General features: G+C 40.3%; 5 protein-coding genes and 6 long non-coding RNA genes across 17 annotated transcripts; 6 read left to right on the top strand and 5 right to left on the bottom strand.

Moving 5' to 3' along the window:
* On the top strand, positions 16601-18021 carry LOC8070446 (putative E3 ubiquitin-protein ligase SINA-like 6). The gene is made up of 3 exons (XM_021457713.1): positions 16601-16721; positions 16813-17031; positions 17152-18021. The coding sequence occupies exons 2-3, from the start codon at positions 16831-16833 to the stop codon at positions 17629-17631; spliced, it is 681 nt and encodes a 226-aa protein (XP_021313388.1). The 5' UTR covers positions 16601-16721; positions 16813-16830; the 3' UTR covers positions 17632-18021.
* On the bottom strand, positions 24931-36658 carry LOC110433296. 3 transcript variants are annotated; one of them, XR_002450666.1, is made up of 6 exons: positions 36280-36658; positions 35300-36180; positions 31945-32702; positions 29357-29416; positions 28800-28955; positions 24931-25455 (listed from the first exon to the last, which is right to left on the bottom strand). It is a non-coding gene; the product is annotated as an uncharacterized LOC110433296 (long non-coding RNA). The 3 variants fall into 3 exon arrangements; XR_002450667.1 differs by lacking the exons at positions 24931-25455; positions 28800-28955; positions 29357-29416 and having other exon boundaries at positions 31963-32076; positions 32144-32702; XR_002450665.1 differs by lacking the exons at positions 24931-25455; positions 28800-28955; positions 29357-29416 and having other exon boundaries at positions 32291-32378; positions 32532-32702.
* LOC110433295 lies at positions 36813-39430 on the top strand. The gene is made up of 2 exons (XR_002450664.1): positions 36813-36957; positions 39080-39430. It is a non-coding gene; the product is annotated as an uncharacterized LOC110433295 (long non-coding RNA).
* On the top strand, positions 41756-42552 carry LOC110433339. The gene is made up of 2 exons (XR_002450734.1): positions 41756-41944; positions 42212-42552. It is a non-coding gene; the product is annotated as an uncharacterized LOC110433339 (long non-coding RNA).
* On the top strand, positions 48681-50408 carry LOC110433563. Its single transcript, XR_002451045.1, has 2 exons — positions 48681-49197; positions 49945-50408. It is a non-coding gene; the product is annotated as an uncharacterized LOC110433563 (long non-coding RNA).
* Positions 49204-49938, bottom strand: LOC110433564. Its single transcript, XR_002451046.1, has 3 exons — positions 49732-49938; positions 49508-49642; positions 49204-49341 (listed from the first exon to the last, which is right to left on the bottom strand). It is a non-coding gene; the product is annotated as an uncharacterized LOC110433564 (long non-coding RNA).
* On the bottom strand, positions 52029-59455 carry LOC110433985 (rust resistance kinase Lr10-like). Of its 4 annotated transcripts, none has more exons than XM_021457346.1 (4): positions 59243-59455; positions 59075-59164; positions 53968-54097; positions 52029-53882 (listed from the first exon to the last, which is right to left on the bottom strand). In XM_021457346.1, exons 3-4 carry the CDS (start codon positions 54002-54004, stop codon positions 52786-52788), a joined length of 1134 nt encoding a protein of 377 aa, XP_021313021.1. In that variant the 5' UTR covers positions 54005-54097; positions 59075-59164; positions 59243-59455; the 3' UTR covers positions 52029-52785. The 4 variants fall into 4 exon arrangements, with proteins under 4 accessions (XP_021313021.1, XP_021313018.1, XP_021313017.1 ...); XM_021457343.1 differs by lacking the exons at positions 59075-59164; positions 59243-59455 and adding an exon at positions 54270-55687 and having other exon boundaries at positions 52029-52501; positions 52746-53882; positions 53968-54140; XM_021457342.1 differs by lacking the exons at positions 59075-59164; positions 59243-59455 and adding exons at positions 54270-55174; positions 55260-55687 and having other exon boundaries at positions 53968-54140.
* Positions 55687-59071, top strand: LOC110433986 (rust resistance kinase Lr10-like). The gene is made up of 3 exons (XM_021457347.1): positions 55687-56604; positions 57594-57617; positions 57756-59071. Exons 1-3 carry the CDS (start codon positions 55875-55877, stop codon positions 58829-58831), a joined length of 1830 nt encoding a protein of 609 aa, XP_021313022.1. The 5' UTR covers positions 55687-55874; the 3' UTR covers positions 58832-59071.
* On the bottom strand, positions 60772-66651 carry LOC110433987. Of its 2 annotated transcripts, XR_002451440.1 has the most exons (5): positions 66257-66651; positions 66089-66163; positions 65000-65148; positions 63231-63379; positions 60772-61301 (listed from the first exon to the last, which is right to left on the bottom strand). It is a non-coding gene; the product is annotated as an uncharacterized LOC110433987 (long non-coding RNA). The 2 variants fall into 2 exon arrangements; XR_002451441.1 differs by lacking the exons at positions 65000-65148; positions 66089-66163; positions 66257-66651 and adding an exon at positions 64536-64961.
* Positions 61688-65615, top strand: LOC8070445 (G-type lectin S-receptor-like serine/threonine-protein kinase At1g34300). The gene is made up of 2 exons (XM_002457444.2): positions 61688-63391; positions 65161-65615. Exons 1-2 carry the CDS (start codon positions 61706-61708, stop codon positions 65446-65448), a joined length of 1974 nt encoding a protein of 657 aa, XP_002457489.2. The 5' UTR covers positions 61688-61705; the 3' UTR covers positions 65449-65615.
* Positions 67460-70559, bottom strand: LOC8070444 (rust resistance kinase Lr10). Its single transcript, XM_002455264.2, has 3 exons — positions 69459-70559; positions 68919-68942; positions 67460-68715 (listed from the first exon to the last, which is right to left on the bottom strand). Exons 1-3 carry the CDS (start codon positions 70345-70347, stop codon positions 67643-67645), a joined length of 1986 nt encoding a protein of 661 aa, XP_002455309.1. The 5' UTR covers positions 70348-70559; the 3' UTR covers positions 67460-67642.

Genomic DNA, 70814 nt, shown 5'->3' with positions numbered 1-70814 from the left:
GCAACTCATACGTACTATATATAGAGAGAGAGGGAGACAAATCGGTTAATGATCAGTTATTACTTATTACATTATCTCGCTAAATAACATGGTAATCCGTTCCTATTGCTATGATAAGTACTATAAAAAAACATTGCACAAATTGGTTATAGTACTCGTTTTGCCCCTAGACTAGAACATTACTCACATTTGTTGGGTTATAAGGCCAGTCTTAATGGCCCATTTCAATGCACTGTTTCCAAAACAAATCTGCTGACAGAGCATCAATGAAACAAACAATGAAACAACCTCCACAATACATAAGTTTCATCTTGATGTTTCCTAGGCTGGGCAAAGCATTTAATTACTGCAAAATGATTGAAACATATGTAAGATGGTGAAACAATTTAGTCCTCAGTGGGGATTTCATCCTGTTTCACCACGTGGGAAACAACGCCAGCGGAGTTTCACCATGGTGAAACTACTTCCTTCTCTCTCATCTTCGTTTCATGCAAAAAGTGCAGTTTTGCTGACATGGCGCTCTAATAAATGTGCATGACATACTGATGAAACCCCCACTGAGACTGGCCTAAGAGCGCAAGGATGTTAATGCAACCTGGACCTTTGATTTTTTTTTTTTGAGACACACCTGGACCTTTGATGCATTTTGCACTCAACCTAGTTCTCCGACAAGAAGGCCTACATAACGGATGGAAATTTTGGGCCCCAAAATGAGTATGCCACCAAGGCCCATGAGGCCGAGCAGCAGCTCGATCACTGGCGTAGCCCACACAAAATGTTCTTCCATACTCTCTCTCTCTCTCTCTCTCTCTCTCTCTTCTCTCTCTCTCTCTCTCTCTCTCTCTCTCTCTCTCTCTCTCTCTCATACACACACAAAGGTCTTCAATGGCCTCTTCTCACTTTCCTTGCGATCCGTCGACGCACACTTGACCAAAGGTGGGCCTCTCTATGAAACCAATAATGTTTGGTTGTGCAAGCCTCTCAAGACACTCTCTCAACAAACCTAAGCCCATCTAAACAATAGCTAAGCATAACCCTGCTGCAAATGACAGAAGAAGAACAAAGCGATTGCGGGAATATGAATAACCTAGGGCTCCGTTTGGATCCTTGGAATTGAATTTATTTTAATAATTATAATTTAGACATATATTAATTATTTAATCTAATATGGTTCTATATGAATTATATTTTTATATTATTTTTGGATATATACAAGAGAAATTTTATGTGTTGCATTACTACCATAGAAGAGCGAGCTGAAGAGTGTGTTAAAAGTTGTAAAGTAGAAATATAAAATATTGATCTATAGAATCAGTTTCCATTTTCCACCCTATAAATTTAAAACGGGCTTATATGTGAATTTTGGAAAGTGGTGAAATATTAATTTGTAAATCAAATAGCTTAATTTATTAAGAAGATTTCAATTCCTCTAAATAAAAGGATCCAAATGGAAACTGAAGTATTTATTTTTATTTTTTAACGTCATGAGTAGAGATGGCAATGGGTAATTACCCGCTGGGTATATGCTACTCATATCCTTACCCACGAGAAAATATTTTACCCGTTAATTTACCCATATACCCGTGCACGGGTAAGAGTTTTTTCCCATACCCTTACCCACGCGGGTAACGGGTAACCCATGGGTTATTCTTACCCATGATTCTAAGAATACTTACAAAAAATAAATACATATTTAAATATTTCAGGCTTCTAATTTCAGCCAAAGCATCACAAGTTATTAATAAAATCATCAAATATACAAGCTCCATGAACACTTGATCAAGTAATACTAGATATCAAGTGGCAAAATTCACAAGTTCCCGTGTTGTGCGGCCGCTGCAAGGAGATAGGGGAAAGGGGAGGGAGCGGATGGGTGAGGGCCTAGGGTTTGACAACATTATATATGATTTTTATTAGGCTTGGGCTGTGCATGGTGATTTTGGCCCATGATTCTAACTTATTGAATTAGGTTAAAATTACCCATGGGTTAACGGGTATGGGCAATGCAGTCTCATACCCTTACCCGCTTTACCCGCTGGGTAAAGCTTTTTTCCCATTATCTTATCCATGGATAAAAAAATAACCATACCCTTATCCTAATGAAGTAATTATCCATCGGGTTTCGGATAAAGATTGTCATATTTAGTCATGAGTCATGGGCTGAACGTTGGCCCATCAAGGAAAACGGACGTGGCCATTCCTGAATTGAGTCCAACAACTCATCAAAGCGGGAAAGACTTAATTACCGTTGTCTGTGATAGCTACACGATATAAATAGCTTGTTATCCTGTTGTAATCATCGAAACTCTTTTAGGGCTTGTTCGTTTAGGACAGGATGACCCTGGGACTCATTCCCGCTCATAGAATCCTATACAAATATCAATTACAATCCAGCCAGAACTGCCTGGAGCCTAGAGGTCATTCTCCACGAACTATAAGTCATTCTCCACGAACTATAAGAGGCTGTTTGGTTGCTAGTCACAGTTTGCTACACTTTATCTTAAACAAGTTTAATCAAGTTAGCAAGCGTTTGGTTGACAATTAAGTTTAAGCATGATTCATGATTTGTTTAGGTCACACATGTCATAGAGTTAAAAAGTATGGTAAAATTTCTTTAGACATAATAAAGTATGGTAACTAATTTGCTAGCCACACTTTTTTGTGGCTTGCGACACTTGTCTAGAGTTAGTTGTGATAGACTATGACTAACAATCAAACATCCCTTAAATCTCATATTCCACTGTATTTGTATTTGCTTGCTCTTTGCGTCAAACGAGTTCCGCTAAGAACTGAATATCTCGTGTCTCCGTTGTATTTTGCTTGCCAACACCGACACATTTGCTTCTTGTTTTCATTGTCATTTTCCCAATTTCTCTCTTTCTTTGTTTTCTCTCTATAATTAGACCCTGTTGGGTTCCTCTTACTAAATTTTAGCCAGCTAAAATTATTTTAGCTACTCTTGGGTGACTAATAGGACTAAACTATTTTAGCTCTGTTTTAGTCATTATGTTTAGAAGTTTAGCTACTAAAATGACTAAATTTTAGTTGGTTAAAATTTAACAAGGAGAACCAAACATGCCTTAAGTCACGCTGAAGGACGAAATTGCCCAATCGACTTGGGAACCGACGTCGGCACCGATCGGTGTTTTGCAGCTGCTGCGTGTCATGCCGCTCGCCTGGACGAAGACGAGGGCCGTTCGCCTCACGGTCACGCCCTCACCCGATGGCTACTAGGCTGGGCTCGGCCCAGACCGACCGATGCACCCCAGCCCGCCGCCCAATGCTTCCCCGCTGGTCTTGCTGCACGAAGCGCCGGATCGGCACGATGCCCTAGCGCCGCCAGTAGGGTTGCCATTTAGATGTGAATTTTTTTTGGATTTTGCTACTATAATATTTTTGTTTGTTTGTAGCAAATATTGTTCAATTATAGATTAACTAGAGTTAAAAGATTTATCTCGCGATTTACCGACAAACTGTGTAATTAATTTTTATTTTCGTTTATATTTAGTGATTTACACATATGCCACAAGATTTGATATGACGGAGAATCTTATTTGGTAGATCTGGGTAAAATTGCCATACCAATGACCTCGTTATCTCAAATATACTCACTACCAAAAAAAAAGAGATATGGCCTTCAGTCCATGATTAGTTTAAGTTTATGATTAGACAAGAATTACCACAAACAAATGAAAATACTACAATATTATAAAATTTTTCTCTTCAGAAAAAAACATAGCCTAGCTTGCTCTTGCTAGAATCTTAGGGTACACGCATAGAACATTAAATATAAATAAAAACAAAAAATAATTACACATTTTATAAATTATAAGATAAATCTTTTAGGCATAGCTTTCTTATAATTGGATAATGTTTATTAAATAAAAACAAAAATACTATCATCACAAAATAAAAAAAATGGATATAAACAAGACGTTACCATAGAGTTGTCGCTGTACCTGAGAAACAAAATCTTAAGGATCAAATTCAAATGGCAGCCAGGATCCAGGAAAAACAGAGAGAAAGCATGAGACGACCGAAGATCCAAGTTGCACGGCCGTTGTGCTGGCAGCAGAGGTGCTTCTTTACACCCGCCGACGGCCGGCCAGGTGAGAGCCTGCTTCAGCATAGCCATAAATAAGGTCGCTGAGACTACTTTGTTCTTTGTATAAGACCTATTTGTTGTTCTTTGTATAGAACTCTAGCCTATAGGTAAAAGATTCCATATCTATTTTTAGTCTTCTCCAACGACAAGACCTAAAAAACAACATACTCTGTTGGAGGCTATAGGTATTGCGTTGGAGGCCTATTTTAGGTTTGGGTTATCAAATGAGCGTCCAGACAGCCTGAGAAGCAAAGACGGAGCCAAAACCGGAAGAAAATGCAGGTTTTTCACGGGAGCAAGAGCAAGAAGACCATGCGACAGCAGCAACAACATGCAAGTAGCTTCGGCATGGCAAAACCATGAAGAAATGGAGCTATATCTAAAGAATGGAACGGGAACATCCATGGCGGATGGGTGCGGGCGAAGGAAGGAGCCCATGGAAATCATCGAACTGGATGGAATAGGAAAGTGCGCAGCGCAGAAACGCGTTGCGAGTTTCCAGTTCGTCCAGTCCGACGACTCCCAGGAGCTCTGCTCCCGTCGCCACCCCTCCGTGCAAACAGCCACCGCTCTCCCTCGCTCGCTCCCTCAAGGTGGCTTGGCTTAGGATCAAAAAAAAAAAAGGTGGCTTGGCTTGCAATGACCAACGCGAAGGCGGGCTTGGCTTGCCATATATACAGAAAGGTTCGGGGACTGAGTATTTAGGGCCTGTTTAGATTGGGGCTGAAAATTTTTTGGGTGTCACATCGAATATGTCGAAAGGATGTCGGAAGGGGTTTTTAGAAACTAATAAAAAAACAAATTACATAGCTCGTCAGGAAACTGCAAGACAAATTATTAAGCATAATTAATTTGTCATTAGCATATGTGGGTTACTGTAGCACTTAAGGCTAATCATGGAGTAACTAGGCTTAAAAGATTCGTCTCGCGATTCTCAACTAAACTGTGTAATTAGTTTATTTTTTTATCTACATTTAATGTTCCATGCATGTGTCCAAAGATTCGATGGGATGGATGAAAAATTTTTGGGTGAGGAACTAAACAGGGCCTTAGTGAGAATTTCGAAAAAGTGGTATAATAACTATTAAAAATGGCATATGTATTTCTTTTGAGGCCAAGGCAGTACAAAGCGCGCATAGCAAAACATTTGTGCAAAAGAGAAATAATAATTTAAAATGGGAGCAAATATGCTACGAAAACCAGCTTCCCGTGGAAACTATGAAAACTCGTAGGTGTATCGTTAGATCTAGATCCAATGAATATGGCTAATGTGTTAGAGATTAGCAATTAACTCCTGCCACTCATCCCTCTCTAATCTCTCCTTTTGCAAATTAAACCCGAGAAGCCCTCTCGTGGAAACGTCGTCATCCTATCGTTTCGTCATCAACACTGCTCGACAAAACGTTTCCTATCCCGTGGCCGCGCGTATCCCCGTTGCCGCCGACCCCGATCCCTGCGTCGCTCCTGTCTCGCGCGCTGCTTGCCGGCCAGGGTAGCGTGAACGGACTCCGCTTGCGTCGACTGCCGCCTGGACACCGTCATGGATCATCTTGAAGCCCTCGTTGCGATGGTTTCCGGCGGCCAGGAGACCGGTGCTGCCGTTGGCGCCTGGGAGTCAGGCGCTGTCGCTGCTGCCATGAACAGCCTCGTTGCTGTTGAAGGAGCACCACGGTAAGGCCTTGTTTAGTTCCAAATTTTTTTGCAAAATCGACACTGTAGCATTTTCGTTTGTATTTGACAAATATTGTCCAATTATGGACTAATTAGACTCAAAAGATTCGTTTCGTCAATTTCGACCAAACTGTGTAATTAGTTTTTATTTTCGTCTATATTTAATACTTCATGCATGCGTCTAAAGATTCGATGTGACGGGGAATCTGAAAAATTTTGCAAATTTTTTTGGAAACTAAACAAGGCCTAAGCCAAATAGATTCATCTTTAACTTCAATGGAACTAGGGCCTTGTTTAGTTCACCCCGAAATCCAAAAAGTTTTCAAGATTCCCCGTCACATCGAATCTTACGGCACATGCATGAAGCATTAAATATAGACGAAAACAAAAACTAATTACATAATTTGTCTGTAAATCACGAGACGAATCTTTTGATCCTAGTTAGTTTATGATTGACAATATTTATCAAATAAAAACGAAAGTGCTACAGTAGTGAAATCCGAAATTTTTTCGAAACTAAACAAGGCGTAGAATAACTTCCGGTGAAAATGATCTAGCCTACAAGTTAATGTGCTGACATGCACTTGTGTGTGCTTTGCAGAGATTTGCAGTCAGAACATATAAATCAGGACGCGGACGTTGATCATTCCGTCATCACGGTAGACGTCGGAGTTGGAGTTGACATTAAAAAGCCTAGCACACCTAAGGTTTTTTTTAAAAAACATGGTTTTTTAGGAGCAACTAGATCTCGCTTGGTCTGTTGCTCATACAATTTACACTTGCACGGAACACAATTTGCAATGAACATTTGAAGCCTATGGTTGGAATGACATTTGATACACTTGATGATGTAAAAAAATTTTACAAATCCTATGCACACGATTTGCACTCTCCGAACGTAATGTAGTTCTAAGCATTCCTGCTAGAGAAATGTCATTAAAGTATGACGGAATCCATGATTCCCGAATCGTTAGATCTAGATACGATGACGGCGTTTCCACGGGAGAGCTTCTAGGGTTTAATTTGCAAAAGGAGAGATTAGGGAGGGATGTGTGGGAGGGGTTAACTAGCCACATCCATCGGATCTAGATCTAATGATCTACGTGCGAGTTTTCATAGTTTTCACGAGAAGCTGGTTTCCGTAGCATACGTTCCCTTCTAAAATAATGCTGGTTCAAATGTTTTAAGTTTCAATCTAACTTAATAATAATAATAATAATAATAATAATAATAATAATAATAATAATAATAATAATAATAATAATAGTTAAATATTATTATTATTATTATTGATATCATTATAAAATATATGTTATCATATTTATTGAGTTTAAAATAATTTGACTCTAACTTATTCTCTCTTTGCAAAAAGTCATTTAAAATTACATCAAAGTTGTATGAAAAATACTTATATTGATGAAACAAAATAAGTATTATTGTTGAGGGTTAAGCTCTAATAGTTCTCGACGTCGAATAATAAGGTGGTGTTTGGTTGGAGATGTTAAAGTTTAATATAGATTGTAGCTCTTTTGTTTTATTTGGCAATTAATATCCAATTATGGAGTAATTGGTCTCAAAAGATTTGTCTCGCAAATTACACTCTAGCTGTGTTTTTAATTTTTTAAATATTATATATTTAGTACTATATGCATGTGTTCAAATATTCGATATGACAAGAGTTAAACTTTAGCGATGCAAACCAAACGGGACAAAACTACCGTCTTGTTGGACATAAAATCCTTTATAAAATACCCTCTTTTTGGACATAAAATCCTTATCCAATAGAGTTAAATCCACCGTGTGATGCTTGTGTGGATATTTGCGAAAATCGCATGCGCACAATTTGTGTGTGCGAGAAACTTCACATCCACTACGGCTTCAAGGCAAACAAAAAGAACTTGAATAGTGCTGATTTAAATGTTATAAATTCCAATCTTATTTAATAAAATAACATTAATATTTGAAATGTTAGATAAATATTATTAGAATCATTGTAATATACTTCTAGAATTTAAAATAACTTGACGCTAACTTATTCTCTCCATCCAAAAAAAAGATATACTCAATATTTAAAAATAAATCAATTAAAATTTTATCAAGGTTGTATAAAAGAATACTTATATAAACAAAATAAGTATTATTAAATATTATCAAATTAGTGAATATTATTTGCAGCCTTAGGCCTTGTTTTGTTGTGAAAAGTTTTTACATTTTAATATTGTAGCACTTTTGTTTGCATTTGACAATTATTATCCAACTATAGACTAACTAAGCATAAAAAAATTCACCTCATAAACTACAGACAAATTATACAATTAGTTTTTATTTTTATTTATATTTAGTACTTTATGTATATATCACAAAATTTAATGTGATTGAGAATAGTAGCACTTTTGTTTGTATTTGACAAATATTATCTAATTATTAACTAATTTGATTTAAAAGATTCGGCTCATAAATTACAGATAACTGTATAATTACTTATTTTTTTATTTATATTTAGTGTTTTATAAATATGCTTTAAAATTCGATACGACGAAAAATGTGAAAATTTTGATAAAATACTACACGACGGATGGCCGGATGGGAGTATGCGTGCCACTGCCTGCTTCTGAAAAGTGAGTGGTGCGGCATCACGGTCACGGCGCCCCGATGAGACCGGGCGTCGTCGCACAGTCTGCAGGATTCCTTCCGCGCTTGACTGCACGGTGGGTGTCTCCCCAGGTGGCTAGTGCCGGCTGCAGCGAGCCCGTGACCGTGAGGTCGTTTCGCGGCGTCGCACCTCCTTTGGTGCGGGGGGCTCAAAATCGACGAAAGTAAACAATGATTTTTCATTTGTATTTAATAAATACTATTTAAAATTAATTACATTTAAAAAATTTATCAGTTTATCTGTAATTTATGAGATAATTTTTTTAAACCTAGTTAATTTATAATTAGATAATATTTTTTCAAATATAAATGAAAGTATTGCAGTACAAATTTTGCAAAATTTTTTATAACTAAACAAGGTAAAACCTTGAAAGATTGGTTTCGCAAATTACAAATAAATTGTACAATTAATTATTTTATATATATATTTAATATTTTATGTATATGTCGTAAGATTCGATGTGAAGATGAATTTAAAAAATAGATTTTGAGATGAACTAAACAAGCCCCTCGTACTAGCTTTAGCTTATTTGTTAAATATTATAGTCCTTTAGCAGTATTTTTCTATCATAATAAATCAGTAAATATTATTTTTAGCCATAATTTTAAATTTATCCTATGAATCAGAGGAGGCTACAGTGACATTTCATATGGAAATAAGAATTCTACATTTCTCCTATGAAATTCCTTTGATTCAAAGGAGCTCCTAATATTTATAAAAATTACGATGGTTTTTACATTCTATATGGCCTTAGTAATCCTATCGAAGTTTTGTTTAGTTTTCAAAATTCTTTATCATATCGAATCTTTGAACTCATGTATGAAGTATTAACAAAAATAAAAACTAATTACACAATTTGTTTATAATTTGTGAGATAAAATTTTGAGCAGTCCACAATTAAATAATAATTGTTAAATATAAAAAAAATACTACATTAATCAAATCAAAAAATTTCATAAGCTAAACAAGATCTAAATTAGAATAAAGCTTTCATGGATTCTAGACGATCCGGGTCCCAATGCGCCTGAGCTGCCGGCAGCCGGCTGCCGGCTAGCACAGGCACAGCACCGCTTCCGCTTTTTGCTCCACGCGTGCAGGATTCCTTGGTGCTCCCGCGGCGCACTGCACGGTGGTCCATACTCCCCTGGTGGCTACTGGCTCGGGCTCCTGGCGCTACCGCTACCCCGTGACCCACAGGTCGATTCGCGGTCTGACACGTCTTGATCCGATCATGGCTCAAAATCGAGGGCTTGGGAGACTCACGAGAGGTCTTGTTTACTTTCGAAAATTTCTATAGGAATTGTTTAGTTCACCTTAAAAACCAAAAAGTTTTTAAGATTTCTCATCACATCGAATCTTATAGTACATGTATGAAACATTAAATATAAACGAAGATTTTTCGTCAAATTTAATCTTTTGAGGCACGAAGCACTAAGGCCTTGTTTGTTACACCTTAAAATGAAAAAAAATTAAGATTTTTTTATCACATTAGCACATGTATAAAATATTTAATGTAAATATAAATAACTAATTACACAATTAGTTTATAATTTGCGAGACGAATTTTTTTAAGCCTAGTTAGTCCAATATTGCTTATTAAAAAAATTAACTGATTAGTTATTCATGGATAATTCCATCTAGGATGTTCTTGTTCTCTAGGAATGTCGTCAGTGCATGCATAACCGCAAGGCCGAAGGATGCAAAATTCGATGACTGGTGGTCAGCCTCTTGTCCGCGTATGGGGGGTTCTAATCGCAGACGATGACTGAGGTCTTGTTTAGATCCGAAAAGTTTTTGGATTTTAACACTGTAACACTTTTGTTTTTATTTAACAAACATTGTCTAATCATAAAGTAACTAAGCTTAAAAGATTTGTCTCGTGATTTACAAGTAAACTGTGTAATTAGTTTTTGTTTTCAACTATATTTGATTCTATATATATATGTCGCAAAATTCGATGTGAAAAAAAATCTTGAAAATTTTTTGGTTTTTACGGTAAACTAAACAAGGCCTGAGTCGTCAAAAATTGGGAGCTGGTGGGCTTAGGCCTTGTTTAGTTCATCCAAAAACCAAAAAGTTTTTAAGATTTTCTTCACATCGAATCTTTCCACACATGCATGAAGCATTAAATATAGACAAAAATAAAAACTAATTACACAGTTACCTGTAAATCGCGAGACGAATCTTTTCTTCCTAGTTAGTTCATAATTAGACAATATTTGCCATAAATAAATGAAAGTGCTATAATAGCGAAATTCAAAATCTTTTCGCTTCTAAACAAGACCATAGACAGTGACTGTAATCTAGCTGTGTGCCTTTGACCGGATTTGCCCATGCTCGCGTACGCGTGTTGCATTCATAATACTCGTATACAGGACTTGTTTAGATGTAAAAAAAATTTAGATTTCGCTATTTTAGTATTTTTGTTTATTTGTGGTAAATATTGTCCAATCATAGACTAACTAGGGTTAAAAGATTCGTCTCGCGATTTACAGTTAAACTGTGTGATTAATTTTTGTTTTTGTTTATATTTAATGCTTTATGCATGTGTCTTAAGATTCGATGTGACAGAAAATCTTCAAAACTTTTTGGATTTCGGGGTGAACTAAACAAGGCCATAGGTAGTGAAGGGCGTTAGCGTGGTACGTTGCTTCTTCAATTCCGTATTGTTAGGGCCTTGTTTAGTTCAATCTGAAATTCAAAAACTTTTAAAGATTTTTCGTTACATCGAATCTTATGGCACATATATAGATAATTAATATAGACGAAAACAAAAACTAATTGTACAGTTTATCTGTAAATCACAAGATGAATCTTTTGAGCATATTTAGTCTATGATTGGATAATATTTACCACAAACAAACGAAAATACAACAGTAACAATCTAAAATTTTTTCAGAACTAAACAAGGCCTAGCTAGAGATACAGTGCAGCTTATATAATTATTAATCGTGCATGAAGTAATTCTACATAGTAATTCAGCATTTATCGTGTTATAGATCGATCTTGCGTGGCAGTTTTTCTCTCTTCAGCTGGTTTTCATTCGCGTGGAAGTTCTCTCTTTCGTGCAGACCGCCTTGCCTGGGCCAAACTACACTACATGCCACTAACGTAAGAAAAATGAGACCATTCTACTGTCCATGTGGCCCAGGATTAAGCAGGCCAGCCTTTCTCATTTATGAAAAAAAAACTCTATTCAACTCCCTAAACTATTGGGCCTGATCTACAGTGCTATTGCTGCAGCCTCCAACCACGAAAGAAGAAGAAGGGCCCAACCACCGGCAATTCACACCTCAACAAGGCTAAAAGGCTAGAGCTCTGGCTGCTGCAGTAGCAACTAGCAAACAGTAGAAGCGAGCATTGTCATTGTTCAGTGGTTTTCAGACTGCTCTACTCCATATTTTTTAAGTTTTGCTCCATGTTTTTTAGCGGTTTTAGCTCCACACATTTAGTTCGAGGAAAAAGGATGGAGTTGTGAGAGAACCTAAAAGAGGTACTCCACAAACTCCAGTTTTTTATGAAGCTGCTTCATGATAAAGTTTGTGGAGTAGAATTTGTGGAGTAATGCAAAACACTCACTTATTGTCTGTTTTTCTCTTCCAATTTTAGAACCAGACAAATCTTACTTCATGAATTCTTAAAACGTTCAAATTACCTTCCTATACTAGTTTAGAGTATTCTAATGTACCTTTGTCCCTTTTAGTAAAAAAAAAGGGTAAACACTTGATAAGGTTTTTGAGACACAGAAAAATGCCCCTGTGTGTTTAAAAAAAATCAAAAATAATATTCTACATATAGATTGAGATGCAATATGATCCAAAAAAAATATCTACGGCTCATAAAAATATCTCTATGTGCTTTAAGAGATATTTAACTTTAGAAAAAATATCTTAAAATATAAAAAATATAAGTATATTTTAATCAACTAGAATCATGCCCGTGCGTTGCACGAAAACAAAATAATATCATGATAATTTTTCTTCTGAATGTTCATATTAATACTCAATTATCATTGTTGACCAAGTATTTCGATATGATATGGAATTGAAACAATCCATTTTATACCTTAAGAGCAACTCCAACAGTCTGACTGTTCTTGTTGTGGAGCCTATTTTAGACTTTGCATAGCAAAAAATAGGCTCTAACAGATGTGCTATCTGATTTTATAAAATAGAATTGGTTATTCATTGATTTTCGCTGTTCATATATAGTCAATCACTAACACTAGCTATCTGATTTTGTAAAATAGGAAGCCTGTTGTACACCTCTTCTTTTTTAAAAAGTTTTCTACTTGACAAAATGGCTAACAATACAATTTGGTTACCAATTTTAGCTAAGCTCTTAGAATTGCTCTAACAACCGTGTTCATTATAACTACTCATTGTACCACATCTTGTATTGGCTACGTTGAAACGTCGTGAGTGTGTTGGAAGTATCGTCCTACATATAAGATTTTTCTTTAATATTTAAAGTTCGTTTGAGTATAACACATTAACGTGGGATGACCAAAGTAGTAACTTACTAACCGTGTGTTTGGTTGGGGGTTGGGTGGGTTGGATTGGATCTAGCCCAGTTTTTATGGACAGAGCCAACCCAAAAGAGTGTTTGGTTGCACTTCGATTTTAGGGACAGACCCAACCCATTTTAGTGTTTGGTCGAAGGATTGGGGACGGAGCGGCTCCGTTCACTGTTTGGTTTAAGGAATTTAGTGTTTGGTGAACATCAACCCGGTTGGAGCGGCTCCGTCCGCCAGATTTTAACGGGCGAGTCCAACCCGCATCTAAGAGGAATATTCCACTCTGGAGCCAACCCAACCCTCCCATCCTCCAACCAAACAGCCATCCTCCAACCAAACCGCCACGGAAACGAGTTCGCTCCGACCCAGCTCGCCCCACTCTCCAACCAAACACACGGTAAAAGGTTAGTTAAGTTAGTTCTCTAGTTCAGCTTCTAGTAAACTTGGTATCCTGATATTCATTCAAACCCTTTGTCCGGTGCCCTAAAAACTGCCACGGGTCGTCCTTTCCACTTTCGCGTGTCGATCTCTAACGGTCACATGCAGAGCATCGGACGCGGTCAAGTTGGCACCGGACGCGTCTGGTGCACACCGGCCACGTGCCCAAAGAGGTCTGCAAATACACGGGATCACCGGACGCTGAGCACCGGAAGCCGGTCTCATACGCAGGGAGGATCACAAACGGTTCGTACACCGAACGCGGAGCACCGGACTCACTCCGGTGTGTCCGGTGCCCTGTCAGAGGAAATACGTAGTCTAGCACACCGACCCTAACAAGCACCGGACGCGCACACAGTAGATCTCATGCGTCCGGTGCAGAGCGTCCGGTGCGCTCTGCACTTTCTGGTGAGACACCGACAATGCACCGGACTCGTCCGGTGCCTTTGTGCACTGCGTCCGGTGAGTGTGTCTCACTAAGAAATACTCACGCAAGCTCGGCGGGAGGGAGAGAGGAACCGAAACCCCTCTCTACCCTTCAACCTCAACCTCCTTCTCATAGTGTGCTAACACCACCAAGTGTGTACCAACAAGTGCACGTGTGTTAGCATTTTCACAATCATTTTCTTCGAAGGAGTTAAGTTAGCTGACTAGGTTCTAAATGCATGCTCATGAACAATGACACCTAGTGGCACTTGATAACCGTTTAGCCAAATAATTCCCCTCTTTATAGTACGGCTATCTATCCTAAATGTGATCACACCCTCTATGGTGTTTTGATCACCAAAACCAAAACCCTAAGCAATACCTTTGCCTTGAACTCTATAGGGTTTTATTTTTCTCTTTCTTCTTTTCCAAGTTGAGCACTTTATCATCTTGTGGTTATCACCATCATCACTATGATCATCGCTTGCTTCATCACTTGGCATATACCAACCTCATTAAGTCTACACACACTTGTATAGAGGTTAGTACTAGGGTTTCATCAATTATCCAAAACCAAACTAGGGCTTTCAATCTCTCCCCTTTTGGTAATTGATGACAACCCTTTTTACAAATATTTTTAATAAAATTTTCTTGGATTCATGTTGCTTGCCCAAGCATTTTACCATGTGCAAACAGGGGCGGATGTACGGCCCGTGCTGCCCGGGCTGTAGCACGGGGCGAAGCTCAATAGCATTGGAGAATTGTTTCAAAAAAACACATAAAAAGGCTATCAGGCCCATTAGCCCCCCACGATAGAGATTCAGTCCATTAGCCTCTCTTATTTAGCACCCCCTATGCTTTGTTTCTGGATCCGCCACTGTGTGCAAAGGTTATGGATAAGTTTCATAAACCCAAATTGGTAGCAATTGCTCCTTCTACATATGTGCTAAGAGTTTGGATTTCGAGAGCTTGCACATATGCTTTTACAGAAAATATAAGAGTCAATTTCTACCAAATGATGCTAAAGTGCAAAGAATAGACCTTTGAAGCGTGATACCAATCGGAGTTGCCAATATATACCATTCTTAGCACCATTAGTAACTAGACAATCACAAAACTAGAACACCCCATAAGATCAACATTACAAACAAGGTTCTAGTACCACTTGTGAAACAACTAAAAGTCTAGTTACACTACCTATGCATACTAGTTCTTCATTTCATCAATCAAACCTACAACTAGCATACACCACACAAGTAAGGTATTGAAGAGAAAACTTCTAAAACTAATGCAAATGCAAGCATACATATATGATGCACATTCAAATGCAACATATAAGTTTATGAGCTTTCTCCCCCTACTTGTGTGCTTCAAAATTTTGTTACTCCACTATCTTAAATCTCTGGGAAATTTCTCTCCTCCTTTGTCATCAATGACCACAAAGGTGAGCTCAAATTTTAGATAGGTTAGTGTGAAACCATGCGAAGTCAGATCATCTTCTCAAATTAGTCCAATCTAGATTATTTGCCTAAGATATTTAACTCGGTTTGATCCAATGACAAGCATTTTCACACCTCAAAATAAGGGTTATCTTGTACCATGTTGAGTTAAACACTGATAGCTTATATTCTAGATCAAACACTAGGATTGCAAGCCCAAAAACATGACATATGCTACCACTAGATTAAGTCAAGCATAGAAGCAATAGTGGTACCTTACAAGTATCGAATTCATTTGTTTTTCATAAATGATCTTAAGACATATAAGGAATGACTAGATGCACTAAACAAGTCCTTAGCATAGGATGGATGATATGTCAAACAATTTTACCTTGTTTTGCTCCAAGGAGAGACATGTCATGTAATGGGGGTGCATCAACACATATTTGAGAAGTCAAGTATGTTCAGTTTATTTCTTAACTTGCAAAACCTCTTTTTATCAAGTGGCTTGGTGAATATGTCGGCAAGTTGATCATCGGTGCCTATACTCTCAATGCAAATGTCCCCTTTTTGTTGATAATCTCTTATGAAATGATGGCAGACATCTATATGCTTTGTTCTTGAGTGTTTAACCGGATTGTTGGTGAGCTTCAAAAGTTCATCGCGATTTACAGGTAAACTGTGTAATTAGTTTTTGTTTTCATCAAAATTTAATACTGACGCAAAATTCGATGTGATAGGGAATCTTGAATTTTTTTAACTAAGGCTTTGTTTAGTTCTCCCCAAAAACCAAAAACTTTTCAAGATTCCACGTAACATCAAATCTTACGGCACATGCATGAGACACTAAATATAGATGAAAATAAAAATTAATTACACAGTTTAACTGTAAATCGCGAGACGAATCTTTTAAGCCTAATTACTCCATAATTGGATAATGTTTGTCATAAACAAACGAAAGTGCTACAGTTTCGAAAATCAAAAAGTTTTCGGAACTAAACAAGGCCTTGTTTAGATGCATAAAGATTTTAGATTTCGCTACTGTAGCACTTTCGTTTGTTTGTGGCAAATATTGTCCAATTATGGACTAACTAGGATCAAAAGATTCATCTCGTGATTTACAGGTAAATTATGCAATTAATTTTTATTTTCGTTTATATTTAATGCTTCATGTATGTGCTGAAAGATTCGATATGACGGGAAATCTTGAAATCTTTTGGGTTTTGGGAGTGAAGTAAACAAGGCCTAAACAGTAGCAGTGACGGTCCACTCCATGCTCCTGAACAGTAGCCACTCGCCCAAAATATATGACTCCCCACTGGGGCGGCCATTCTCTTCCGAGCTACTAGTAGTCTACAGATCCGCAGCTCCTCGGCGCCACTAGTACTCCCCAAACAGTTTGTAGTCCCACAGTCGGCATTGAGCAAAGGTGTAGTAGGTCCATTCCTCCTCCAACCTTCACTGATCATTGATGTATGTGCTGCTCGAGATGTGAATAGGAATACCTGTGGCTTGTATGTTGACTGTTGAGTGATCCATTTGCTGATGTCGTTATTATCTCCAGTCCCCAGATCAGGCCGAGATGAAGAGGAACGCTAAGAAGGCCACGGAGAAAGATGGCGCAAAGGCGCCGCCGGCGAGGCAGTCACCAAGAAAAAGGCCATGTACAGACAAGAAGGGTGAGGTCCGTGAGGAGGAAGACAGACATGTATGGCTGGATTCGGACGCCAAGTCGTTAGACTGCGGCATCTGTTTTATGCCTTTTGAGGCTGAAGTGTTCATGGCAAGTGCTCTTAAACTGTTAAAATACTCCTACTACTCTACTACTTCAGCAAGCTTCTTTGTGCGGATTTATTTTGATATTTTTTTTATATATGTATTGTCCTACCGTGTTGTTTTTCAGTGTATCAATGGACATGCCGCGTGCGCAGAATGTTGCGTGCGCATAAACAAGAAGTGCTGGTGCTGTGGGGAGGCAATCGGCCGCGTCCGGTGCCGCCCGGTGGAGAACATGCTCGCCGAGATGAACACGCTTTGCAAGTTCAGCAACTACGGCTGTGCGGAGATCATCAAGTTCGTCCAGAAGCGGGCGCACGAGGAGTCCTGCCGCCACGCGCCGTACGGATGCCCCGTCGACGGCTGCAGCTACCGCGGCATGAACATGGGTCTGTACGCTGGCGCCGGGGCGCTCCCTGTACCTGGTCTGCCTCGGCCCGCGCCCGGAAGGGAACGTCGACGTCAGGTACAAGATGGAGGTGCGCGGCTCCGATGGAGAAGGCGCGCTCTCGCTGCTGGGGACGGCGTCGTGCATCCGCGAGCTCGAGGGCTTCGAGGCCAACAAGTTCCTCTTCGTGCCGGATGCGTACTGGGGGCCTTCCGCTAGTGTCTCCGTCAGCGTTCGAATCGGTTGACAGGGCCTTGCTGCCGCTGATTCCGTTCATCTCACCCGGGGCGGGATGCCACCAGTTGCGCTCTCGCTGTTCGCTGTTGCGTGGTGATATTAGCTTCTAATGGGGTTATTAGTTGTTCTTCGTTGGTGGCCATGGTTTACTTATTACCACTAGTATGAGCATTTCTACTTCCTAGTCGTATCAGGCATGCTTTTGCTGCACTGGGATGCCTGCTAGTAGTGAAGAGGAGTACGTACTTTGGGTGATGGGCTCCCTAATCTGGATTTGTGTGTTTGTCTTCGCCGTATGCTTGCTGTCTATCTGTAATGACATGTACGGAGTAATGAACAACTTCAAGGGCCGTTTAAATCCCGAATAGAAAAAGTCCAACAATCCTAGTATTTTATGCAAACGGCCTAGATTATAGAGATTTTAAGCGAATTTTTAAAATTTGTTTTTAAGAAAGCAAATGCGGTACTGTCATATGCAGGGGATACTAGCTACAATTCATATTACAAAAAAAAACAGAGAACTGATTTTCGCAAAAAAGAACACAACTGCCGTTAGTATGTCTTATAAGTCATTCTTTTTCTATCTGTGTTTTTGTCTTATAATAATTGGCTTTGGTTATACTAGCTTAAAAAATTTATCTCGCAAATTATATGTAAACTATGCAAGTACTTCATATATTCGTTTAAAGATTTGATGTGACAATAAATCTTGAAAATTTTTAGAAACTAAACTAAACCTAGTTTAGCGAATAATATTTTCGCTCATAATTTTTCAAACATGAGAACAGACTCTTCACTTGGAGACATCAGTAGACTCGTCCAGAGAGCCCGTTCACAAAGATTTTGGCATGTAGTCCCCAAAAAATTTCCAAAAGTTTTTTTAAATTTTTTGTCACATCAAACCTTTAGACATATGTATAAGATATTAAATATAGATAAAAAATAAGTAATTACACAGTTTGTTTGTAATTTACGAGGTGAATTTTTTAAACCTAGTTAGTCTATGATTGGATAATAATTATCTAATATAAATAAAATTCTACAGTAGCTAAACACAAAATTGACAAATAAAAAAGGCTAGTAGGACTCAAGAAATTTTAGAATCTCGAAACATAGTGATTCCTTTTATCTAGATTCTAAGAATCTCCTGGGATTTAGAAAGATTTTAACACACACAATTTTAGAATCTCAAATCTAATAGAACTGTTGGGATTTTTCCCATAGAATTTAGAGAGATTTTAACTCTTATAATTTGAATCTCGAAATCCAATAAAATTATCGGGTTGTTTTTCTATCAAGATTCTTAGAATCCCTTGGGATTCAAATGGCACCTAAGGGGAAATATGGCCCTCCTTATTCTGTGCTACAGTTTTCTGCATTTGGATAATTTGATGATTACACTATGGTTTATAGCGAAGCCATTTTAAGTATGATGGAGTTTCCACATCCCCGCGCTAGAGATCTGATCTCACGCCTTGTTTAGTTTGCGAAAATTATTAGATTTTGCTAATGTAGAATTTTCGTTTTTATTTGACAAATATTATCCATTCATGGACTAACTAGGCTCAAAAGATTCGTCTCGTAAATTATAGATAAGTTGTGCAATTAGTTATCTTTTTTATCTATATTTAATACTCCATACATGTGCCGCAAAATTTGACGTGACGAAAAATCTTGAAAAATTTTAGGCAAAACGACCTCGAACACCGATTGACATAATAATCTACCTCCACCGTTAAACCCGGGGCAGATTTAGGTGAGATGGAGTTTCCATAACCACACTAGAAATTTGACCTAGACCATAAACCAATTTGGATAATAATCTACCTCCACCATTGAACCCTAGGCGAATTTAGGTCCTATGGAGTTTCCACATGCCCTGTTTGGTTCTTTCTGATTTTTTTTTTATCACCTGTCATTATCGAATGTTTGGACATATGTATGGAGTACTAAATATAAACTAATTTACGAGACAAATTTTTTCAGCCTAATTAGTTCAGAATTAGATACTAATTATCAAATAAAACAAAAAAACTACAATATCTATTAAACTTTCACACCTCTAACCTAACGATACCATCTTCATTATTATTCTAAGAAAAATAAACCATTTAGGAATTTATTTTAGCCGATTGCCTATTTGGTGTAAATATTAGGTTTTTGGCTATTGTATCACTTTTATTTGTATTTGATAATTTTGTCTAATTATGAATTAATTAGGTTTAAAAAACTTATCTCATAAACTAGTGACGAATAATGCAATTAGTTATTATTTTTATTTATATTTAATGTTTCATATATGATTTGACGTGACGGAAAAAATATTCAAAACTCAAATGAAACTATTGCTCCGTGTTCAAAACTCAAAAATATTCAAAAACTCAAAAGAAACTATTGCTCTCCAGCCAGCAAATCGTCCAGCAGGCTGTACCTTAGCTCCGTGTGAAACGGCCTGGAGCCAAAGAAACTATTGCTCTTCTTGTCTAAAAAAAAAGAAACTATTGCTCCCGGGGACCCACTGGCTCATGCATGGCTGCCGCGCCGGGTGGCAGACAACCGCCGTTTTGCTTGCGCCAGTAGTACTGACCACGCTGTCACATGTCACGTTCATGTGCCTGCAGTCCATCGATCGTCTCCCGAGCGAGCCGTCCCGTCCCGTCATATAGCGTGGTTGGCAGACGCGACGAGTTTCCATGGCTGGACAGCCTCTTTCACGGTTCGGACAGAGAAAACTAATTACACCGTACATAATTTCACGAGTTTCCATAATTACCGGCGGATGTAAAATTTCAGGACGATCACATCCGATAGAAAACTAAAAAGTTTTTAAAATTTTGCTGTCACATCAAATCTTTCGTCATATGTATGAAACATTAAATATAAATATAAATAAAAACTAATTACACAGTTTAACTGTAATTATTATTTAATTATAGATTAACTAGGTTTAAAAAATTTATTTTATAAATTACAGGTAAACTATATAATTAGTTATTTTTATCTATATTTAATTCTCTATGTATGCATGCAAATATACAATGTGACGTTGAATCTTGGAAATTTTTGATAAATAAACAAAGTTAGGTCTCGTTTAGATATAAAAAACTTTTTGGATTAACATTTTTATTTATATTTGACAATTATTATTCAATTACAGATAACTAGGTTCAAAAGATTTGTCTCATACAATTAATTATTTTTTATTTATATTTAATGCTCTATGCATGTGTTATAAAATTCGATGTGACAAAGAATCTTAAAAAGTTTTTAGGTTTTGGATGAAACTAAACAAGGTATTTTTCAAATTTTTTAAGATTCCAAATCACATCAATTCTTGTGGTACATACATGTTTCACAATCTTTTGAGCCTATTTAGTCAATAGTTGGATAATAGTTGTCAAATACAAACGAAAGTGCTACAATACCAGAAAAAACCTTTTACCTAGTTAACTAAGGCCATGTTTAGTTCCTAAAAAATTTATAATTTTTTTCAAGATTCTTCGTTACATCAAAACTTGCAGCATATGCATGAAGTATTAAATATAGATAAAAGTAATTTATTGCGTAATTTACTTGTAATTTACGAGACAGATCTGTTGAACCTAGTTAGTCCATGATTGTACAATTTATCAAATACAAACAAAATAGTACAATGTTCATTTTGCAAAAAAGTTTATAACTAAACAAGGCCTATTTTTACAAAATGGATACGGTAGTATTTTGGTTTATAAATATTGTCTGATTATAAAATAACTAAACTTAAAAGATTTGCCTCGTAGATTAGAAGCAAACTATACTATTAATTAATTATATATATATATCATTTAAATGCCTATATATATACTATGAGATTTAATGTATTGAAAATCCTGAAAAAATTTGCAAAAACTTTTGGCATATAGACAAGGCCCCGGTCGCTTGGGCACCAGGGGCAGTTTGGTCGCGGCGGGGCCTCGAAAAAGGCCTTGTTTAGTTCTTAATTTTTTTTGTTTTGGATATTATAATATTTTTATTTTTATTTCGTAATTATTATATAATTATAGACTAACTAGTTTTAAAAGATTATGCCCCCGCTAAAAACTTTCCCCTCTATCCACTCAGAAAGTGTACCTAAAAAAACAATCTAATATCATTAAAATAAATTGTCTAGATTTAGTTCAAACTTTCTCTCTCCTTGCTTACTCAAATCCAATGACCAAGATCGGGTGTGTCAACCTCCTCATTCCTCCCATCTCACACGCCCACGCCGAAGCCTCCTCCACGAATGAACATCACCGCAACGGCATGCGCGCGTAGTTGTTTGGTTGCTAGCCACAGTTTGTCACACTTTATTTTAGGCAAGTTTGACCAAGTTGACAAGTGTTTGGTTGACAATTAAGTTTAGGCATGATCCTTTTGGGCTCCACATGTCACATAGTTACAAAGTGTGGCTAGATTTCTTTAGCCATGATAAAGTTTGGCAACTAATTTGTTAGCCATATTTTTTATAGCTTGCCACACTTGTCAAAAGTTAGTTATGGTAAACTATGGTTAGCAACCAAACATCACTTAGAGCATCTCCAACAACTTGGTATTTCAACATACTATCCTACTAAATTTGCTAAAAACATAAAAATCTTCCTCCAACAACTCCTTATCTCAACTTGCTAAATTTCCCAAGTTGCTATCCAGAGGTTTCTACTGTCGAGATTTGTCAAGTTGCTATCCCAAATTTCTATCCCGAGCGCAACTTGTTGGAGACATATATTCTTTTACCAAGTGAGCGGGTCCCATCTGTCATCCTCTATTTTTACCAAGTGAGAATAGCAACTTATTGGAGACACATCCTTTTTTCTTTTGCTAAACAAATTAGCAAGTTGCTATAACTCAAGATTTGATAAGTGAATTTTAACAAGTCGTTGGAGATGCTCTTAGTCACCGTCGCTCGCACTTTACAATTCGCACTTGTCAATGTGGCTGCCTTTTACCGGTTCCCATTCCCAGCTTTTCGCAGCGCGCCTTTGATTCCCAGGTTCTAGGGAGTCTCTCCACGCTCGACACCGGCGTTCGAAACCCCGTGCCCTCTTGTTCGTTTTTTCCTTTTATTTAACGCCAGTTTCTTAATTCTGCTAATGTCTTTAACTCCTTTTTTCTGAGTATTAAATATAGATAAAAAATAAACTTAGGTCTTGTCTAGTTTTTATTTCTTTTAGTTTTGGGTACTGTAGCATTTCGTTTTTATTTGATAAATATTATCCAATCATGGATTAATTAAACTCAAAAGATTTATCTCGCGATTATACAAACTGTTTAGTTAGTTTTGGTTTCGACTATATTTAATGCTTCATGAGATTCGATGTGACAGGGAATCTTGAAAAGTTGTTGATTTTTGGGTGAACTAAACAAGGCCTAATTATATAGTTTAGTTGAAAATCACGACATGAATCTTTTAAGCCTAGTTAGTCTATAACTAGCCTTAAGCGCTACAGTAACTTACATGTGCTAATGATAGATTTCGTCTATATTTATTACTTTATACATGTGCTATAAGATTTGATGTGACAAGCTATAAGATTTAATGTGACAAAAAATCTTGATTTTTTTTTGGTTTTTAGATGTACTCCACAAGTAATTGTATTTCTTTGACTTTTATGATTCTTGTTTAACCGTTCGTCTTATTTAAAAAATTAATTTATATTATTTATTTTTCATGACTTATTTTATTGTTAGATATATTTTTATAATGATTTATTTATTTTATTTTTTGTATAAAAAAAATTAAATAAGATAAGCTGGCCCGAGACCCACACAGAGAGGAAAGGAGAGAGCAAGAAGCAGGGCGGCAACGGGAGGCGGCAGCGGCCGCCGACACGCTCACCCCGAGGCAGATCCGGCCGATGGCGCGCTCACCCTAGAGGTGGTGTCGCGTGGCGAGGCATAGAGGAGGGATAGGATGCAGTTGTTGGCTCCCTTGAATCTACCCGTTGCTACTCGAATCTAACTAGGATGCCACATGCGGGATTAAGACGGTCGTGCACGAGGGAGACGCCGCTGCGCGTGGGGAAGGGGCGAGGCCGCGAGAGGGAAGCTCAAGCTGCAAGCCTGCGACCCTGTGTATGCGAGGTGAGAAGAGGAGTGGGAAGGAGGAGAGGAGAGCTGAGTGACCCGTGAGGCCGTGACCAAGAGTGTGGGGCTGCTTTGAGGGGGCTGCGCGCCTACGTCCTTGCGCACCTCTAGGGTATCGGGCCAAGACAGCCCAAGTCCGCTCCTCACCCGGCCTTGCCGTGCTTGTATCAAGCTAAAATACAATGTTTTAGGCCGAGCCATCATGCCCTGAGCTGCATGAAAGTTTCGAAATTTTTTTGGTTTTGGGTAATGTATCACTTTCGTTTTTATTTGGTAATTATTGTCTAATTTTGGACTAACTGGACTCAAAAGATTTATCTTACAATTTACAGACAAACTGTATAAATAATTTTTTTATTTTTATTTATATTTAATTCTCTATACATGTACAGCAAGATTCAATGTAATAAGAACTTGAATTTTTTTTTGAGTGAACTAGACAAGGCGTTATAGTTCAGAAGGCGACCACGCCAATTAGTGCCAGACGACGAGCGAAAGAGTCAAAAACTTGGGCTGGCCGTGGCCGGATGTGTGCATTGACTAGACTTGCTTCGAATGGTAGCGGAGACCATCAATATCAATCTACTGTACACTTTGTACTGCTCCAGTGCGGCCTTGTTTAGTTCACCCCGAAATCTAAAAAATTTTCAAGATTCTTCGTCACATCGAATCTTCCAGCACATGCATAAAGAATTAAATATAGACGAAAACAACAACTAATTACACAGTTTGTCTGTAAATCGTGAGACGAATCTTTTGATCCTAGTTAGTTCATGATTGGACAAATAAAAACGAAAGTGCTACAATAGCGAATTTTGGAATTTTTTCGAAACTAAACAAGGCCTGACGAACAACAATTATTTACTTTAATTTTTGACAACGTTTAGATATCATGAGTTCGCAATTAAACATACCAGTAATTAAAGTAAATAATTATTGCACTCACAATGCAAGACTCTATCACAGAGTCCAAGACACTTAATTACATATTATTTATGGTATTTTGCTGATGTGGCAGCATATTTATTGAAGAAAGAGGTAGAAAAAATAAGACTCCAAGTCTTATTTAGACTCCAAATCCACATCGTTCGAGGTAATAAATAATTTTAGACTCTATGATAGAGTCTGCATTGTGAGTGACAAGTCAATAACAACAACTTGTGATCGACAGTGGAATAGTGGAAGAGTACCAGGTAGCAGCAGGTTAGTTGTCTGCCTGGCTGCATGCCGAAGGCTGAATCAACCAGTCTTTCTATTGAGTTATCTATCGAATATGACATTCATTTAATAATATTTTTCTCTTACAATAAATTAGAATTATACTTTCAACTATAACTTATCAGCCAAATAAACAACACTCACATCCTTTGACTGCATTTACTCTCGATCTCCGGTGGTCGTCCATCGTCCATTATTGGAGTTGAGTTGCTCCGGTACTCCCAAGGTCTTATTAATAGGCAGGAGAAGCCGAAGAGAAGGAGCCCCTACCATCCAATTCCAAACTCCCCTGGGCTCCTGATATTTTGGTTACTTTGAACCATGAAGAAGTTGTCTCGTTGCCTCTCTTCGTTACCAGTGACGTACTACGCGGTAGCGATGACACTGGCCATCGCCATGTCTTGCTCCTTCATCCGCTGCTCGTCGGACGCCCAATCAGCCTCTGGTACGCAATGATTACTTTGCTGCTCTTCTATATTCAAACTGTTTAGTAACAAAAAAAAAATATAAAATGACTATTGTATCACTTTCGTTTGTATTTGACAATTATTTTCTGATTATGGATTAACTATGCTCAAAAGATTCATCTCACAAATTACATGTAAACTGTGTAATTAGTTATTTTTATCTATATTTAATACTTCATCATGTGTCATAAAATTTGATGTGACGGAGAATCTTAAAATTTTTTGCAGAATTTCTAAGAACTAAACAGATGAGCTCGATCTTTGGGGTTGTTAAAGTTTAACAAATACTGTAGCATTTTCGTTTTATTTTACAATTAGTTTCCAATCATGGACTAATTAGACTCAAAAGATTTGTCTCACAAATAAAATTACTTCTAGCCGTGTTTTTAGTTTTATAAATAATATATATTTAGTACTCTATGTATATGTCTATATATTCGATGTGATATGTGGTAAAGTTTACTATGCCCAACCAAACAAGGCTTTAGCTATGAAATTTATTAGAAGTTGTTGATGATGACAAATTGACGATGGAAAACCCATGCTTGCCGATGCAACTGCAGCTCATCTGGACGGAGGCCATCAGGGAGAGGCGCCGCCGGCGCCACAAGGTGGCACCATGCACGCATGTGATGTCCCGCCAGCGCCGGTGTGTAGAGGAATAGGATGTCCCGTCACCGCCACAGCTGCACCGGCTTTCGCACCGCACCGGAAGATCGGCGGGTAGTGGCATCAATTGATCGTAGAGTATATTATTGGTGGTGAACTGGTGATGCATTGACGATGCTTCACCGCTTATCGTGTTGTGTACTGTACTTCAATTTGTGCATGTGTAGGAGTACGTCCCACCATGAATTGAGTTTGGATGGTATAGGCTGAGACACGTAACTATAGTCAGCAAATGAAGGATCCGCCAAAGAATTTTGATAATGGCTGAAAGTACTGTTTACTGATTTATTACGACAAGCAAATATGATAAAGACCATGTTAAAATCAGCTTAGAACTAAAGCCAGTTATTAAATAAAATCTTTTATGGCAGTTTTTTATTCTTTTTTAGCAAAAATACAATTGTCCTACCAACTGGATTGACGACACTTTAATCTCGCCATTTCAAAAGACGAGATATCCCGGTTCTACATAGCATTTTTTTTTGGAAAACCGTAACTTTTCATATAGACTTAGATGAAGATAAATTTTATATGAAAATTGTATAGCACTCAAGAAAGTAGACTACCACCACTTTCTCATTGAGCTTTATAATTTTTATTACATATAAATTTATCTCTATCCTAATTCATATGGAAAAGTTATTATTTCTTATTAGATGTGCTGCACAGGAAAGAGATAGGTCGCTGGTCGAAATGGATATCTCTAAGGGGGTGTTTGGGACTGCTCTACAAACTCTGCTCCATAAACTCCACCATGGAGCAGCTTCACAAAAAACTGGAGTTTGTGGAGTACCTCTTTAGGTGCTCTCACAACTCCACCCTTTTTCCTCGAACTGAGTGCATGGAGCTGAAACCGTTTGGCTGAAAAACGTGGAGCGGAGCAGTCCTAAACACCCTCTAAATCTCATCATGGTAATTGGTCAATTTTTATTTGACCAATTATTTTGCAAAAAAGGTAAACGGATCTAAAAAAATTAAATAAAAGTGGAAAGACTATTGAGTGGCCCATGATTGGGCGGGCCTTCGTCTCAAAAAGAGATGCTTGGTTGCACCAGCTCCCGGCCCATAGGTGCAGACTGCAAAGAACAGTCCAATACTATAATACAAACATAGCCCATGTGATGCAACCCTTCATCTTGTGTGATTAACTAGATGACTTGCTGCTTCAAAAAGAAACAAAACCAGATGACTTGCGGCTTCAAAAATCTATTTAGCGATCATTTCATGCATTTCAATTTATCTGAAATTCTAACTCTGTACTATACATGTTATTTTAATTCGAACGGATACATGAGATTTAAAAATTTATCAATGATCATATCACATATTCAATTCGTCTGGGATCGGACTCTGCATCATGTCCGAACACTTAATTCATATAAATATGGGAAAGAACGCGGACCATAAAACACTATATTTCAATTATTTTTAGAATCACTACTAAGAAAAACTATTGTGAGACATTTCAAAAAAGGGCTCGGAGGTGGGCAAGCAATTCAACCGCCTCGGTTAATGTCTGAGATTAATCGATTAGGTCATCTTTTATTAACCATGACGGTCACAAACAACCACCTCACAAAATCGATTTACCGAGACGGTCGTATTAAGACAAGCGCCTCCAAAATTAGTTTATTTTATAAGATGGTCATCTTATACAACCGCTTCCATAAATCTATTTTTGAAGTTGGTTATGTTGCGAGGTCCGCCTCCGTAAATAATGGCCCATCAGGCAGCTCATCTTGGTCCAATACATGTTGACTATATATATATTGGACTGTAGGGTTTTATTATTGCCACTCCCGAGCCATTCCCCCCAACTCCGAGTCGCGCTCGCCTCACCTCGCCCTCCCCATCCCGCACTACGCCCCTTCCTCACCTCACTCGACCCGCCATCTACCTCACTTGCCTCTCCCTCTACCTCTTCCTCCCTTCCGCCCTCCCTTAACGGCTCCTCCCGCCTCTTCCTCTCTGGCGCAAGGTGGCCTGGCGCGCGCAAGGCCAGTCGGATGCGGCCGGGCGACACGGCTACGCGGGGCTAGGCGGTCGCGACCGGGTGACACGGTGGCGAGGGGCCAGATGGTCATGGCCGGTGAGGCAGCGCGGGGACGGGCAATCGCGAGGTTGGGCGGCACTCGAGGTAGTCAACTCCCTATCTTCCTCTCTTTATCTTCTCACTCTTCCATGTTCCCTCTCTCTTTGCAGATCTAGAGCCGACAAGTAGCACCCCTCCCTCTCCCTCTTCCCTAACAAGCGGCATCCAGATCTGGCATGAAGGTGAGGAGGAGCTTGGCGTAGAGGCGACCAACAGGTGGGGAGCAGGGGCCAGTGGATCTGGCAAGGAGGTGAGGAGGAGGCCAGCATGGAGCTGACGACAGCGTCTTGCGTCACCAGATCTAGCTAGTGGGCTTAGGAACGAGCTCGCTAGTGGGCTCAAGAACAAGCTTGGGAGTCTTTGACCGCCTTGGATAATAAAAAATATCCGCCTCGGTTAAGTTTTTTTAGTAGTGAATTAGGCCAGTCTCAATGAAGATTCATGATAGTTTCATAGACATTAAATAAATTGATGCAACATAGAGAGATAAGACAAAAAGTTTCATAGGATGAAATTAGGAGTCTTAGAAATTAGGAGTCTTAGAACAAAACAGTGATGTGAAACTCCACTGAGACCTTAATACGATCGATGCTGCTTACCTCTTTCGGCTTTGCCTAAGACACACCTTCGCTTTAGTATCAGCTTAATTGCCGAACTTCAAACTTTCCCACCCTATTTCTCTCAGATCGTTGTCTTGGGTTCTGTCAATTAATGCTCTGATGCCTCCGTACGTCGCCTTTTCATTGTGTGGTTGGCTGAAAAATTAGGGCCTGTTTAGATTGTGAACGAAAATTTTTTGGGTGTCACATCGGATGTGTCGGAAGGATGTCGGGAGAGGTTTTTAGAAACTAATAAAAAAACAAATTACATAGCTCGTCAGGAAACTGCAAGACAAATTTATTAAGCATAATTAATCTGTCATTAGCATATGTGGGTTACTGTAGCACTTAAGGCTAATCATGGAGTAACTAGGCTTAAAAGATTCGTCTCGCGATTCTTAACTAAATTGTGTAATTAGTTTATTTTTTTATCTACATTTAATGTTCCATGCATGTGTCCAAAGATTCGATGGGATGGATGAAAAAATTTTGGGTAGGGAACTAAACAGGGCCTTAGCGTATCGTGCATTGTGTAGTTGGCCGCCAGGCATACGTACATGTCGGCGACGACGGTGTCCACCATCCGGCGCCGGACCTGTCCGCAGGTCTTGCTGAGGCTGTTAGGGCAGTCCAATAGTTAGTTTGTAGACATAGTTTCCAAGAGAAGAAAAAGTAATTAATACTTTATAGAAACTATATCTCACAACCTATAGTTTCTATAGCAGTATTTATATAAAGAAAAACATAAATGCAAGGTAGATAAGAAAGGCTGTGGCAAGTAACTGTACTATCTCTTTGTGACACTCAGCAGCGTGTAGCAAAATATAGTGTTTCACACCAACACCAGTAATGGAGTCCTTTTGCTCCAGTAAAAGAGAAAGCCAAGGTCTGCGTCAGGAAAAAGTGAAAGCAACTAGCATATTGCGGACGCATGCGGCGGCAACGAGCACGGCGGCAACGAGCGAGGAGCAGCAAGCGCAGCGGTAGCGAGCGTCGGAGCAGCAAGCGCAGGAGCAACGAGCGAGCGGGGAGCAGCGAGCGCAGGAGCAGCGAGTGTGAGCAGGGAGCAGCAAACAACCGAGGAGCAGCAAGCGCCGGCTGCCGGAGCAGCGAGTGAGTGTGGACCACCAAGCGCCGGAGCAGTGAGCGCGGGTGGAGAGCGTGCGTGGGGATCTTGCGAGGCGGCGGTGGCACACAGGATCGAGAAAGAAGACGATAGAAACGAGTAGAGTCCTCCCAACAGTGTTTTGCTAGTTTCTTGACGTCTTGATTCACGAGTCGACACCGAGTCTTAGAGAAGAAACGGTTTCTTTGATTTACGATCTCTCTCCACATTAATTTGATTGCCACATCAGCAATTTGCTTAGCTATCAATGTAATTAAGATAGATAGAAACTACTATTAATGTCCCATTGGGACTGCCCTGAGCAGAGTGTTGAAGCGCTTTGCGGCGGGCGTTGTAGGCTCGTGGTCGTGGCATTAAGGAATGGTTTTCTCGGTTCCGCGTATGTGTTCCATTGTTGGCTTAAACTTATCAAACGAATTTGTCAGCCATTTAACAGAAATCAGTGAACAATATTTTCTGCCATAAATTAGGCTTTGTTTAGTTCACAAAAAGTACTTAAAAATTTCAAAGTTCTTCATCACATTAAATCTTATGCCATATATAAAGCATTAAATATAAACGAAAATAAAAACTAATTATATAGTTTACCTGTAATTTGTGAGATAAATCTTTTAAGCCTAGTTAGTTCATGATTGGACTATATTTATCAATACAAATGAAAATGCTATAGTATCCGAAACTAAATTTTTTTATCAACTTATTAACCAAATGAAGAAGACTAATTGTTGCAGTGGAGACGTGTCCTTGCCTAGACATTTTCAACCGTACGTGGCACAATTTTGTAATGAACGGGCGAGACGGTTGTCTACTGGAGCACATCACGGTCCCCAATTGTATATGTACGCGGTTTGGTCTGATCAAAAGTTTTTTTTTCTGAAAAAGAAAAGTTTAGTGGGGCGAATAATATAAACAAACTTACCAAGCTGGATGCATTACATGTCGCGTAGCAGACAGATGCATCTATAGTAAGGGATTGGGATTGCAGTGCTTTTTTTGGGTGGTTGGTTACTTGGTTCTCAAAAGTTTGACAATTAGGTTTGAGTGTTTGACTGGTCCTGGCGCTCGCTGCTTGCTTCCTACGTTTAGTGAAGTATTGTACTAACAATTAAGGCCTTGTTTAGTTCCACTCAAAATCCAATTTTTTTTAACACATCCAATCTTACGGCATATATATGTAGCATTAAATATAAATAAAATGAATAACTAATTATACAGTTTGTTTGTAATTTACGAGACGAATCTTTTAAATCTATTTAGTCTATGATTAGATAATAATTACCAAATAAAAATGAAAATGCTACGGTACTAAAAAAAATTTCAGATAAGGAGAAGGCCATCCTTTCCGGGGATAGGGTCAATGTGATTTGTTATTAAGATCTAATAGAGTAATAGGTCAAGATCAACGGCTAGCAGATAGTAGCAAAACGCAAGCAACTCAACGTACTAACCTTGGATAGTTTAAGCCAGACTAAAGTTTAGAGTACTATTACTCTGTATGTTTAAATGTACTAGGGTTTTTTATTATTATCTACTAGTTATTATAGTCTAAGGCCTTGTTTAGTTTCCAAAAAATTTCAAGATTCCTCGTCACATCGAATCTTGTGGCACATGCATGAAACATTAAATATAGATGAAAATAAAAACTAATTAGACAGTTTGCCTGTAAATGGCGAGATAAATCTTTTGAGCTTAGTTAGTTCATAATTGGATAATATTTGTTAAATAAAAACAAAAGTGCTATAGTGCCAAAAACTCAAAATTTTGGGAACTGAACAAGACCTAGGCCTTGTTTAGTTCACCCTAAAAATCAAAAAGCTTTCAAGATTCTCCGTCACATCGAATCTTGTGGCACATGCATGAAACATTAAATATAAACGAAAACAAAAACTAATTACACAGTTTACTTTTCGGAACTAAACAAGGCCCTAAGTGATCAGTAGTATATAAAAGACGAGACTGTAGGTCGTAGAAGACAGACCAAGGCAAACTGAACAGGTGGAGTTGCCAGCACATCCATACCTTGCTATACTGATACCTATACACCACCACTTCTGACCACACCATGACGAGGAAGAGGTGTTCTTGTCTTCGCTTCGTGTATGTGATGACGGTCATCCTGGCTGTCATCGTCTCTTGTTCCGTCATCGTCGACTGCTCGGAGGCCGACGGTATGTTACGTTGTATGTATATATCATGTCCAATTAGGAGCAGTACTTACTGTAACTTCACTAAGAATTTCTGTTGATGATGGAGGCCATAATGCATTGATATGTGCACCGTGCAGTTGCTCAGCCAGATGGAGGGCATGACGGCTGGGCGCCGCCGTCACCTCGAGGAGGCACTGTGCACCACATGTGCCCCGACCCTGAGCCCGAGTGCAGCAGACACCCCGGTGCTCCCCCGCCGCCACCAGCGCCGCCGGCAACGCCGCACCACCGCAAGATCGGCCGGAGCTGGTAGGATATATAGGAAACGCCGCCGGCAATATAATGATTAACGATATGATGATGAGTTGATGACCCCTTCATCACCTTTGTGCTATTCTATGAGCATATTATGTACTTGTACGATGGAGGCTGCTTTCGGCTTTGCCTGAGATTACACACCTTCGTTTTTTTATTTTGTGTCAGCTTAACTTCCGTTCTACATTCTTTCCCAACCTCTTTCTTTGAGATCGTTGTCTTGGGTTCGATCTGTCAATTTTCTGGTTTTGGATGCCATCGAACACTGCAACCGAACCCTTAACCCTCATAGGTGCAGCCTAGCCTTTTCTGATCCTGCAATGTTGACGAACCGTGAACATGCCCAAAGTCAGAACAAAAACAAAGAAAGGAGGTTTTGCTGTTGTTCTATGTTCATAAATGTTTTGAAAGAACTATGGTCACAAAGTTAAATGTGCCCTTGAGGGTATGCAGCACCACCACCACTGGATTCATATGTGTGTACACATAGGCCTTGTTTAGTTCACTCTGAAAACCAAAAAATTTTCAAGATTCCCCGTCACATCGAATCTTATAACACATGCATGAAACATTAAATATACACGAAAATAAAAACTAATTACACAGTTTAGCTGTAAATCACGAGACGAATCTTTTGATCCTAGTTAGTCCATGATTGGATAATATTTGTCACAAACAAACGAAAGTGCTACAGTACCGAAAAGTTTTCACTTTTCGGAACTAAACAAGGCCTTAATATAAATCTAGTAGTGAGGATATAGAAATGAATTTTTGTCCTCTAGCATATATGCAAATGAAAGTTGCTCAAATTTTGTGATAATGCACATCTACATATATACTATTAGTGTACATAATTTTACTTTTTTTTAAAAAAAATTAAGTATAGTTTTGCAAAAGATTTTCATGATTACACTAAAATTTAGACTGAATATTTTGCCCAGGCCAATATGGCGATATCGGCCGTCAAGCCTAAGCTCAAGTTTTCCATGGATGGGCCGGAACCGGTATATTATTGCTTGTTGCAAACACACTTACGCCTTGTTTAGTTCCGAAAAGTGAAAAGTTTTCGGTACTGTAGCACTTTCGTTTGTTTATGACAAATATTATCCAATCATGAACTAACCAGGATCAAAAGATTCGTCTCGTGATTTCCAGCTAAATTGTGTAATTAGTTTTTGTTTTCGTCTATATTTAATGTTTCATGCATGTACCACAGGGTTCGATGTGACGGAGAATCTTGAAAACTTTTTGGTTTTCAGGTCGGACTAAACAAGGCCCAGTTCCGAAAAGTGAAAAGTTTTCGGTAGTGTAGCACTTTCGTTTGTTTGTGATAAATATTATCCAATCATAGACTAACTAGGATCAAAAGATTCGTCTCGTGATTTACAGCTAAACTGTGTAATTAGTTTTTATTTTTGTCTATATTTAATGTTTCATGCATGTGCCACAAGATTCGATGTGACGGGAAATCTTGAAAACTTTTTGGTTTTCAGGGTGAACTAAACAAGGTCTTATATTATTACTTGTTCCAAACACACTATGTGTTGATTTTCTCAAAAAAAAACTGTGCTTTGAAAATTGTTCCAATCGAACAGGGAACTTCGCCCCGCCTTAACCGTCATGTCGTCGGTAGTCGTCGTCGTCGCAGCTTGCTCTCACGCTGTTTTTCCACACGCTTTTCTGTTTTCTCCAAGAAAGTGACACCTGACAGCTGCACATTTTGACTTTGTTTGCTTTCTAAAAATTTTACAATTTTTTTAAAATTTTCCATCACATCAAATCTTACAGTATATGTATGAAACATTAAATATAAATAAAAATAATTCATTATACAGTTTGTTTATAATTTATGAGACGAAATTTTTAAATCTACTTAGTTTATAATTAGACAATATTTTGTAACTAAACCAGGCCTTTGTCTCGTCGCCCTGTCTCGGCCACTAAGGCGCTGTTTAGTTTTCCACCTAAAAAATTTCCATCTATCCCATCGAATTTTTGGACACATGCATGTAACATTAAATATAGATAAAAAATAAACTAATTACACAGTTTGGTTAAAAATCACGAGACGAATCTTTTAAACCTAGTTATTCCATGATTAGCCTTAAGTGCTATAGTAACCCACATGTGCTAATGATAGATTAATTATGCTTAATAGATTTGTCTTAGTTATGTAATTTGTTTTTTTATTAATTTCAAAAAACCTCTTCCAATATCCTTCCAATATATCTAATGTAAAACCCGAATTTTTTTGATCAGAGCCTAAAAGCTCGTCGTCGCCGCTCGACGGCCAGGCGTCAAGTCAACCATTCGGCCATTCCCACTCTTGTTTAGTTCCGAAAACTGAAAAATTTTCGGTACTGTAGTACTTTCGTTTGTTTGTGTTAAATATTATCTAATCATGGACTAACTAAGATTAAAAGATTCGTCTTGTGATTTACAGCTAAACTGTGTAATTAGTTTTTATTTTCATCTATATTTAATGTTTCATGCATGTGCCACAAGATTTGATGTGACGAGGAATCTTGAAAACTTTTTAGTTTTCAGAGTAAACTAAACTCTAAACCCTAAGCAAGGCCTCACAGCGAAAGGAAAAGGCTGTGGCACGCGTCGCGTCACATGCGTAACGAAATTCTCGCACGATCGGTTGAGCTTGCTTGGACTGACTTTACACTTGGGCTTTGTTTAGTTTCTAAATTTTTTAATAAAATAGATACGGTAACATTATTGTTTGTATTTAATAAATATTATTTAATTATTGATTAACAAAGTTTAAAAAATTTATCTCGTAAATTACAGATAAAATATATAAATAATTATTTTTATTTATATTTAATACTATATACATGTGTCGTAAAATTTGATATAATATAAAATTTTACAAACTTTTTTGAAAACTAAACAAGGCCTACCTTGCTGCAAGCTGTGGGCCCTGAAAGCTCGCTGGCTGGCGGCTGCTGTGTCCCGGCCGCGCGACTGGATGCCAGCCACACATTGCCATGCCTAATCTTAATTCTTAAGTAGCAGCCATAAGTGTGGCAAGCCACAAACTGTGGCAAAAACAGGATGTTTGGTTAGTGACTAAGATTTGGCAAAATAAGTGTGGCAGCTGTTTGGATTACTACCACAAAAGTATGGCAAAATGTTGTGGTATCTGTTTGGTTTGCGGCCACAAATAAATGAAAAAAACCTCATTGTCACAGTAAGATCACACCCATTTTCCATAGAATAACATATATAGAAGATTTAAGCCTAGGAGATTCAGATTACAATAGTAATTATAAAACCAGCAACTAGCCAAGCATGGATCAGTACAACCCAGCCAAATTGATCCACGCTTGAACTATTTACAAAAGAAGCAACTAGCCTAGCCAAAGTGTAAGATCCAATTATGAAGAGCGCAACAAACCATCACAATTTTTACTTGTGTTTTCAAAGGGAAGAATGGCAGTACTCCAAGTAATATTGCAAGTATAATTTTCTTTGACCCATCTAAAACATACATTCACAAAAAAAAATGAAATTAGTAGCGACCCTTGCTTATGGAAAGTTAGCAGAATGAACAATAATTTTTTACTGGATTCTACTAATCACAGAAAAATGTCAAATGTCCATACATAAATAATGGAATTAAAAAATATAGAAGAAAAAATCTGGCAAAGGGGAAAAATAGAATTATCTTCTCTGCCTAGATGTTGCCGTGCCTGAACTTTCTTCAGCTGCAGGGATTGATTGCTACGCATCACCCAACACCACGGGATGGATGAATCTTCAGCTGCTTCAGTGATTTCTTCTACACAAATCAGAAATATAGATTAACAAGTACAACGATGGGGGAACAGAAAAGCTAGCAGACAGAGGTAGTACAAGATGAGAAACTAGAAAACTCAACCTGCGTGGAAGAAGACCCAAGCGGCAATGGCCCTTGGACACGCACAGTAGGAGCGGCGGCGGCGGCCCTTCAGCGCAGCAAGAGTGGCCCCTACGCAGGGTGCAGTGCAGGCAGCACGGGCGACGGCCTCGCCGGCCCTTGGATGCGGCGAGCGTGGCTCCTACGCTAAGCGACAGCGGACCCTACGCGCGGCGAAGGCGGCAGACTGGGGCAGCGGAGAGCGCCATTTTCTCTCGGAGAAGGATGAGTGTGGACTGGGCCTCGGGATATTTCTACTGCAGTGATTTTTTGTGGGTTGCGGCGCGCCACGACGGGCTGCGGCGGCAAAAACGTCCGCCAACGTCCGCCACACTTTTTGGGAAGAAAATTTGTGGCGAGATGATTCCGTGGCTGTGGCATACCGAAGCTGGATGCTGAACCAAACGCTGGCCAAAGATCTTGTGGCGACCTTAAGTTTAGGCGTGGCAGACTGTGGCCACAAACCAAACATCCCCATAAAGAGGCAGGTTCTCACAAAAATGGATGCATCCACGACCGTGAGCTTATTAGCAGTATTTGTTATGTTGGGAGCGAGTTGAGAGACACAAATGAAGAAGACGACATCGCTAGTCGCGTGCTCGGTGATCTTCGCGGCCGCACTAATCGTTTTGGCTCTCCACGTTGAGCCTGTGCAAGCAGGTAATACCTACGTCTTCTCCTAACTATAAGTACCACCGTCCATAATTACGTTTTTTTTTGTGAAGGTCCATAATTACGTTGTTATATATAGGTTTGTCTTAGTCAAATTACTTTAAGTTTACCATATTATAACATCTATGATATACTAGATAGGTACACTAACAAAATTTTATTATTCTATAATTAATCTAATGATACTTGTTTGGTAATATAAATAATCAGTGGCGGATCTAGAATTTTAATCATGGAGGTGTGGACGAAAACGATATAGTTCATCAACATGAACATAATATAACATAACTAGATCACTAAATGATGATAAAATAGTTGTGAATACAGAGTACTGAGGTTGTTGTATGGGCTGAGCAGACTAGCAATCGTATATAACACTGTATTATATATGTACATGTTGTTAAATAGTATATATACCGATGTTTTTTTAAAAAGTTTTGGGGAGACAGTTGTACCCCTATGCTGCCACTGTAGATCTGCTCCTGCAAATAATAATATTCTTAGTATAAACTTGATATGTCACAGACCTAGGGCTCAAGGCTCAAACGGCATGCCCTAAGGGGGCCATGCGCTTAGGCAACTGCCACTGCCACCGTAGTATAGATCAGATCAGTTTAGATTGCTTTCAGGCTAAGTCTCCCAAAATTATAAATATAAGGGGTCATGTAACCGTCCAATCCTAAGCAAGGAATAGGCCAAGTTTCTTCTATCTTCTCTTCTCTACGCGTCACCGCCCTCTCTCCTCTCTCCCTAGCACCACCGCTGCCCCCTGCTTGTGCCCTAGCATGCCGCCGCCCTCTCCTCCATAGCCACCGCACCCTAGGCCACCCCCGCATCGAGACTATTACATGATCAAATTTAAGATTTCCTTAAATCCTCATATATCGTGAATATTTCACTTATCTAACAATTGCTTTATCGCATACAATATAGGGTGAGAAATTAATATACCACCCCAAATTTGAGGGACAAGGAGTGTGATTTAGGATATATCACAACACATAGGATGTTGGATGGAGGGTGATTGTTTTTTTGGATAAACCATAAGTTTTACTTGGATGAGAAAACTCTTGGACACAAGCTCTAACAACTCATTTACATTATATACCCCAATATAATTTATGTAGGTTGTTAGTTTAGATAAACTTGTATATACACTCTTGACTAAAACATTATATTATGCCATACCCACGTGATATTAATCTTAAGGAGTCCAATTATTTTATAAGGAATTAATAGTACTACAAATATAATTCTTTGTTAGAGAAAGCAATGGAGGAGGATATTGTAGACTAAGGGTGGCCATGGCCTCCTTAGGTTTTTGAAATCCCTTTAAAGTAAATAGTGATTGATAGTCTTAAATATAATCATGCATATCCTGAGATGAACATCACCGTCCCTTTCTCACTCCAAACTCTGCTGTTGATGCAGTATGATGCAAGCTTAAATGACCATTTATTGCCATTATTTTTTTATTAACAGTGTAGTTTAGAGCCTAAAATCCTTATTTGTAATTAATAAATTAATACAAACATATAGTTTTAAAGGTATAATAAGAGCAAGAATTTTAAATTAACATGCATAAGTTTTTTAGCAACCAATAAGATTAAGATTTCGAAATGAAAATCTATATTCATGACGCCAAGAGACATGAACTGTAGCTAGATCCACCATAATTTAAGGTTTTAGCTAATGTATATTGAAGGCACATTATAGAGCCATGTAGAGGGAGAAAATATATGAATATGGATCCGAAGTTTATAGAGTATATATATATAGTTGATAAATTAATCGCAACACGATAGAGATTGTAGAATATTTCTATGACCATTGTATTATATTAGGAAATGAATAAAGTGAGAGTTATACAAGAGATACGGAAACATCACTAAATAATAGAAGAATCCAGATGCAAACTTTATTTGTACCTTAATTACCTTTTAAGCTGTTTATTAACTCCGGCCTGATGACAGAATATTAGCAGCATTTTGAAAAGTCATCATGCATAATAGTAGAGTTGTGGCACTTGTAACAGTTTCTAATTGCATAATATCTGTGCGATTTACATACTACATTATTTCAGTATAGTTAATTTTGACTGCGTGCGCAGGGTCGAGGACGATGCCCTCACCTCCACCTCCATCTGGACATATACCCCCTCAGCCCGTCCATGGCCGACCGTCGCCGCCGCCTCACCATGGACACGGTTTACTAGCTGCTCCAAACGACGTCTAGGCCCATCTACAATCCGGATTATTCCAGCATTAGCGTCATTCCACAGTGCTGTACCTTGCTCTGTTTTTTTTTGGTTGAGTTTGATCTAATAATTTCAAAACAATTCGTGCTTGACAGCTATACTTGCGATATCAGTTTGTAAAGAAGTCTGATGGATCCTTTCGACCAACGGTTTCGTGCTTCACAAACGATTTTATTATGCTAGTTATTAATTGGTGACAATAAACTTGAGCCCCCCAAATCCGTCAAATTTGTAATGTTTTGAATCTTGTTTAGACGTCCTAGATCTCCATGACAATCTCTCACCCAAACATTATGGAAAACTGAGAATACACGGTAACAATATCCCATTACCACAGAAAACATTATTATTGTTGGTGTATCATTGCCAGTTCGTGGCTTCAATAAGATGTAATAGTAGTACTTTTGGTTGAAGTCGTGAATCGACAATGATGGTTCACCCTATCACAATGGCGTAGCTAGGTTCAATCGTAGCTAGGGTTCCGTGCAAGGGTGATCCATCAAAATGTAATAAGCCAAATAATAGTGTTCTAAATGCAATCATCATTGTAGTACATTAATCCAAATTCTATAGCCACTACACGAAACGCCTAATTTGCCTAGTGCAAAGATATTTACCCAGTGTAATATATCGGGCACTCAGCAAAGAGATGCTTTGCCGAGTGCCACACTGGGCAAAGGACCACACTAAGCAAAGTTAGTATTTGCCGAGTGTCAAACCCTCGACAAAGAATTGCACTAGGCAAACTTCTAATTTGCCTAGTGCTAGACACTCGGCAAACATGGAACACTTGGCAAACACTGACAATGCCTAGCTTGCACAAACCTCCATTTCAGTTTGCCAAGTGTTACACGGCGGACACTTGGCAAACAGTGACTTTGCCTAGTGTCATGTGCTCGACACTGGGCAAACCTAGTCTCTCACACATGCAATTTGTTCTCCTTTGTACAGAATCAATCGGTAGCATCGAATTACGTGCATCGTAACCTCAGAGATTCATCGGGATCGAATGTTGGGTCTCATCAACACCTACAGTCTCCATGATGGACTTGATGTTGGACTTGTAGTTGGACTTGATGTTGGGCTTGTGATGGAGTTGTGGTTGCACTTGTGGTTTATTTTGGATAACTATGATGCACTTGTGATGGATTTTGTGATGGACTTGTGATATATATTATGCTGGTGACATATGTGAGATGTTTGTGAAAATGTGATGTGATTATATGATATTTGCTTGGATGAGATGGAAAAAACAAAAAAAAAAGAGGCTGATTTTTAGTTTTCCTAGTGTCATGACCCAGACACTAGGTAAACTTTGAATCTTTGCCTAGTGTCTTGGTCATGACACTCGGCAAAGTGGTCCGGTTTGCCTAGTGCCGTAGGCCAAGACACTAGGCAAAAGGTTCCAGTTTGCCGAGTGTCTGACCGCCGACACTAGGCAAACCTGCCATTGACGGCCCGCTGGTCGTCATAGCAATTTTACTTTGCTAAGTGTGGGGTCAGCACTAGGCAAAGTCTTTGCCCAATGTTAAACAAATGACACTAGGCAAAGTGCTCTTTGCCGTCTATTTTTTTGCCGAGTGTTACACTCGCCAAACCATTTGCCTAGTGTTTAATGGGCTTTGCCCAGTGCCTCTGGCACTAGACGAAGCTGCTGTTTTCAGTAGTGAGTGGTCCATGACACAACGTGCCACCATGCTAGCTCCACCTATGCCCTATCATCATTATCAGTTTGTGGCTTAAACTATCACTGATTAGTTTTAAAAAAAATCATAACTTTTTGTATGAGGTTCGATCAAGATAAACTTTATATTAAATTGTTGCATCAGATATACTATATACATTCTACTCTTTTCATTCTAATTAAATTGTAGGTTGTTATGGCTTTTTTAGACATGTATAGACATAATATGTGTATCTAAATATATAACAAAACTGACAGAACAACTTACAGTGTGGAACAGAGGGTGTCTAAGCATTGATCTCAGTTGCCCAGTGAACATAGATGTTGGAGAACATGACTTAAGATCTTCACTTGCAATGCTCAAATTCGATATATGAGAAATTTCTCTACACGCTTTCCTCCAAGAAATGATGGAAACAAACTTATCTGATTAGTCATCAGCCAACAACAAAGACTAGGACAATTACACCAGTAAGATTCAATCCAAAGGGGCGCGTCCTTTGCTTCTAGTATATATAGTCGTCTATGAAACGGATTGCGCATACCCAGCTAGTGTCAAGATCGTCGGCCGTGTTTTTTTTTATAACTGGTCGCCGGCCGGCGGTGGTCAGCTGCCAGCAGGCAGACGGTCTAGTCCGTTGACTAAGTCAGGCAAAGTAGGCTGCCGCGTCCATCTTCTAACAAGTCGTGCACCGACAGCACCTTACAGTTACATGACCAGTTGAGCTTGATCCCCTTTACTGGTTAAACACACTTGCTGTGAACCATGATATAAGCAGCATGCATGGACCGGCTATATATAAGAATTAAGGTAGCGTTATCACAACAACCTGAATGCACTGGCCAATAATCGAGTTACGATAGATCATTCACCAGCCAGAGGACACAAGAGTCGAGCAACAAGCTAGACGATCGACGAGAGAGAGAGAAGCGCGGAATAATGAAGGCCCGTCGTCCCTCGTTGCTGGCTCTGTGCTTGGCGATATTGGCAGCCGCGCTCGTCATTTTCGCCGTGCACGTCGAGCCTGCGCAAGGTAGGTACTGCATGCGTTCGGCTCACACAGCCACGCTTCACAAGCTGCTGGTATATATAGAATATAGATTATTTCTAGATTAGATTGGCTATATATATTCCATCCAGTTGCAAATGTTGGAGGCCCTATTTAGATCTCATTTCCATTTTATTTCTACCTCCTTGATCTCATAGTTTAATTCTAGGAAGTTCAAACATGACATTAACATTATATATTACTCAGCTAATATAAACGTTGCATGTGATATATGCATAATCTGCTGTGCAGGGAGGCCGCCGCAGCCAGGACCTCCGTCTCCAATTGCAAATATAGGACCGGGTGAACACGGGAGGTAGGATGATTAGGGTAGATTTTGACCAGTGGGCGTGATTGAAGTTGCGGTTTGTATATGATCAGCGTCGTGCTCTTATTAGCCTCTCTGGCTCAGTCCACATATTGTGCAGTGTGCTAGGAGAAGAAACATTGTATCCACTAATTAGTGATGTATTATTAGTAGACGACTGCTCAATTTGATTTATTTTTTGTCAAAACACAGGAGAGCTAACTGCACCTCTTTGTATTTGTATTAAGATTTAAAAAGGATATGCTTTTACATAGCGATTACACAACGCCACAGAGTCTAGCTCAAGCTGGTTGAATGTCAACAACACCCCCACAATCAACACAAAACATGCAGCAATTGTAGTGCAAGAAACATGCAAAAGCTCCTAATAACTCACACCCTAAACAGACAACAAGGCGCTTTGTACCAGCTTGCACCCACAAATCGGTGATGAATTTGATCTTTAACAATAAACAGTAGCTCCAGTATTGGCTTAAAAAAAAGCTCCAGTATTGTCTCCCTCTACTCTGAAAACCCCCTTTGTTGCAATGGTTTCTTTCTAGAGGTGCCAGGCTACCAGCAAAATGAATACCTTGCGCATGTACCGGTCAAAGCCATCCAAGATCACCCGCCCTTGATGTCATCTTGCAAGTATAGACGACCATGCAGCCCGTGGCCCGTTGGCCCAGCCCAGTGGCCAACGGGCCTAGGCTGGCATGGCCCGAGGTAGCGGGCCGGGCACCCAGGCATGGCCCGCTCTAATGGCCGGCACGAAGGTGGCCCAGCCTGCTAACATCCTCATGTTCCTCCAATGGCCTGGAAGGGAAGAGATTAGCCTGCTCCACGGTCGAGTCCAACCCCACCAAAACCCAAACCTCTTTCCCGGCTCCCTAACAGCCTCACCGCGCAGCGCTGCAGCCCCTTCCCCTTCCTACGCAGCGCCCCCATCCTCATGCCGCCGCACTCGCCACTCCCCCTCTCTCACTCAGTTACTCTATCTATCTCTCACCCCTTACTCCTCAGACACGACAGTGGCGTGGCCCCACCCAGCGCGAGGCTGGCAAGCGCACGTACGGCATGCGGAGCACCTCTAGGGAAAGGCCAGTGAGTGCACGACAGAGCACCTCCAGGGCAAGCACGCGGCCACCACCACCTCCTGCTCCTCCGCTCACCAGCAGGCGGTGTTGCTAGCTCCTCGCCTCCTCGTCACCTCGCAGGTCGCTTGACACGCAGGGTGCTTTTGGGCTGATCCGGTGGCCCAGCAGGTCGTGCCTGGGCCATAGGTTAGGCACGAAGCCTGCCTTGGCATGGCCCGTGACGCACGACGGTCCGTGACGGCCCGACCCCCACCGGGCCGGGCCAGCCCGTTGGACATCTATACTTGCAAGAAGGCCGAAGGATTGCTTGTTGTATGCTAAGAGCCATGACGATTGATGACGGAGCATCATACTTCATGTACCCCCAGGCAAGGAACGACTTTATGGTCGCAAGATTACTTTGCAAAATAGCTAGGTGCACTGGTTACCCGATATTGGTAAAAAAATAGTACCCGTAATTTTGGGTATCCACTAATTCAGGTTCAGGTATCCCTAATATACCTGAAATTGCAGAATCCCTTGAGGTTGTCGTCCCTCCCTCGAGCTCATTGTGCGGTGTCAGCTGGTGCCCAATAAGCCTTGTCGGGTGAGCAGGTGAGGGCGCTACGGGCAAGCTGTGCTCGGGACCAGCGGGGATGTCACGAGTTGCCAAGGTGTGGGAGTGAGAGAGGGCGGCGCGTGATGGCCTGACCACCTGAAACAAAGGTGGGTGAAGGGTGCATACACTTCTCTAGATTCTAGTAGTCCTACGACTATCTCCAACAATAACACTCATAATACAAGACCCTATTTAGCATTTGGGTAGCGCTACAGACAAAGAGTTCAATACTTATTTGATATCTTCTCCAACAACAACAGGACTTAAAAAGAATCTTTTTTGAAAATGGGTTTCCAAGATAGAGGATGCCCATATTTAGGTTGTGCCCAGCACCGTCTCAATAATTTCTAGGACCCTTGTGCAAGCAAGAAACTAAGGGTCTGGCAATATAACGTTTCAGTATGACGATCGAAATATATAGTACCGTTAATAAGACATAACTTGCAACATATATTTAGTTCATAAGAAAATGTCACTACATCGAAGAAGCTAAAAGAACGGTAAAATAACTATTATGGTTACATGAAATATAGTGCTTCGATGCTTTTTAAAAAACCATCTCCGGACATTTCTTGATGCAAAATCTTCAATAACAATATTGAGATCAATTTTTTATTTTGTGACAACCAAATAAATGTTTCTTTGGCAACATCTAACTTCTCCACATAAATACAAACGCAAAGTGAAGGTTTGGAGAAATAAAAGAAAAAGTTCCCAAGCTCGACATTTAAAACGCAATTTTATTACTAAATCTCTAATTGTGTCTCATAAACACCTCCGTTGCGGTTATCTCAATTGTACTGCATCCCATTTTCATGAATTGGCAATCCTCCTTATTCTATAGTAGGAACTAGGACCTGATCCAGTAAGTCCATCTTAAGATAACCTGCAAGTAAGATGGTGTTACAGCCTTGTTCAAAATTATGTCACTCCAAGTTAACCAAATTGTCCAACAAACTGCACTTGCCCCTACTAGGATTTTAGATTTTAGTTTCCTATTTATCCCATCTAACCAGCCTGTAAACATATTGTGGACGCTAGTTGAAGGTAATAAGTAAAGGCAACATGAACAATATGCTGCACAAATTTAACAAAATGGCAATCAAAGAATAAATATTGTATAGACTCGTTAGAAGAGCAAAAATAACATTGTCTATCTCCATTGCAACCACCTAGTGCCATGCTTGTAAATTAACCCCAATTAGGGATCTCCTGAAAGCTACATTTAATGGTGTCATGGATAACATTGTTCTTATGGATGCACTTTTTTCCTAACAATATTATATAGTGCAGGTCTGCAGGAAAGATAGATTTTAGTGAACGTGATATATGAGCCCTCCCGAAATCATACTTGAAACCCGTCACCTAGCTCAAACTTGCCAAGCGAGAGAAACTCCTCCTTGACCTTCATAAGGCCAATCCAAAACTAAAAATCTCTAGACAAGTGTTGAACCTGTGTCAATGTTTTGTCCTTTAGATATTTATACTTAAGAATATGTTGCCAGACTCCTCCATTAATCAACTTGAAAAGCTATTTAGTCAGAAGACATTTGTTGTGGACATCTAGATTTAGAACACCCAATCCTCCTCGGTCTTTTAGAGTAGAAGCTACCTCCAATCTAGTTAATTTATATATTTTTTTCCTACAATCATCACTTTGCCAAAAAAACCCTTGATCTGAAGTAATCCAGCTTTTTCAGAACCCCTCTAGTTACTTCACAAAAGGAGAATATGAACATAGGGAGACTACCCAAAATAGAATTAATCAGAACCAATCTTCCTCTCCCACCAACAACAACTTCTCCAATAATTTAACCTTTTTTTGAAATCTTTCTTCAATATGCTTCCAATCTTTACTCAAGAATGTTTTATGATGCATAGGAATTTTTAGGTAACAAAAGGGGTATGACCCTAAAACACACCGAAAGATTTGTGCAAACTCAGATTGTCTATCCCTGGCTGCCCTGTAACAAAATATCTCACTTTTATAAAAATTGATCTTGAGTCCTAATAACTGTTCAAAAGCACAAAGTAAAAGCTTCATGTTTTTGGCTCTCTCAAGATTATTATTCATAAAGATTACAATATCATCTGCATATTAAAGGATTGAGAGTCTCTCATCTACCAAATGTGGAACAATCCCATGGATTTGTCCCTACTCTTTAGCCCGTGAAATAAGGACAGACAACATATCAACCACTATATTAAACAGGATCGGAGATAATGGATCCCCCTATCGTACTTCTTTCCTAGTTTGGAAGAAATGTCCGATATTATCATTGACCTTAACTACAATGCTTCTAGTCATAACTTTTGATATCGATTCGCACCATATTGGTGAGAATCTTTTCATCTTGAGAACCTGTTGCACAAAAGGCCACTTTAATTTATGGTAAAATTCTAGCTTTAGTAACACTCCATCCTGCTTTTTCCTATGTAATTCACAAATTGTTTCATATAAGACAACAACTCTCTCCATGATATAGCGATCCAGAATAAATATTGTCTGTGAAGGTCCTATCAATTTGTCTGCCACCTTCAATATTCTATTATTTAACACCTTCGTAAAAATCTTAAAGCTCACATTTAATAAGCATATAGGGCTATACTGTTGTATCTATGTCGCATCATCAACCTTTGGTAGTAAAGTGATTACTCCAAAATTGAGGCTACAAATCGGTAGTCTCCCCGCATGAAATTCATAAAAAAGCTTCGTTAAATCCAGCTTCACAATCTCCCAAAAAGATTAGTAAAATTTAGAAGGAAAATCATCTAGACCAGGAGCCTTGTTATGTTCCATGTCAAAGACAGCTATTTTAACCTCCTGTTCACTAAATGGAGCCGTCAATATCTCATTCTCCTCCGATACCTGAGGTATATCATACTTTATAGTCTAGTCCATTGAGAAAGAATTTTGAGTATGAGGTCCAAATAGTCCTTTATAGTAATCAGTAATATAATTTTTTAAATTGTCATCTCCAACAATAGTTCCCACTTCCTGTACTAATTGTACATTTTTTTGTTTTCCTATGTCTACTATTTGCCACCATATGGAAGTACTTCGTGTTATTATCCCCTAGTAATAACTTTGTTGCTTCAGATCCAGTAATTTTTCTCCTCTCTTAGCAACTTAGTTAATTCCCCTTTGAGATGATTTCTAAGCTCCACTTCTTGAGATGACAACAAAACCGTCTTTGCCTTTCTATCTAAAGCATCTGTCTTAGCTAACAAATTGGAGCTAATAATAGCCCATGTTTTTAGATACCAATTAGGGCCACAGTAACCGAACGAGCCCTTAGAAAGTCTAAATGTGAGCTAATAGACTAATGAGGGCTAATTAGTGGTTAGAGTTCTTTAGCCCTTGTTAGTCCATAATTAGCTTCTGTTTAATCTATTTTTTATAAGGCGGGCTAATTTTTAGCATTGGGATCCAAATGGGCCTAAGTCTTAAAAATAAACCGACATCCAAAGACGTGAATAAGTGCATGACTGCGGTTTCATTTGCCAATGCATATGCTCGTCCGGACAAAAATGATTTTCTGAGACTGGTACAGGGCATGTCACCTCTATTTTAGAGATAGTTTGTTAATATATATGCCTTTATAAATCGATCAAACAAAGATAACCAGCGTGGCACCTTCGGTCACAAAATTTTTGGAGGGTGATGTGGATAAATTTTAAATATCATATAGTAAAATGAGAGATGTGTGCATCCCTCATGAATGAAGCTTTGCTTCTCAAATGGGTGTGGAGAATATTGCATCCCATTTGTCAACACATACATGATGAACCACAGCCACAAGTATGCATGGTAGAAGAACCCAGAATACACCATCACAATATAATGAAACCATGTTACGTTCAAAAAAAAAAATATAATAAAACCATGCGACGACAGGCTGAATCAAAATGGGTTCGTGGTCCATCGTTAAATTCTAGAAATAAGCCGGAGTACTTTTAACATGTCTGTCTCCTCTGTACTGTAACGTTGTGAACCTGTCGTGTCAGGTTTAACCAATAAGTTGACTTGCATCTACTACTTAATTGTAGTTTGAGATTCGACAATATAAGAGCAAGTACAATAATGGGCTTATAGCCAAGCTAATGCTGATGTGGAGAAAAGAAGATAAGAGAGAGATGATAACTTGGCTCTTATGTAAGCACCAAGCTGGGCACGGATGCATAGGTAGTGGTGGGCCCAAATAGCAAGTGTTGTGAGAAGGAATAGAAAAGAGAAGAGATTTTAGAGACAAGTATGAGACAACTTATTTGTCACCACAACCACAAGTATGTATCATAGAAGAACTCTTGTTTCATTTGTCTTCAGAATACACCACAACAATAAAATAACCCAGTGCGGCAGCATGAATCAAAATGGGTTCGTGGTCCATGGTTAAATTTTACTTTTAGTTAACATGTCTGCCTCCTCTGTAACGTTGTGAACCTGTCGTGTGAGGTTTAACCAAGTTGACTTGCATATACTACTTAACCTAGTCTGAGATTCGATAACATAAGGCCTTGTTCACTTCACCCAAAAATCCAAAATTTTTCAAGATTCTCCATCACATCGAATCTCGCGGCGCATGCATAGAGCATTAAATATAGATAAAAATAAAAACCAATTACACCATTTGACTGTAAACCGCGAGATGAATCTTTTGAGTCTAGTTACTCCACGATTGGACAATATTTGTCAAATAAAAATGAAAGTGCTACAGTACCCAAATCAAAAGTTTTTGCGAACTAAACAAGACCTAAGTTTGCTCTGTGAAACTGGGACATGTTACAGCAGAGCGACACGCCACTCTGAATCAGGATTCGGTGCGATACTGTCATGAATGTGGCACACGTGCACTGTCTATGTAAACCAAGATGCTCACAAGATCCCAGGAGCTGTGGCAGCTAGTCAGATTTCCAAGAACCAATCAGCCAAACCACTGCTATCTTGGGCTTAGTTACATTACATACATACACAACGGGCTCGGAGCAAAGATGAGACTCATGAGAGGCCTCAACAGCAGAAGCTAAACTGCTGCATGTACTTACCTGAAATAGTACATGAACCGCTCTCTTGTTGGATAGCAAAAGGAAAGGAGAATCAATTCACAGGGCTCACAGCTCAGATAGGAGATGAAGCAGCAGAAGTGCTGGTGCTCGTTCCTCAGCCATAAGCTGCTCGCGGTACTGATGTCTGTCGCCATACTTGCAGTGATGCTCACCGGCTTCCTCACAGGAGGTGACAACACTGTCTCCTTTCTTACCGCCTGATCTGCTTCTTTGTTCACGCTTTACTTTCAGCAACACTACTGTCCTGGCTCCTTGCCATTTTCGATTCCCAAGCATGCTGTTCAGTTTCCAGTTGCACTGTGGACATCAGTGTCTCCATTTATGAAATTACAAGTAATATAATATCAGTATTCAGTGCATCATCGATCATTCATTAGAAAGAGTAGTGTAGTTGTCTGTAAAGTAGCAACAATTTTTTTCCCCGAAGGAATTCTTTCCAGGGAAATGCCAGACATCAGCTTACGCTCTGCTGAACTTACAGTATCGGTGTACATGGGTGGGAGAGTGGACGGCGTGTCGCCTCCGGCGCCAACCTCCAGCGGGAGTCCTCATTCAGCTTCTATTTTTCCAGACAATGACTAGTCCATACGGTGTGGCATCTCGACGTCCTTGTGCTGTTCAAACTCGAAAAAAAAAGTTTTTTTTATCTTCTCCCCAGTTATTTCCTGTGGCAACATGGATGTGTTTTGCACTTGTCCATTACCTTGCGCACACCAAACCGACTGTCCAACTTGCTATAGTAATCATCCCAATTTTTACAAAGAAAGAATGACCGATAGTAGTATTCAGTTTAACAACATCATCATTTTCAGATTTGCGAGTATCTCCCGTTGCTATGCAAAAGCCTTGAAGTTTACTTTAGCATCCGTTTCTGGTGAATATTTGAATAGCGCCTTACATTCTACTGAATTGACAGCAGCGGCGTCCATGGGCAAGCGAGGGCACGGCGAGCCACCACCACCTCCAATCTCCGATGCTAGCCATCACCAATCTTCCAGGTCTCCGGATCACGACATGCAACCCCTGTCACCAGACAAAAGCTAGACGAACCGGTGGGGCATCTCGACATTGTTTGTTGTGTTCTACAAGAGAAGTTATCTTCCCCAAAAACTGAAAACTAAGTAAACAAACTCGGTGTACTGCAAAGTTCTCTTCTCCATCATTTTGATTTCAGATTAGAGACTGCTTCCCAGTTCCCGTTCTATTGCAAAATTTCTCTAGCGTTTGTTCCTCTTACAGAAGGATCACTGAGTGGATACTCCCTTTGCGCTTATGTAATTGCATTCTTTATGTAACCTTTTTCCCGTTTTTCCTACGCAGTAACTTTTTGAAGCAAACTATTGCAATTATTATTTGTCAATGAACCAAACAATCAAGATATGCTGGAGCGGATAGTGGAGACTGAATTTACTCTGAACTGAATTATATAGCAAAGTCTATTTTTCATCCTCCAACTTGCTTGGCAGTCTGATTTTTCAATTATGACTTTTTTTCCGAGACCACGCCGAACGACACGTTTTTCAATAAGCATCAATTATGACCTACAAACAAGAGTATTGTAGTAAGGATACAAAAACAGTACCAATTGCTAAATAATCTTTCTGTATTTATAGGATTAGAGATTTTGGTGAAAAAGAAATTCAACAACTTCTTCAATTATATCTCTAAATATTAATATTTTTCATTCCTAGTTTCTCGCTAGTCAAAGATGGAGAGCGAGGCTAGCTCTCCAAAGTATGTACAAGGTATAGAGAAACTATTGAAGAGTGAAAAGAAATAGAGTGTGATTTCTATTCAAATAGTTCTTCTAATTTAGAAAACTGACTAGGCCATTTCATACATGGGCTTAAAAGTTCAAAACACACTGTCCAACCATTGGGTTTCCTATGAAGAAGCCAGAAAAGATATATTGGGCTGGGCTTTCAATGAGGTTGGCTTTCAATCCACACGCATGGTGTGCTTCAAGTGAGTGGAGGATGGATTGAGCGTGGATTAGCTCTGGAAGACCTGCGTCTGCGTGGCTGGGTCCTCCACTCCTCGTCCTCGCCTTGTAAAACCAGCCATGTTAGGTACGCAGCCAGTTAGACAGTGCTAGATCTGTCACCCTCAGACTCGAATACTCAATCAACGTCCAACCGCACCATTATCATTGTGGCCTTAATTGACTTTTCCTGCAGTACAATGATTCTTGAAAAGCCAAGGAAATGATACCTCAGCTGTGTCCATTGTCCTTTGTCGACTTCAGTGTCTTCACCGAAATAGACTAATTGTTTGGGAGGAGGTGGCGGTTTTTTCCTGAGCATGCTTTTTGGTCAACAATGGCTGGCTTTGACAGAACGAAATGGGTTCACGTCTTATTTAGTTTGCAAAAATTTTGAAGATTTGTTATCACATCGAATCTTTGTACGCATACATGAAGCAATAAATATAGATAAAAAATAACTAATTACACAATTTGTCTGTAATTTGTAAAACGAATCTTTTGAGTCTAGTTAGTTCATGGTCAGACAATAATTATCAAATACAAACGAAAGTACTATATTAACCGAACTCAATTTTTTTTTCGAACTAAACAAGGCCACAAGCTTTGGACCATCTGTAGGACTGTGTGAAGTGTGAACTGCCTGCTTGAAACATATGGCCCTGCGGGTGCTGGCAGTCAAAGTGGATTGGAGTACTTATACCCCCCACCCCCACCCCAAAAAAACAAAGAGTTGGATTGGAGTAATGCTTTTGGTAGCAGAAAAAATTGGTCATCAATGACGCGGCTAACTGCACCTGCACCCCAACGATGATCACTAATACTATCTGTAAATTATTGAGATCAGATAGTTGCTGGCATCAATGAATGGGTTAAAACACAAAATATGAACTTGTGTATGAGGAACATGTGGACTATCCGTAAATTATTATGAAAAAGTAAAAAGGAAAGACAAAAAATTGCTACTATATTCTTGACTAATCGAATGATTATAAGAACACCTATTTGGAGACATCACATAAAAGCCGGGCAGAGAGTGTGAATCAACTTCGAACAGAGCAAAGCAGCACAAGGCCGTTCTGATTCCTCCCAAAACTTATGAATTCCGTTTGGATGGCAACCAGGATCGCAGCATATGGAAGTACAAATTCCCATACCATCCGAGATTAAAGACCAAACTCCAGAGCAACCTCGACAACAGCTAAAAGAGTTTAACAGAACTGAAGCAAAAAACTCTACAGGACTATTGCAAAAGGAATCTAAACAGCAGACACCGAATTAAGATCATCCATCAACAGCTTCATAACTGGCCGCCCACTTGCCATCTGGAACATCATGGTGTCAGCCAGAACCATCTCCACGCCATCGATCTGAGATCCCCAGTTTTCTCCATGATAGCTGCTCGTTTGTCCTCCGTGTAAAGTATACTCCAGTTTTGCTCCGTGCCAGAAATACTGTGATAGAGTATCTCCATACTCTTCCACTCCATCCTCTGAAAACAAAGATCATTCCTCAATTTCCATAAGCACCACAAGGTAGCAGAAGAGAATGCATTGATCACCCCATTTTTCTTATTACTAAGCCAATACTTTCCAACTGAATCAACAGAACTACCTAGCTGAACACCTAGTACATCAGATAGCATAGCCCACATCTGACTAGCCACCACACAACTAAAAGAATATTGAGCATCATCCAAGTACAACCGTGAATATAGATTTTCAGATTCTAGCTACCTGTAACACATTGGCGGTTCATCTTGTGGAATTAGTAACCTCATTCATTCTCTGAGATTGCACTCAACTCCGAGGACAAACGGAAAGTACCAGTTACGGAATTCTGCTCATCCCCACAGAAGAATGGCTCGGGAGGCATCTGAAGACCATCAACGCCAGCTTCAAGCATCCCAATGACCTCACTCATCGTTGGTCGATCATGTGATTTCATCTGAATGCACCATAACCCAACAACACACAGCTTCCTCTCCACCTCATGGATATCAAAAGCTTCGCAAATCTCGCCTACCTCTTGCCGAGTTAGATGATTATACACCCAAGCTGGGTAGTACATCTGGCTTCTCCTTTCTGCATGTTGGTCTAAGTTTCTTCGCCCCCCAGCCATCTCCAGCAATAGCATCCCGAAGCTGTAAACATCTGACTTGCATGAAACAACACCGAAATTACGGGATATCATCTCGGGAGCTATGTACCCGATAGTTCCCCATGCAGCGCTCACCGGCACAAAGCTGTTGTCCCTCGGGTACAATTTGGCTAGCCCGAAGTCGGCAACTTTAGGAGTGAAGTTATTGTCTAAAAGGATGTTGTGTGGTTTGATGTCAAAGTGCAGTATCTGCATTTCACATCCTTGGTGCAAGTAGTTGATTCCTCTGGCAATGCCTAAAGCTATTTCATTGAGCTTATCCCAGGAAAATCTTTGCTCAGAAGAAAAGATGTACTTATCAAGAGATCCACGAGGCATGTACTCATAGACGAGAGCCCTCTTCATTTCTTCTGAACAAAATCCCACGAGACGCACTACATTGACATGGTGGATACTTCCGATGGTGGACACTTCACTGATAAATTCGTCTCCATTGCACAATGAATTGCCCAACATTTTGACAGCAACATTGACATCACCTGGAAGCATGCCTTTGTACACGGATCCATAGCCTCCTTGGCCAAGCTTCTCTCTGAAGTGCCCTGTGATTGCAGTGATGTCGGTATAGGCATACCTTGTTGGGCTAAGAGCTTGTTGCATTTGGAGAAACTTCTCAACTGCATCAATAGATATCCTTGTTTTCCAGTATTTGTAGGCGAGGAAGGTCAATACAGCTAATGGTGCAAACACAAACCTCGATAGCATTCCAAACACTGCAGATAAAAGATTGCAGGATTAAGTAAGATGCATGCAAGGATGCAGCTATAATGATCTAAAATGATGAAATTCTCTCATTACCTATCACGAACTTCACAATGTCCACAGCAGATATCATGGCGACCACAGCCCAAAATAATTTAGTTCGGTATGAATAATCATTTACACATCTTAAGAAATGAAGGTCGATCCCAAAAGCGGTGGCAAAAGTCTGATCCACAATGCTTGAGTTAGATATTTTATCATTGTAGTAACTGCAGGTTTTGTCACAGCACATCAAACAGAATTAATTGGGGTGAGCACCGGAGCACCCCCAATAAAATTAAATTTTGAAAGGAAATTAAAACACAGAGAAATCAGCAGTTCACGGAGCTCATACTCACCCCTTTGCCTCTTTCAGGCATAAGTTAATGATCCAATGATATGTCCATCCACTGCTATAAGGAAAATCAACAGAAAAGCCATTCCTCATAAATTTTACAATATCTTCATAACTTGCATTATCTGGTCGCTTGACATGTCGACTGCCCAAAGGAATCATGGACAAGTATCTACATGACGGCTTGATGTATCCAACCATTGGGAAGAATGTGGTAGTGAAGACATAAACAAAAGAATTCTTCGTACTTCGGCAATTGACAGGCCTGTAAATACCACTACAGCAACTGCTGAACAAGGAAGTAACATCACTTAGCATCTCTGAACAAGTGATAAAGGCAGCCCAAGTTACTGTATCAGGATCCAGCAAGGTGCTGCCTTCGGATTGCAAACCATTTATATAGGGATGTTGGTTGCTCGCAGGAATGGGACAGCTGCTATTATCCAAATTGGCATCAACAACCCAGAAAGTAGAGTCAGTGTAGGAGATGTTAGTCACAAAGTATCTTCCACTGTTGATGTGAATTATAGCCTTGCTATCAATGCAAACCAGCTCATACTCTGGAAAACCACAACCTTGTGGATCACCTTGCATACGGAAAGGAGATCGTATGTCTTGAAGATGCCCACAGGAGAAAGAAGGGCAAAAAGCTTGCCCTTCAGTGTTTGTTATAAGTGTGGAAACCATGGCTAATCCATGCAGGGAGAGAAGAAATGCATGAGAGCTAATCATTGAAGCTTAGCAAAGGCAAGATCAGACAAGAAAGTTGAAGCAAGAGTAAAGGAGGAGGTTAATTATCTGTGGCTCGACCAATACAGGAGGGAAGAGGAAGAGAAGTCAAGCCTGGCATCCTATCTGTTAGTCAAGCTGATGCACACGATGCAAGGAAGAAAATTTAGATTTTTCCACCTACGTAATGTGTAAATCGTGTCAATATTTTATGATCATAGAAGATTTATCAACGACTTTCTTCTATAATTACAAGGGAACTCACTTTTGCAGGCATATATCGTATCTTTGCCTTATACCTTCATTCGTTGAAAACATGCTTCAACCTCTGCTCATCTCAGTTCTCCTTGAGTTTTTCCTTTTTCCTTCCTAGATGTAAGGAACTCATGTTGCTGAGGCAACTTACAGTTATATGAGTTGGCCGGCCGATGCTTTGGGATGAGTCCTTTTGCAGCCCACCAAAGCTCCAGCTTTCAATTGGCTTCCTAATTTGTCTAACATGGTTGTCTTGTCAAATAAGTAGTAAATGTGGGATAAGTACAAGTCTGACGCTTTACTTATCTACACAGGTGGGTGGTAGTGGTAGATAGAAAATATCAAGGTGTATGAGATAAGTCCCAACTAGGCAAAATAGAACTATATGTTGACTAATCCATTCCAGTCAATGGCTGTAGCGTGGAAAGGATGACTATAGTGCAGCACTACACAAGAAATATCCAAGAAAGCCCACTTCACCAAGACGCAAAGCTAGAATTCTTCCACCACAGTTGTGGGACCATCACGACAAACAATTGAGGGTCATTGATTCCAACAAGTTTCTAAATCTTGTAGGTGCAACCTTGCTTTGCCTGCTGGCTGCTGGCATTCTTCTGCCACACAAATGTCTAATTTGTTTGCTGTAGCTTTGGTGCTCTCATCTCTCTACTATGGAATCACCATGGCCACCGCAAGCAGTGATGAAAGCTTCTTCCAAAAGTGCCTAGCATCCAGTTGCAGCGAAGGAGGACCAGAGATCCGATTTCCATTCCGCCTTGTAACCAGCCCTCTATCATGTGGTGCACCTGGTATGGAGTTAGTGTGCTCGAAAGCAGATACCATCCTGGTTCACCCAAATCTTGGCTTATGCAAGGTAATTGCCATCGAGTATAGTGTCGGTACTATAATCATTGTCCCACTTGCAGAATCCAAGTGCCCTTTTCAGAAGATCATCTCCACCAATCTATCAACCGATGTATATAGACCTTATGGGGAACGTGCAACCTTAGTGAGTTGTTCAGCAGAGTTCATACCAAGTGATAAGGCCAACATTGCCGGTCCCATCTTTTGCCTTAACAATACTAGCCAGTTCACTTACTTGGTATCTTCTTTTCAATCAATGGATTTTCTTCCATTGGACTGCATGGTTCTTTCAAATAGCATTTCAGTACCTTACCGTTCTATAAACATGGACTTCAACGAAACTGTAAAACGAACCATTGCATTTGGTGAGACAATGTTAAGATGGTCAGTTCCTAACATTACCAATGTTTGCCAAAACTGTGAAGATGAAGGAAGGCTCTGTGGATTTAAGTCAGAAACTAGGCAAGCATTCTGTAAGAGTAAGAAACAAAGTAAGTTTCTAAATCACTCATGCAACAATGAACTTATCTCAAACAGCATTTTATATGTTATGATATTACTTATTGCAATTCTATGTTGATTTTGGCATGACAATCCATGGGTTAAGTAGCACACAGTTACATGTCCTGTGTGCATAACAATTTTTTTGTTACACAGAACTTTAATGATTCAAGTAAATTGGTTTTAGTATTACTCTCCAAAGTTGTCATTACTCAATTAATAAATGTGCATAGCTAGTGGCAGAAGAGTGCTTTCCAGAAACAGCACCTCACTGCAAGACTTCCACCACTGTTGAGTGCTCTTTCACAATATACTTCTGAATGCAACAACAGTGACATTCTCAACTCAGACGTCTCCACATTTAGAGACCATCTCTTGCTCTAATAAACAATTAAATTAATATAGTTCTTTATAAAAAATAGTACAATATTCATATTGCTCTCACCATGTATGATGCCTGAATATGCTATGCACTAGTATTAAGATGGAAGTGAGGAACATGCACTTAGCACTAATTTTCTTGTTCACTGGACATAAGCTGTCCTAAACTTTTGCGTAGACTGCTTGGGTTTCTTAATCAGCACGGTGTACAGCAATTTACCTTTGTTTAGTTAGTAATGCCCCGTTTGGGTTGCCCTGTTAAAGTTTACCGCCCATCACATCGAATGTTTGGACACATGCATGGAGTACTAAATATAGACTATTTACGAAACTAAAAACACAACTGGAGAGTAATTTGAGAGACGAATCTTTTAAACCTAATTAGTCCATGATTGGATAATAATTGTCAAATAAGACAAAACTGCAGTACCTGTTAACCTTTAACACCCCAAACCAAACACCCCCTAAGATTCTGCCGAAAAGTTCCTTCTATATTAACAGAAATGGTGCACAGTATCATGCCCGTTCGTTAAAAAAAAAAGATTGTGCCTAAAAGAAAGCCTTGATAGAATCTAATGCACCTCTTTCCTCCATGCAGGTTCACATCTCAAAGTCATTGCAGGTATGTGGTTTAATGCTCTTTTGAGTTCTTTTTTATTTCTTACAACAAAACTACAGCACTCTCAAAGTCCCATTCACAAAACATATGAATAATGGATTTCTATCTGGCAGACTGATTTTGTTCAACTTGTTTGTTCAGTAACGACACCAGTAGCCACACTTCTGGTTATTTCAGCAATGGCAGCTGCTGCATTATATCTCGCCCTGAAATCTAAATATGATGAAGAGATACACATGAAAGTCGAAATGTTCCTGAAAACCTACAGCACGTCAAAACCAACAAGATACACGTTCTCTGAAGTTAAGAAGATAACAAGACGGTTCAATAACATACTTGGCCAAGGTGGATTTGGAAGCGTATACAAAGGTGAGCTATCCAATGGAGTGCCTGTGGCAGTCAAAATGTTGGAGAACTCAACAGGAGAAGGAGAAGAATTCATCAACGAAGTTGCAACCATTGGAACGATCCACCATGACAATGTCGTTCGGCTTCTAGGTTTCTGCTCTGAAAGATCAAGGCGTGCTCTAATCTATGAATTTATGCCTAATGCATCGCTAGAGAAATATATATTCTCACAAGAATCTGACAGTAGTGGCCAAGAACATTTGACACCTAATAAGATGCTAGAAATAGCAACAGGAATTGCCAGAGGAATCGAGTACCTGCACCAAGGTTGCAATCAGCGCATACTCCATTTCGACATCAAGCCTTCCAACATTTTACTAGACTACAATTTTAAGCCAAAGATTTCAGATTTTGGACTCGCGAAGCTGTGCGCAAGGGATCAGAGCATTGTCACGCTGACTGCAGCAAGAGGCACAATGGGCTACATTGCACCAGAATTATATTCTCGGAACTTTGGGACAGTATCATACAAGTCAGACGTTTACAGCTTTGGCATGGTGGTACTGGAAATGATGAGTGGAAAGAGGAGGAGCATATACCCAGAGACCGAGAACCAAAATGATATTTACATTCCCGAGTGGATATATGAGAAAATAGTCACCGGGCAAGAACTGGAACTGGTCAGGGAAATGACACAAGGAGAGAAAGATATAATGAGGAAGCTGGCTATTGTAGCGCTGTGGTGCATTCAGTGGAACCCAGCAAATCGCCCGTCAATGACAAAAGTGGTGAACATGCTGACAGATAGCTTGCAGAGCCTAAAGATGCCCCCTAAACCATTTGTTTCATCCTTTGGCCAGCAAGCATGAAGCAAAAGGTAGAGACCACATCATAATCATTCAGATGTTTGTGTCTATCAGTTATTCAGTTATCGACATGTACCAGTGATGCCTTGTGTCTATCATATTTTTCGTATTATACCTTTTTTTCCCTGTAACCACTGGATTGCATACATTCAGATTCCTGGTTTAACCATGTTAATGGATATGTAATGACATTAGCAGAACACTGCATAAAAATCAGTAGCTGGAACGGTAGAAGTTACAGCTTACATTGAAATGCAGACAGGTTAATGTTCTTATGATTTATCTCCAATTGTGAGCATTGAGACGGATTGGTGGTCCTCAACGACGAGTTCCTGCCTAATGAACAAGCTGTCGGTAGCTACCCCTCCTTGCACGAGAAATTCAGGCAGATTAATGTTCAGGGAGGCTACTCACCTCTACCGAAGTACCAATGCCCGGAGGTCGAATGCCATGGATGCACTCGGCGTTCTAGAATGGCCGGTGAGGACGGATGGCGTGCCATGGGCGCCAGCATGCGAGAAATCGCAGTGGTCCGCTGGGAAGCCGAAGCCATTGGGCAGATCGCCGCCGCCGAAGTGGGCGTAGCACCGGTGGTGGTGGGAGGAAGGTGATGCGGAGACATCTCCTACCTCTCAGATCAGTCTGGGCTGCAGACTGCAGTGCACTGCATTGACGTGGGCTTTAGGGAGGCCGACCAGCTTCTAATCAGTAGGGCTCGGCCCATAGTCAAAGACAAGGACGGCATATATATTGCAGTTAGTCAAAGGCCAGAGTGGGCCGACTACGAACTGGAATGCTGCAAGCCTGCAACAGTGCACCACACGAATATTTTTACATTGCAGCTCAAAGAAAAAAAAAAGGCTAGCAGCTAGTGAGATCTCTTTCTTTTGCTCGCCAGATAATGCTTGGAAACAAAAATCAACCTTAGAAGCTGATTAGCTGAAATCAAAAGTCCCCAAGCGTCGACCGTCGATCTCCGGCCTGGGATTGAGCATGTACAGCACTGTCATGCATTCTTGCATGTCCCCATTTCGTAGGAAAAACCTGACTGCCTGAGCGTTAGGATCGCAGCCCGGCAGTGTACCGTACCTGCAATGGCCAATGACGCACAGAATCGAGAGGCTCTCGGGCTGCGCTGCGGATCACAATCACAAAAGCATCTGGCCTGAAACGACGTCAAATGGATCGGAGCAGCATTTGAACTATTAGGCCTTGTGTTTAGTCACACACAAAATCCAAAAACTTTTCAAAATTTCTCATCACATCGAACCTTACGGTATATACATGGAGCATTAAATATAGATAAAAAATAATTAATTATACAGTTTATCTGTAATTTGCGAGACGAATCTTTTGAGTCTAATTAGTCCATGATTGCCTGTTGAAGAATAATTGTCAAATACAAACGAAAATGCTACAGTACTCAAATCAAAAAAGTTTTTGAATCTAAACAAAGCCTTAAAAACACAAATCTCTCTGCAATACATGTGGGTATAGAAAAACTTTGTGGATGAACATTTTTTTTAGAGAAAGGAGACATTCTTTTAATCTAGTTAGATGATAACAGTGCATATCCTAGTTCCCGATTTCTGAGGGAAAACCATACCCAACAACAGATATCTACATCACAATCCCAAAATTATGTGATGAATGAGACTTCTTGGCACAGAGCTGAATATAGTTAGCCTCTGAAAGGATTAGAGCAGCAGTTTAGGATTGAAAACAGTTCCATGGTCTACGGAAAAACAAATCCTCAATACATCCCAAACTGTAAAATAACTGATCATTTCTGTCACCAAGTTTGACCACTCATATTATTTAAAAATTTGTGTAAATTTTTTGTTGGTCGTGGCTTGGTTTATTAATAAAATTTCTTCAAAAATGACTTAAATTTAACTATGTTTGTATAATTTTTTTGAATAAAATAAGTGGCAAACTTGAGGTTAAAAAAGTTAAACGTCTTATAATTTGGAATGGAGGGGTAGTACTCAACAATTTGCATGTGAAGTAGTTTTGTGTATCTATGATTGATGATGAAACAAGTAAACAAGTTGAACAAGCAAGTTCCAGCCTTGTCAAACTGTTTCCAGTGGCATCTTCTATTTCTCTAGTCCAGTGTGCTACGTGGTTTGCTGTACACCGCTTGTTTACTCTATCTCCTTAGATTTTTCTTTTGCTTCCTCTCTGCCACAAGAAGCATGCTACCCAAAATGCAATCCAAGTAGCTCAATGCAAAACGCACAACACAAGATGAAAGTGCTGAGTTCTTCCAGGACTCTCCAGCTCCAGCCTATCTTGCTACTCCTACCAGTCGGCAACAGTACACCATCACCTTCAGCATCAGCAACCAATGCTCCTACACCATATGGCCAGCTGCTCTCTGAAATATATATATATATATATATATATATATATATATATATATATATATAGTAGTCGGCTTGCCTAGAGTGGCAAGTGATCTGAATTGTCCCTGAAAGGAATAGAGCATCAGTTTAGAGGATTGAAAAAAGTTACATCATCTGCTGACGTGGATGTGTTATAGGAGTAATTATTAATTAACATGGCAATAAACACTGATATTGGCATGATTTGCTTCACAATTTCATAACATTTTGCCGCTGAGGAACAAAATATTATTCAACAACTCGCATGTGCATATGACTAATGATGAAATAAGTAAAACTGTTTCCAATGGCGTCTGTGCTGATTAGCCAAAAAGGAAAAAAAAAAGTTTCCAATGGCGTCTTCTAGTTGTCCAGTGTGTTACGTTATTGACAGAGTATGCTTGAACGATTCAACACGCAAACGGTACACTATATTTGTTTATGCTGTTGCCTTCGAGTTTTCTTTTGCTTCTGCTATGCCACAGGATCCATGCTACAACCCAGAATCCAATCCAAGAAACAACGCATAACACAAGACAAGATGACAGTGCTGAGTTCTTCCAGGACTCTCCACCTCCTGCCTCTCTTCCTCCTCCTACCAATCGGCAGCGCCATCACCTTGAGCATCAGCAACCGATGCTCCAACACAATATGGCCAGCTGCTGTGCCAGGCGGCGGAAAGCAGCTCGACCCTGGGGAGTCCTGGACCCTCAACATGCCGGCCAGCACCACTACCGGGCGTGTGTGGCCGCGCACGAATTGCTCATTTGACAGCGCCGGCAACGGGTCGTGCCAGACAGGAGACTGTGGCGGCGTGCTGGCCTGCACAGGCTATGGTCAGCCGCCCTCTACTCTTGCTGAGTTCTCCATCGGAGGAGGTACAGATTTCTTTGACATCTCCCTTGTCGACGGCTTCAACGTGCCCATGGACTTCTTGCCGGTGCAAGAAAACACAGGGGCAGGGCAAGCGTGCAGCAGGGGGCCTCGCTGCGTAGGAAACATCACAGCCGAGTGCCCAAGTGATCTGAAGGCACCCGGTGGCTGTAACAGTGCGTGTACAGTGTTCAAACAAGACAAATACTGCTGCACAGGGAACAACACTAGCACTTGTGAACCCACTACCTACTCCGTGTTCTTCGTGCGGGGGTGCCCTGATGCATACAGCTATTCCAGGGATGATGACTCCAGTACAACCTTCACTTGCCCATCGGGCACCAACTACCAGATCGTCTTCTGTCCCCCAGTCGATATTTCAGCTTCGCCTCCGGCTACAAATCCTCCTACACCTAATGTTACTGGCCCAACACATACAAATCACTCATCCTTTACAACAAACAAAATTATTGGTATTGTTATAGGTTCCATAGGCAGTTTAATTGTACTCATTGTATCCATTGCATTCTGCGCCTATAAACTGAGAGCAAGGCAACACTGGGAGATGGAAGAAGGGGTTGAAGAGTTCAGGGAGCTGCCAGGAATGCCAATAAGGTTCACATTTCAGCAGCTACAAGAAGCAACAGACCAATTCAGATACAAGCTTGGGGAAGGAGGATTTGGGTCTGTTTTTGAGGGGCAATACAGTGAAGAAAAAATTGCGGTTAAACGTTTGGAGCGATCTGGTCAGGGTAAGAGAGAATTTTTAGCGGAGGTTCAGACAATTGGCAGCATTCATCACATCCATCTGGTCAGGCTGATAGGTTTCTGTGCAGAGAAATCACATAGGCTTTTGGTGTATGAGTATATGCCGAAAGGGTCCTTGGACAGGTGGATCTATTACTCACATGAGCATGATACTCCCTCTCTAGATTGGAAAACTAGACACCAAGTTATTACTCACATTGCGAAGGGTCTATCTTATCTACATGAGGAGTGCTCCAAGAGGATTGCTCACTTGGATGTCAAACCACAAAATATCCTGTTAGACGAAAACTTCAATGCTAAACTTTCTGATTTTGGGTTATCCAAGCTCATCGATCGGGATAAGAGCCAAGTGATCACAAGAATGAGAGGCACACCTGGGTATTTAGCTCCCGAGTGGTTGACATCCCAAATCACAGAAAAAGCGGATGTGTATAGCTTTGGCATTGTGGTTATGGAAATCATCAGCAGTAGAAAGAACCTTGACACTTCAAGATCCGAAGAGAGCATTCATCTTATTACCTTACTGGAAGAAAAGGTGAAGAGTGATCAGTTAGCAGATTTGGTTGACAAACACAGTGCTGACATGCAAGTACACAAGCAAGAAGTACTGGAGATGATGGAACTTGCAATGTGGTGTTTACAAATTGATTCTAAAAGAAGGCCTCAAATGTCTGAGGTCGTCAAAGTCTTGGAAGGTCACATGAGCATAGAAAGCAGAATTGATCATAACTTTGTCGCAACAAGTCAAATAATGTTTGGTACTGCTGGAAAAACAGGTTCCTCAGATCCACCTCAAGCCTCAGATTTATCAGGCCCCAGGTGACATGGGAGTAATTGTGAGAAGTTAGTGGCCTAGATTTTGTGCAGAAGATACGTATATCTAGGAAGGCTTATCTGTTGTATTTTATTTTTCAAGTTACTACAATCCGAAGGCCTTATAATATATATTGCTTTAGTTTTATTTGCATCATGTCACAACATAGTGAATGTAGGTTGATCTACATCAAACATCAGAGAAGAGCACAGTTTTGTTCTTTTCATTTGTTTCCCAATGTAATGCAGATATGTTTGAACTTTGAAGTTAAGATTTTTAAAAACGAATAGCACATTTGAAAATGCTAGTATGCACAGGCTAAAGAAAATTTCGAGTTGAGGGGTTCCCAATATACAAAATATTGTATAAGTGAACAAAAGAGTACACACTAGTCCACTAGACTAGTGTGTACTCTTTTGTTACTTATACAACATTTTGTAGTACATAAGTGTATCATATCTCCTAGTGGAGGAATATAGGTTGTCTTGTATGGGGTTTTCCTTTCCCCTTCTTTTTCTCTCTAATATAAAAGATGTGCAGCTGTCCTACATGTTCGAAAAAAAATGTGTGCCATATACATTAGTATATACTGTACTACATAAGTGTGTAATACTGTGTATTCTCCAAAGCATTTGCAGACCATGGATTTTCTACTTTCGAATGAAATTAGGAATCCTGTTTTAACTGTCCTTGCTGTTGTGTGTGTGCGTGTGTGTGTGTGTGTGCTGGGGGGGGGGTGTTATCTCCATTATTATTGCAACCTTCATTATCCGGGACGAATAACTCATATACGGAATAATTACACCTCATTGCTCAAGGCCTCAAGCCACGCAGAGTGAGCAATTGATAGGCAGAAGACACTAACCTTAATCAATGCAGAGAAGGCAGGCGGCGATGTTACGAGGAGGCTGTATGTACAGTACAGGGTGGTGGTACTGGTATCCGGTGAGAACCGACGGCGTACCGGGCGCGCGATGGGCAGCAACGATTCCCTAGTGGCATGCGTAACGGCGGCACATGCTAGGAGAGCAGCAGACCATCCCTTCAGATGGCCGCATCGGTCGGAGAGTCGGAGCACCGGGCACCGGCGCCGCCGAGATGCCCGACGCGGAGCGACGACGGCTGGATCCAAGAGGGTCTCCGCGCAGGCAGACTGGGCTGAGACACCCCAAAGTTGAGGTGGGCTGGGCACCCTTGAAATAACAAGTGGGCTGGAATGGCACATGCATGGATGGCCCAATAAGTAGCCCGCTAAAGCTCAGCCATTAGAGTGGGCCTATGTGAAGGCTGTGTTATTACCCTTTTTTTAGGGAAACAAAGAAGGCACACCTGGATATTTAGCTCCTGAGTGGTTGACATCGCAAATCATAGAAAAGGCTGATGTTTATAGCTTTGGCGTTGTGGTCATGGAAATCATCAGCGGTAGAAAGAACCTTGACACTTCAAAATCCGAAGAGAGCATCCATCTTATTACCTTACTGGAAGAAAAGGTGAAGAGTGATCAGTTAGTAGATTTGATTGACAAGAACAATGCTGACATGCAAGCACACAAGCAGAATGTAATTCAGGTGATGCAGCTAGCAATGTGGTGTTTGCAGATCGATTGCAAAAGAAGGCCTCAAATGTCTGAGGTGGCCAAAGTCCTGGAAGGTAGCATGGATGCAGAAACCAACATTGATCATAGCTTCGTCGCTACAAGTGCAGCAAGGTTTGGTGTTGCACAAAATATAGGTTTCTCGAGCTCAGCACATGCCTCAGATTTATCTGGACCCAGGTGAAAAGAAATAATTGTGTGTAGTTAGTAGCCTAGATTTACGAAGGAGATATGCATTGCTCCGAAAAGCCATACTTTCTCTTTCTGTATTTTGATTTTCATGTTACTACAACCTGAAGGCTCTACATGTATTGCATTAGTTTTACTTGCAGAATATCGGTGTTGCGAAGATACTTTGGTGCAAACCAGATCAGGAACTCATTATCGATAATATCATTGTTTTGTTTGGTTTTCTAATGTAAAACAAATCTGTTTCAAGTTCTTAAAGTTTCTTAAAATCAATTGCACATTTCAGAATGCTAATACTCACATGCTTAACGCAATTGGGGGTTGAGGGGTTCCCAATCTCCAGTCTGCTGAAGTAAGAAAAAAGTATATTTAACCACATCATTTTGCATAGTCCCTAAAGTTCTTTTTGAAAATCGCTGGCATCATTATGCCAGGCGTATATTAAAACAGGAGGCATATAGTCCCTAAAGTATTTGCACGCAATAGATTATCTACTAGGCTTAGCTTTCTTGTTTTAACCGTGTAATGCTTTGACCAGATTTTTTTTTCAATTTTTTGAGAGTGAATGCTTTCAACAAGATATGACAAGCATCTTACAAAATTCACAGTTCAGTAGTGCAGAAGTCGCTGCTTACTCTGGATTGCAGTTTTTGAGATTGAACTCCAATTACGAACCTTGACCGGGGCTACATATCCTAAACGAATTACTCCTGCACCACCGCACAAGCAGTTTGTTATGATTATCACCTCGTTGCTCAAGACATGCAGAGTGAGTGATAAGAAACAAGACAGACAAAAATCACCTCAACCAGTGCAGAGAAGGAGAGCGTCGAACGGTCGAAGGTGGGGACGGTCGAGAAGCCGACAAACAGAACCCTCCAGCGCCGCTGCCGCGGCATAGTGGGGGCTCGTGGGCGAAGCTTTTGGGCAGAAAATCCAGATCCCCGCAATCGTTGTCGCAGCCGGAGCACCGGCACTGCCGGGACGCATGTGCGGGTGCACTAGCGGAGCCGAGGAGGCATGGGAATCGGAATGGTTTCCGCGCAACATTCCGCTGTGGATTGGGTTCCCTTCCCTAAATAATAGGTGAGCGGCTAGTTGTGTGTGATGCAAGGGAGCTGCGAAGACTAAGAGGGGCTCGCGCCGTCGCGCGAGGTCAGACCGCCGTGCCACCGTCGCCGCGGCCGGTGAAACGCCGGGAAGCCTGCTGTGCGGTGCCAGGCCTGTGCCGCTGTGCGCAAGGGGATTGAGTTGCAGTTGCTACATCTCTGTATGGGCCGAACCGGGCCCATGGGCCATGGGGTGGCATTTCCTTGGCGCTCTCCGCCTCCAGCCCACAACGTGGCCTCGCGCCGCCGTCGCCGTTGCCGAAGCAGCCGCACCCCCGGCCCCCGACCGCTGACCGCCTCCGCTGATCACACCCCGCCGGCCGTGCGCTTGGTCCGCATCTTTTCTGTGCCCGTGCTACCTCTCGTTTGAGCCGTGCGCTGAACCGCACCACCGCTTGCCGCTGATTGTGGCCTCCGAACAACCTAGCAAGCCATAGACACCAGACTTAGCCGCCGGTGATATTGCCCAGCGTAATGCCCTTGTCCAATGTCCTTGTCACCGCCTCCCGAATGCCGAACCGGCACGGTGCTTTTCGCCACCGCCCTCTGCTCCGGTGAGGGCCTCCTACGGCAGTTCACAATGCCGTCCAGTTCTGCCTCCTACCTGGAACTGGAACCGAGGAAGGTAAATCCTCTCCTTTGCTTTTCTCAGTTTAGAGCAATTGTTGTCAAATTCACGCCAACACATTCACTCACATTGCAAAACTTGTGTAACCTTATACAGTCCTCATTGTTTAGATATGTGACATTTGGCCATTGGCCTATATCCTGATTCCTGACCCATCAAAAGGGCAAGGAGAACATTTTTACTGAAATGTGAAACTACTAGTAGCACACTGCAGAGATATGGAAAGGTGGAGAGAAATCATATTAACACGTTTTTGGTGATCACAGTCAAGAAATTGAAACGCTAAATCCGAACTCAATTTTGATGCAATATGTTTCTAGTTAATTGTATTACATGGTGAAACACTGACAACTCTTGCCTTAGGAGGCTAATGCACTGGAATTATAAAAAACACATGACATACTACTAGTGATAGGCATCAATATGTGTGCAACCATAGCTCCCAAATATATTTACGGCATAAGATGGCTTAAAGACGAGACAAACGGCTTAGGCGGTATCTGCAGATTCTGCAACCTTCCAGTTAACATGTTTACCACCTTTGTCATCGATGGCCGGTTCCTGGGATTCCACTGGATGCACCAAAGTGCAGCAATGGCCAGCTGCCTCACCATTTCTTTTTCATCTTCTGTTGTTTCCCTGTTAGTTACGAGGTCCTGCCCAATGCTTACTTGGTCATGGATCCACTCTGGGAAGTAGATCTCATTTTGGTTATCAATACTTGGATCTGAGTTCCTCTTTCCACTCACCATCTCTAGCACCAGCATGCCAAAGCTATAAACATCTGACTTGTATGATATGCCCCCAAAATTCCGTGAATATATTTCTGGTGCAATATAGCCCATTGTGCCCCTTGCTGCAGTCAATGTAACAATGCTCTGGTCCCTCGCACACTGTTTTGCAAGGCCAAAGTCTGAAATCTTTGGATTGAAGTTGTAGTCCAGTAAGATATTATGAGGCTTGATGTCAAAATGGAGGATGCGCTGGTTGCATCCTTGATGTAGGTACTCCATTCCTCGGGCAATACCTAAAGCAATAGCTAACATTTTGTTTGGTGCCAGAAGCCTTTGAGGAGAATTAAAATCAGATGAGAATATATATTTCTCCAGTGACTCATTTGGCATGAATTCATAAATAAGAGCTCTTCTTGTGCCTTCTGAGAAGAAGCCCAATAGACGTACAATGTTTGTATGATGGATTCTCCCGATGGTTGCGACTTCATTAATGAATTCTTCTCCCTCGCCTGTAGAGTTCTCTAGCATCTTGACTGCCACTGGTACTCCATTTGGCAGCTGACCTTTGTATACACTTCCAAATCCACCTTGGCCTAATTTTTCTTTGAACCGCCTCGCTATCTTCTTAACTTCAGAGAAAGTGTACCTTGTTGGTTTCGATGTTCCATGTGTCCGAAGAAACATTTCAACCTTTAAATGTATCTCTTCATTATACTTTGATTTCAGTGAAAGGTAAAGTGCAGTTGCCACCATTAGAGAAAGAACTATAAAACAGGCTACCGATGATGTTGCTGAAAAGAAAAAAAAACAGAAAATAGGAATTCAGTGTTAAATAGGATGACACTACTCAGTGTTATTGCCAGAACAGAATGTAAGAGTAGCCAGCAATACAGATTTGTGCGTGGTTGATAGCTTTATTCTTTTTTTTTTTGTTGTTTTTGTGATGAAAAGAAAGCCCCCCCCCCCCTCCCCCCCTCTCCTTTTGCAGCAGTACCTGCAATGACTTTGTGACGTAAACCTGCAAATCCAAAGAATAGAATCAGATACCAGTCACGGTTTACAGTATAAACAAAAAGGAACTTTACTATTTTGAATACAGTATGAAACAACACTGTTGCATTAGTGAGTAAGTGACGTTTAGCTATGTGAATATATGTGTTCCCCTCTGTTTTAACTTTTCACTCTTTCAAATTCACTTGTCCAGACCAAATCACCCCCCTCGTGGTCCTTGTGTGAACTTAGACCAGTTAGATAAGCTAACATATTTCCCACTTTGTCTGCTTAAGTTTGTTAGGTTTTGATTGCACTTGAGGACCTTGCTGAAGCTAGCGCTCCTATCAAAGTAATTTTGACATAATTCTTGTAAATTTCGAAATGATATTGCAATGTTATTTTGACATGAGCCAAGTGTAAATTGAAAACTGTGATTTTGAAAGTAAATAGTTATGTTTATTTTGAATAAGTAAATACTTAAAAACAGAGTGGAGCGTCTGCAGTTCTTCAGAATTCTATTCAATGGGAGATGATAAGGTACCTTTGTTGGAGTGTGGCCGAGGCATGCAGAATGTTTGATTCCTCTGAAAGCTGAATGCGCAGGGTTGACCCTGATTTTCACAATACCTGCAAAAACCCATAATGCTATCGCAATGTGCCCAACTGATTGTGATCTCAGAAGAACTGATCATTGCCTCTGCTGTTTGCTTGAATGTAATCAGTGTCCCATTGTATGGTTGTAAGAACGAGAATGGCATCGGTACCACTTTATTTGGTAGGACCTTGCAGTCCAACGGAAGCAGGAACATTTGTAGAAAATCATTCACCAAATATGTGAAGCGACCTGGTTTGCTAAGGCAAAGGAATGGGCCGGTAATTGAATCAGCAGCATCAGGATCCTCATAACTAAAATAAGAGTGGCTGCCGCTGCCACAGACGCCTGCACCTCCATACAAAGCACTAGCAGAACCACTTAGCGTGAATTCCCTTGAACAGTCTACTAACCTTCCAGGAAAGCGGCAGTGCAAGAAACATGGTGGGTAATCTAAAGCATGATCTTGAGCTGGTAGGTCTATTATCTTCTGGATCGGGCACTCAGAGAATTGCTGCTCTAGTAATGGGATGATCGTCATAAGGGAATTGTTGTAATCCAGGGCGGTTACTTTCGATGGCCCAAGAAATGGGTGCTGTAGGATGGTGTCTTGGCCAGAGCAGGTTAGGTTCATGTATGGTGTGGCACCGCATGAGGGTGATGAATTAGTAGATTGGAGCCGTAGCGGGAACCGGATCTCTGGCCCATCTTTGCTGCACCGGATGGGTGGACAATAGCTGAAGAAATCTCGGTCATCCCAAGCAGTGGCGATGTCGGTGCCATGGTTGAGAAGGCAGAGCAGGAGTGAAGCTATGGCGAGAAATCTACTCATCTCCATCTTGTGAAGCGGATGACTGGTGAACACCAAGGGAAAAGGCACTAGTACAATGCTCGGACGCTAGGCAGTAGGAGTTCAATTATAAACAACTAGGACTGATCCGGTAAGTGCTGGTATGACTAGCAGGTCGTCTTCCACGTAGAACATGTGTATTACCTTACCTGATAGTCATGTGCATTACTTTCGTTAATGATGGGGGTGGTCCTCCAAATAAATACTCGCGGTTCTTCGCTAATATAACTAAATAAACTAAATAAAAAAATAAGAAAAAAATTATATATTTAATTCATTTAGTTACATAGAGAAGAACCGCGGGTATCTATTTAGAGCACTATCCCCATCCTTAACTTTTGTGCCGGTAAGTATATACCTCCCAGCCATGTGCATCGTTTATAGTGTGCTAGTGGCTACGAAAATATTACTTGATAACAATTGGAACATGTGTATTGCTTTTTTCCATAGAGACA

This window comes from Sorghum bicolor, chromosome 3 (genome assembly GCF_000003195.3).
Source record: "Sorghum bicolor cultivar BTx623 chromosome 3, Sorghum_bicolor_NCBIv3, whole genome shotgun sequence".
NCBI classification, from domain to species: Eukaryota; Viridiplantae; Streptophyta; class Magnoliopsida; order Poales; family Poaceae; genus Sorghum; species Sorghum bicolor.
The sequence above is the reverse complement of the archived record's forward strand: the minus strand, read 5'-3'. Positions and strand labels throughout refer to the sequence as shown.

Bases quoted from the DNA above. Each gene is read 5' to 3' on its own strand.
- LOC110433986 (XM_021457347.1), top strand. From the start codon at position 55,875: ATGTCTAATTTGTTTGCTGTAGCTTTGGTGCTCTCATCTCTCTACTAT. The intron at 56,605-57,593 runs GTAAGTTTCTAA...TCCTCCATGCAG, and splicing joins CTGTAAGAGTAAGAAACAAA to GTTCACATCTCAAAGTCATT. The intron at 57,618-57,755 runs GTATGTGGTTTA...TTGTTTGTTCAG, and splicing joins ACATCTCAAAGTCATTGCAG to TAACGACACCAGTAGCCACA.
- LOC8070444 (XM_002455264.2), bottom strand. From the start codon at position 70,347: ATGGAGATGAGTAGATTTCTCGCCATAGCTTCACTCCTGCTCTGCCTT. The intron at 68,943-69,458 runs GTACCTTATCAT...TTGGATTTGCAG, and splicing joins TCGGCCACACTCCAACAAAG to GTTTACGTCACAAAGTCATT. The intron at 68,716-68,918 runs GTACTGCTGCAA...TTTTCTTTTCAG, and splicing joins ACGTCACAAAGTCATTGCAG to CAACATCATCGGTAGCCTGT.
- LOC8070445 (XM_002457444.2), top strand. From the start codon at position 61,706: ATGCTACAACCCAGAATCCAATCCAAGAAACAACGCATAACACAAGAC. The intron at 63,392-65,160 runs GTGAAGAGTGAT...CTGGAAGAAAAG, and splicing joins TTACCTTACTGGAAGAAAAG to GTGAAGAGTGATCAGTTAGT.
- LOC8070446 (XM_021457713.1), top strand. From the start codon at position 16,831: ATGAAGAGGAACGCTAAGAAGGCCACGGAGAAAGATGGCGCAAAGGCG. The intron at 17,032-17,151 runs GCAAGTGCTCTT...GTTGTTTTTCAG, and splicing joins TTGAGGCTGAAGTGTTCATG to TGTATCAATGGACATGCCGC.
- LOC110433985 (XM_021457343.1), bottom strand. From the start codon at position 54,997: ATGATTAGCTCTCATGCATTTCTTCTCTCCCTGCATGGATTAGCCATG. The intron at 54,141-54,269 runs GTGAGTATGAGC...CAAAACCTGCAG, and splicing joins TGCCTGAAAGAGGCAAAGGG to TTACTACAATGATAAAATAT. The intron at 53,883-53,967 runs GTAATGAGAGAA...TTTTATCTGCAG, and splicing joins CATTGTGAAGTTCGTGATAG to TGTTTGGAATGCTATCGAGG.